Source organism: Rattus norvegicus, chromosome 14, assembly GCF_036323735.1.
Source record: "Rattus norvegicus strain BN/NHsdMcwi chromosome 14, GRCr8, whole genome shotgun sequence".
In the NCBI taxonomy this organism is placed as follows: Eukaryota; Metazoa; Chordata; class Mammalia; order Rodentia; family Muridae; genus Rattus; species Rattus norvegicus.
In genome coordinates this window covers 58,285,273-58,357,361 of record NC_086032.1, presented here as the reverse complement: position 1 = coordinate 58,357,361, position 72,089 = coordinate 58,285,273, and positions in this window count along the sequence as shown.

Sequence of the window (72,089 nt, the reverse complement as noted above, 5' to 3'; positions counted from 1 at the left end):
AGGTCGAAATTGAGATCCAGCTCCAGGAGAGGCCCCAAGGTATAACAGTGTTAATGATACTGTTGTAAGTGTACTTACAAACAGGAGACTGGCATAGCTGCTTTCCTAGAGGCCCAAGTAGCAGCTGAAAAAGTCAGACGTAGATATTTACATCCAACCAGTGGATAGAAGCTGAGGACCCTGTGGTTGAATTAGGAAAAAGTTGGAAGAAGCTGAGGAGGGCAACCCTATAGGAAGACTAGCTGTCTCAAATAACCTGGATCCCTGAGATCTCTCAGACACTGAGACTCCAACCAGGCAAAATGCACCAGCTGATATGAGATCCCCACCATGTATAGAGAAGAGGAAATTCTGTTTGACCTCAGCGAGAAAGGAAGTATATAATTCTTGAGAGACTTGAAGCCCCAGGAAGTGTGGAAGTATAGTGAGTGGGGGTGGGGTAGAGGAGATATTCTATTGGAGACAGGGACAATTCTGAGTCAAAGTTTTTCACTATGGGATAGCAACCCGATCTGACCTCTGGATGACCTGTGTTTGTTTGTTCGTTCGTTCGTTCATTCCTTCCTTCCTTCCTTCTTTCTTTTTCTTTTTCTTTTCATTGCTTTCAGTATTAGGAAAACTAGTATTTGAAAGAACCCCGGACAGGGAGACCCTCCCTCAAGTCTCGGGATGATGTGAACCCCAAAAACTCGCAAGAGACCGATCTTGATCTTGATGCAATTAACAAGAGATATATTGATAGGGTGATAGGGACGACAGAAACCAGTGCACTGGAGTCAAGACTCATATCCTACACAGGGGTAGAGGAATTCGACCTCGAATGGTTGGGAGAAGGGGTATTTAAAGGAAAAATCATACCAAATCAAAAGGAAGAACCTCCTGTTTCTCATGATTGTTACTGAATCACAAGGAAGAACATCCTGTTTCTCATGATTGTTCTTTAAGATTTTAATCTAACTTTATGCTTTACCAGTTCCTGCTATTATGGTCAGCTGTTATTATGGTCAGGTGCTATTATGGTTAGCTAGTCCCTGGACCAAAGTGGCTGAACAGGCTGGTGCAATTACTCTTTCTGTGATCAGCTAGTTTTTGAACAGGCAGTTCCAGGGCCTTCTTTTGGCTTGAACTTTTGTCTAGGGGGCAGTTTTAAACTTTTCCCTTTCATTCCCCACTTCTTCTAAAGGATAGTTCTAATCATAGAACTAAACTTCAGGATCTTCATAATATTGATATTTCTTGTCCTTCTAAAGTATGATATTGTGGGCATAATACAAAATCTGTACAGCACTCACTCTCTAACAAAAGTTACTAACTTATTAAGGATACATGGCAAGGAGTAAGGGTAAATTAAGAAAGACCCTATTAATGAGGAGATTAAAATAGTCAACCAGGGAAATCTATTGAACTATCCTTCCTTGTCATTCTTCTCTGTCTCTTAAAAGCAACGTTCCTTTCTTAAAGCAGCACGTAGCCCTTCATTTTGAGGAAGAGTAAATCTATCCCCCTCCTGTTTTGTAAGACCACCTCCAAGTGGGAGGTCAGGTATTCCTCGAGCTTAGATATTTATCCACTATTGGTAAGACACTTGCTGCATAGATACCACTTAAGAGGATCAGTAGTCTTTTCCTATTTAGCACCTAAACTCAGCCCTAAGACTGTGTCTTACTAAGTCTATAGCATTAGGATTCCAATCGGCGCACTCTCTGAACCTACACCCAAAAGTCATGACTGCCTTTTAGAACTTCTAAACTCATAGAGGTTGTGATCACTGAGGCACAGTCCCAAGAAGTGTTAGGGGTACTAACATATGCAATGCCTTTACATCATTTTCAATAGAAATCAAGCCTAACCCCACACCTGTGATTGGGCTCGATGGAACCCAGGGCAAACATGAAATTCTTGCTTTTGAAGCACAATCCTCAAGTGAGGATTACAGCTCACATCTCTGGGGTATCCACTTATCTTTTTCTCAGCTCCCAACCCCAACAGTTAGTAAGTGGCTTGTGAGGGCTGACAATTGACAGCTGTCAGGGTGGTCTGCAGCATCAGGTATAGTCCTCTCCAGCAAGGCTCAAGTGTCTGGACCCAATATTGTCCTGTGTGGATGAAATCTCCGACCTGGAAGTGGTGAGATGTCTCAGGGGTCCTCAGGACATAAGCTATTGCCAGCTGTGACCAGACTTCTTTCTGTATCTCCTGTAGGTCTTTTAGCCTGGAATACAAATCATTATTACTATGACATGCTGGTTTAGTAACATCATCTAATACAGTCAGAGGAGCTGAGGCCCCATATAAGATCTCAAAGGGGGTAAAGGTGAAACTGGAAGGGATATTTCTCTCTGAAGAGAGCAAGAGGGAAGTAGTGCCACCCAGTCTGTGCCAGTCTCCATGATCAATTTGGTCAGGGTCTCTTTTAGTGTTCTATTCATTCTCTCTACCTGTCCTGAGCTTGGAGTTTTGTAATGTAATTTCCTATTGACCACTAAATACCTGGCCACACCCTGTCTTACCTTGGAAAGGAAAGCAGGGCTGTTGTCCAACCAGATTACTTTGGTCACTCCAAACTGGGGGAAGATTTCTTCCAGTATCTTCTTGATGACTATTGAGGCCATCCGTTGCTTGGTGAAGAAAGCTTCTTTCTATTATACCCTTGACTGAAGACTGGTCCAGCTAACCAAAACCACAAGCATCACAATACAACCCAAAGCAAAATCAAATTCTAATTGCCAACATCTTGGACCCACTTACAATATTCTAGGCTCCTCCAAGGACTTAGGTCACTTCTTCAGCTCTGCCCTTTGTTGCAAACATCTTGTTTTCTAGGTTGCCAATGCCTGTACTCCACTGCTGCTGCTGCTGCTGCTGCTGCTGCTGCTGCTGCTGCTGCTGCTGCTGCAGCTGCTGCTCTTGCTGGTCATTTCATGGTACTGGCATCTCCAAATGTTGCTCGCTTCTGCTGCAACTAGGCTTCACCAATGGTCTCTCACAGGCTCTCTTCATGGTGCCAAGTCTCAACTCCTTTGCATGACCCTTCAGTCCTGGACCATCATCTACAACTGAGGGTACAACTTCTCCAATGGCCTTCCATGGCCTCTCACAGTGCCCAAACTCAGCTGTTCTTCATGACTCCTTCATGCTTTCAAAACCAGTACCATCTGGGTTACTCTTATACACTACTAAGTCCAGCCACAGCACTAGGCCCCACCTTGGCTTTCTCTGGAACACAGCCTCTTGATTCTCTAAGAAATCACTTCCAAGAAGATTTCATATCAATGATGCTGGTCTCTTCTTAATCACCACTAATTTCTTAGCTCCAGCTGACCAACATCAATCGTCCCAGTAATGCAAAGGTTCTCTTTAGTAGTTCTAGTATCTTGATAATCACAGCTGACTCTTAGCCTCAGCTAACCAAAACCACAGAATCTTCACAATCAAAACAGCAACAGCCCTGATAAGAGTCTTTCTAGGATCCAGATGCCTGTTCTCTACTGCTGCTGCTGCTGCTCTTCGTGGTACTGGCATTCTCTGGCCTCACAACTCATCGGGTACTGTTGTACCCTGATAGGGGAGGCACTGGATTTCAGTCCAACCACAATGGAGGGACATCCCCATGCCACCAGTATTTGACCACGCTTTTTGAAATTCCTTTAGCTGTTTACTAATATCTGGGGCTTCTTGTCCTCTAGTTTTAAAGCCAATATCATGGAAATGGGAGTACCCCACTTTACTTCAGTCCTATCCAAGTGAACTGAATCTGCACCTTCAACTTTGTCCCAACAAAGGCACAGGACATTCAGGAATGACCAGAAAGGAATGGGACACCTATCCTTTTCCCAGGTCTACAGTTTGTTATGTGGTCCAAGGATATTGTTTCTGCCCATTCCCCCCACCCCAACTATGGTCTTTTTGTCTTCTAATTTTCCCAATGATTGTTTGAGGACTGAATACTCTAATCCAGTATCCACCAGAAAGTCTAAAGGGGTCCCTTTCACATTTAGGGTTACCTTAGGCTCAGGGAGGGGTCTGAGCCCCAACTCCCCTAATCATCTTCAAGAGCCAGGACCTTAGGGGTCCTGCCTTTCTTCTTTGGGTAATATTGGGCCCAATGTCCTTTTTCTTTGCAATACTGATCTTTCTCCAGTGGACATCTCTGCATCCCTCTGCTCCCATTTGATCTTGGTCTTCTATTGCCCAGGTTCTCTGTCTGTCTAGATCCTGCCCTCTCTCTATCTCCATCTCCTACTACTGTGGCCAGTATTCTAGTCAAGTTTCTCTTTTGCTTACGATCTGCCTATCCTCCCACTCTTCCCTTTCTCTCTTTTCTTTACTGCTTCTCTTCCTTAGTCTCTCTAACTTCATTTTCTCTACAACTTACACTCTCTCAGCGATTTAGCTTAAACCTGCAACATTCTCTTCATAACTTTCCTTAACATAGTCAAATTGGTGAGACTTTATCCAGCCATTCAGAGACCCACCATTGGAGCCCGGATGTAGATCAGGTCCTCCCAACCATCAGGTGTATTGAAGTCGACAGGCAGGAATGAGGGTCTTCCATCCATGTAACAGCTACTAACAAGCATCTCAAGTGGGCTGGTGAGAAAAAAGAAGAGAGTCTAGAAAATAGAGGTCTGCCAAAGAGGAAAATAGTCACACAGGAAAACAATCAAAAGATTAACAGATTAAAAACAGAAGTGCGAACAAAAACAAAAAACAAGCAGCTGCTGTGAGAAAACTGCTGTCAAAAAACTGAACTGATTCAGACAGGAGCTTCTATGAGCTCACCACAGACAGATGAATGGGGGAGTGGATTCCACCTCACTTCTCCTTCCCAAGGGGAGCAGATCAAAAATAATGGTTGTCAAAGGTGCCCTCTGGAGGCCAGCCAACATCAAACACTGGCCACCCTGAGGAGCAGAAAGTCTGCCATGGTCCTTTTTTAACCTCAGCTGACAAGTTGTGTGCTCTAGCCCTAACCTCAGTCTAATGGTCTAAAGTCAAACTAAGAGGAGTTGCCACAGCTTGTCCCACTGTTAGAGTCACAAGTAACACAAAACAGAGACCTAAGACACACAGACAAAGACTAACAGACACCCCTCTCCACCTAGACAGGCAAGACCACTCTGGAAAAACAGATGGCTGGGAGGACATTTCGCTTCTCCAGTCCAGGAGAACTACTGTGTCTTCACCAGCACCCAGTAGGCTGGTAGGGCGGGTCTTTTCTCCAACTCCAGGAGTATCACCGAATCCTCACCAGCACCCAGACGGGAATCACCCAGGCGTCCCTGGGGTCCCTACAGACCTCCCGGGACATCTCCCAGGATGACACAGTCTGTGAGCCCCTGGTATGTCTACCAATACTCACATTCCTCACCTCTACCAGAGACACAAGTCTCCATCTCTACCCAAGAACACAAGCGACTGCAAAACCAGAACTCGCAAACAAATACAGGTCCAGAGTTCAGTCGGAACAGAAACACAAAGACACAGACAATATCTCACCTCAAAGTGGATCTCTGGAGACTAGGGTGGTCAGAGATCCTAGACGATCCCCCAAATAACAGACCCCCATAGCAGGGAGACCTTCACTCAAGTCTCGGGATGATGCGAACCCCCAACAACTCACGAGAGACCAACCTTGATGCAATAGACAAGATTTTTATTGATAGGGATGACAGAAACCAGTGCACCGGGGTCAAGACTCGAATCCCACACAGGGGTAGAGGAGTTCGACCTCGAATGATTGGGAGAAGGGGTATTTAAAGGAAAAACCATACCAATCACAAGGAAGAACCTCCTGTTTCTCATGATTGTTCTTTAAGGTTTTAATATAACTTTATGGTTAACCAGTTGCTGCTATTATGGACAGTTTCTATTATGGTCAGGTGCTATTATGGTTAGCTAGTTCCTGGACCAAAGTGGCTGAACCAGTTGGTCCAATTACTCTTTCTGTAATCAGCTAGTTTCTGGAACAGGCAGTTCCAGGGCCTGCTTTTGGCTTCAGCTTTTGTCTAGGGGTCAATTTTAAATTTTTTCCTTTCAGTATTTATCTCTCAGAGCTTGATATTCTTTCTAATCCATCACAAATTATTTTGCCTTTATTCCTATCAAAACCTGAAGATGCCCAGATAGTAAGCAGACAAGTCAATGTTGTGCCAAGACACTACACTGAAAACACACAACTAGCCTGTTATTCCCCTGTCTTATGAACATGACCTCCTTCTACTAGTGAGCTCCTTTCACTCAGTACAATTGCAAAATAAAGTCACATCACCTAGAAAATTCTTCTCCAAATCTAAAGCTGGCTAATCCCCATGTTATTGGGTAGAGCTCTACTGTGGTACAGCCAGGGAACAGAGCCACTTAAACAAAACATCTGGGAAGTAGAAGCCCTGGAGATGATACTGGCCACACTCAGAGCTACTGAGCTCTCAGCCAGGAGAAAGACCTTAGAGACGTTGTGTAAAACAAGAAGAGAGTGCATCTGAAGCTATCATTCCACATAGGTAACTTGCAGTATATTCCTTAACTTACGTATAATAAAGTTCATTTACAGAACATGGATTTCCTCCACCCCAGATAAATTAAAACAGAGGAAATTGTTACTGTAATCCACACATTTTATGAGCGGAATGTAGATGCTCTGTATTTCTACTAGAAGTGGATTCTACAAGCTGACTGTTGGGCATCTCATCTAATGTCCCTCCTTTTGAGTCTTGAGATTAACTCACTTCCCTTGTCTCTGATACATTCTAATGGGTTCCCTCACCTCTCTCCTACTGAAGTTTTATATTTCCATGTGTTCTGCTGGCCTTCAGGGTGTTACTATTTGTTTACCCCTTCTAATATCTAATCACATTACCCTTTTCCCCTGCTCCTCTCCCTGCCCCCTCCCAGAGAGTTCACTCCCTCCCTCTGCCCTCTGGTTTCTTCTGTCTCCCTAATGGGATTCAAGCATCCTTACATGGGCCCTATGACTTACTAATCTTTTTTGAAGTCCTGGGAATTGTATCCTGGGTATGCTGTGCATTTTTGGCAAATATCCACATATTAGTGAGTACATACCATGTACGTCATTTGAACTAAGATACCTCACTCAGGATGGCATTTTCTAGTTTCATCCATTAGCCTGCAAAACTAATGATGTCCTCATTCTTAGTAGCTGAATAGTATTCTATTGTGTAAATGAACCACATTTTCTATAATGATTCTTCCCTTTTGGGACATCTGCATTGTTTCTAGCCTCTAGTTATCACAAATAAATGGCCACTATGAACATAGTGGAGCATATGTGACCTGGTGGGGCTTCTTTCAGTTATATGCCTAAGAGTGTTATAGCTGAGTCTTCAGGTAGATCAATTTCCAATTCTCTGAGGAACCTCCATTTTGATCTCCAAAGTGGTTATATATCAATTTACAATCCCACAAGCATTGGTGGAGTGTTTCTCTTTCTCCACATTCTTGCCAACATATGCTGTCACATGACTTTTTGATCTTAGCCATTATGATTGGTGTAATGTGGCATATAATTGTAATTTTGCTTTGCATTTTCCTGATGACTAAGGACGTGGGACATTTCTTTTCGTGCTTATTGGCTACTGGAGACTCTTTTTTTTGTGAATTCTCTGTTTCACTCTGTACCCTATTTTTAATTGGGTTATTTGGCTTTTTGGAGGTTAACTTTTAGAGAACTTCATATATTTAATATTTCAGCCTTCTATGGGCTATAAGATTTTTGATTATCCCCTAGTCTGAAGGTTGCAGGTTTGTCCTATTGATGATGTCTTTTCCTTATGAAGCTTTCCAGTTTCATGAGGTCCCATTTATCAATTATTGATCTTAGAGCCTGAGATACTAGAATTCTGTACAGGAAATTCCCCCTGTGCCAATGAATTCAAGGCTCTATCACACTTTCTTTTCTATTAGGTATAGTGTATCTGATTTTATGTTGAGGTTTTTTTAATCTACATGTATTTGAGCTTTGTGAAATGTAATAAATATCGGTTTATTTTCATTTTTTTCTGAATATAAACCACTAGCTAGACCATCATCACTTATTGAAGTACAGAATACGTAGGATGGAACATACTGATCCTAAAATGTTGAAGGAACAGACAGCAAGTGAGTATGCTTCAATCCTCACCTTAGATGGGGGAAGGAAATAATCATGGCAGGCAGAGGGAGGGAGGGATCTAGGTGGGAGAGCGTAGTAGAGAGGAACAAAGGAAAACAAGGACTAGTGTGGGAGGCAAGAGAGAAGCCCAGAGATTCAGGAGAATGAATAGAAATACGCAGCCTTGGGAATGGTAGGTGGTGAGGATCCTCTGGAATGTAATAGAAACCTGAGAGGTAATAGACTCTCACAACTCAGTAGGGGTGACCTTAACCAAAATGCTCAAAAATTGGGGACAGAACTCTAACAGTCTACCCCCAGTAAATAGACCGGGATACAGGTAGAAGGTCTGGGTTATTAACTCACAGTCAAAATTTCTGATGCAGAATTGTTCCCATCTAACAGAACAGCAGAAACAAAAATGGAAAAGAGAATGAAGGAAAGGTGATCCAATGACTGGCCTAACTTAGGATGTATTTTATGTGGGAGGGAAGCACCAAGACCTAATAATATTACCGATCTTATGATGTACTTATAATCAGGAGCTTAAGGTGGCTGTCCTCTGAAAGACACTACCAGCAACTTTCTGAGACAGATGCAGATAGTAATACCCAATCATTGGATTGAAGCTGAAGGGAAGGGCAACCCTATAGGAACACCAGCAGTCTCAACTAATTCAAATCCCTGGAGCTCCCAGAAACTGAGCCACCAAGCAGCCAGCATTCAGTGGTTGGTCTGAGGTCCCTCCCACATATATAGCACTTGACTGCCTGGTCTTACTTCAGTGGCAGAAGATATAACTATACTTCAGGGCCCCAGGAAAGGAGGAGGTCTGGTGTTGAAGAACATCGTCTCAGAGGAAAAAGTGGGGAGGAACTGGATGAAGAACTGTGGGAAGGGATCTTGGAAGAAGGGGAACTGCTAAAATGTTAAAAAAAACATAATAATAAAAATTAGATGATGCTATTTATATTTTCTAAAAATAAATACAAAAAAGTCAGAGGATGTTGTTAATTTGCTCATATACTCATAAAGAATACCTTTTCCTTAGTCTGTTTAACTTCAGAAAACATTTTGAAAATATACTACTGTAAAATCACAGATAGGGTATTCAGAAACACGGATTGAAATGTTTTCTTAAGTAATGAATAAAAATGAATGTAAGATTGATATTCTAAAGCTATACATGTATTTTCAACAGTGATAAACAACCCCCTTTCCTCAATCATTAGTAATGGATAACATTTATACCAGAGTTTTGAAAAACCAAAAGCTTCTGGTCAAAATTTCTGTCTGTCTGTAAGAATTATGAAAACATACATAGCATGAGTTATGTAAATGCATTTTCATACTTTCATTTTTAAATTATTTTTAAGATGTGGCTCTGTATCTGCTTGAGAGAATAGCTGCTGAAACTATATGAATAAAACATCACAATAATACTGATATTTCAGGTGTCCATATGGTTGGATGAATTATAGGATGGATGAATAATGAAATATAAAATCAGCTTTACAGTAGATAATTAAGAAAATGTTTTTTTCTTCCTCAGTTGTAACTAAGCTTATATCAATAAATGAAATCATATGTCAACCCCCAGCTTTGTCATATTGTTCATTCATCAGAACAATAAATTGTATTTCTTATAGAAATAAAAGCACTTTTCTAATAGATTGATTTCTTAATCTTAATTTCCCTAGCAAGTTGTGATTTGCCATTGCCACTGAGCTATTGTCTTATTTATCTTCCTTCTATGCCCTAAATGTTTAACATCTCTTTGTTTGAATATCTGGTCCATAACAATAATTACAACTTGATCAGAAAATATAGGGAACATGGCAATATTCATGTCACACAATATTCTACAGACCAAATAGTTTGTAATATTTGTCTATCACTTTATCTGCTTTTGCTTAGCATCTTCGTTTAAAATGTATTTCATCTCCTTGTGGAACATCATATTTGCTCAAGCATTTTGGGAATATCCAAGAGGAAGTAGATTATATTCTGTGCTTAAATTTCAATCCAATCTATATTATGTAGCAATGACTAACATAAACCCCAAGGTTTTTACAATATTTTTTTTCCTAAAATCATGAACATGTGGTTTGGAACAAAAACTTAGAAAATAATTTTAAATCATTACTTTTTCCTATTTTCAGAGAAAAGAAATATAAAGCATATCTGGGTTTATTAATCAGAAATTATCAATGGGTTTCTTAATTCACATACAAATGTTGCTTCTATTTTGAATATAATATTTTCAGTACCCATTTAAGTCTTCTGTAAAGCTGCTCTTTTAGAATGTACAAATTTAAAAGATTATTTTTTCACTTTCAAATGTTGTTTTTCCTACTTCTTATAATTATTGTTAATAGACACCTTCTAACATCCAACAGAATGAAAAAGTTTTACCATTTTTGCCCTTTCCTCCTAAATCTTGAACTTCTGTTTCCCACCCAGGACCATCAGTTTAATTCTTATGCAGCTTTGAATTTTAACTCAGGAAGCAACTTTTATTATGTGTTTTTTTTCCTTCTGCTCTGTAGTGGTATTTTTAAACATGGCACATTTATATTCATAACTTCATACTTAAATTTCTGAAATAACTCCCTAATTGATCTCCTCTCTTTCCCTGTTGCCATTATCCTGCCAAAGTTTCATTTCTAACTCAGAACACAGATACTAAAATAAATACTTGTTTGTGCCATATTCTACAACATTCTATTCTTTTAGCTAGATGAGCGTCTATGGACTAAAAAACATTTTCACAGAATGTATCAGGTGGATTTCAAAGAGAGAAATGTCTATTTCCGAATTATTTTATGTCTTAATCCTATTAATTGCTATATGGAAACAGTGTGTTGAGTCAAGGGCATAAATATTTTGTTCAGGGAAGTATACCCCTATCTAACTCTCAGTTTTTAAATTAAACACAAATTATAAGAAAACTAAAAGAGGAATGAACACTAAAAGTCTCAAATACAATATATCACCTGTAATTCACTGTACCTAGATTTTAATATTTAACACACACATATATAGTATTTAAAATTTTTACTTGTTCTTTAATTTATTTGACAAATTAACATCGTTAAAATTTGTACTTTATGTATATTAATCTAAAATAGTTATTACTGGTCGTTTAAGAAACAAAAAAAGTATAGCTGAGTATAGCCTGTTAGACACTTCAAAGTATACAACTGTCCCTGACACACTATTTTAAATATTCTACATTTTTTCATCAGAACACCAGTTGTAAGGTAGTTTCTTTATACATGGTATGGATATTATATCCGCAAAATCTCAAAATTATATATTCAGAAACAAAATTTATATAATGGCCTTACCATTGAACATTCCAACATGGATGTGGAATTTCATAATGACTGAAAGATAGAAACAGAAGACAGCAGACAGAAAGCTAGAGACAGCCACAGGAGAGTTTATTTGGTGGGTAAGAGAACTAAATATTCTTCCAGAGGACCAAATTTCAACTCCCAGAATCTGCATGGAGGTGGCAACTCTAGAATTCCAGGTTGAGGGGCTCTGATGTTCAATCTCACCATTGTAGTAAGTTAATTCACATGAGGCAGACAAATTTTTTTTTTATTAACTTGAGTATTTCTTATATACATTTCGAGTGTTATTCCCTTTCCCGGTTTCCGGGCAAACATCCCCCTCCCCCCTCCCCTTCCTTATGGGTGTTCCCCTCCCAACCCTCCCCCCATTGCCGCCCTCCCCCCATAGACTAGTTCACTGGGGGTTCAGTCTTAGCAGGACCCAGGGCTTCCCCTTCCACTGGTGCTCTTACTAGGATATTCATTGCTACCTATGGGGTCAGAGTCCAGGGTCAGTCCATGTATAGTCTTTAGGTAGTGACTTAGTCCCTGGAAGCTCTGGTTGCTTGGCATTGTTGTACTTTTGGGGTCTCGAGCCCCTTCAAGCTCTTCCAGTTCTTTCTCTGATTCCCTCAATAGGGGACCTATTCTCAGTTCAGTGGTTTGCTGCTGGCATTCGCCTCTATATTTGCTGTATTCTGGCTGTGTCTCTCAGGAGCGATCTACATCCGGCTCCTGTCGGTCTGCACTTCTTTGCTTCATCCATCTTGTCTAATTGGGTGGCTGTATATGTATGGGCCACATGTGGGGCAGGCTCTGAATGGGTGTTCCTTCAGTCTCTGTTTTAATCTTTGCCTCTCCCTTCCCTGCCAAGAGTATTCTTTTTCCTCATTTAAAGAAGGAGTGAAGCATTCACATTTTGATCATCCGTCTTGAGTTTCGTTTGTTCTAGGGATCTAGGGTAATTCAAGCATTTGGGCTAATAGCCACTTATCAATGAGTGCATACCATGTATGTCTTTCTGTGATTGGGTTAGCTCACTCAGGATGATATTTTCCAGTTCCAACCATTTGCCTACGAATTTCATAAACTCGTTGTTTTTGATAGCTGAGTAATATTCCATTGTGTAGATGTACCACATTTTCTGTATCCATTCCTCTGTTGAAGGGCATCTGGGTTCTTTCCATTTTCTGGCTATTATAAATAAGGCTGCGATGAACATAGTGGAGCACGAGGCAGACAAATTTATGAAGGGAAACCACTCATGTTTGTAATAACAGGTAGAGTCAAGGAATGATTTCAGAAATGTGGAGAATTGGTGTGGAAGAAGCTCTCTGATAAATTATTCAAACTCAAGTGATCAACCTTAAACTCACGTACATACTAACAGCACCGAATGGAATTAATAACATTTGCATGCACATCTTAAAAATCCATATAATTTATATTAATTACAGATGACATATTATAATAAATATAAAATATTAAGTAGATATCATGAGTGTGAGAGGGGCTTACAGAATAAGTATGGATGGGGGAGAGGTAAAGATAGAAAGATGTAAGATACTGAACTCATATATGAAATGCTAAAATTAGAGAAAGGCTTAATTAAAATGGTTTACTGTTACTTTTAATTATGTGTATGTGATTCTGTGTGTCTAGCATGTGTGTTTGAAGTGCTGCAGGACACAGATTATGAAATAATCTGCAGCTACAGTTACCTAGATTCCATCACCTGAGAAGCCATAGAATGTTTACTGGATTTGAGGGATTAGATATGATTTCATTATCATTGAGTGGACATTAAATCCAATTAAGCAGATATTAGTTAGCCCCAAATAAGTGGCATTGTTACTACATTGGTTACTTGTTGATGTTGATGATTGCTATGCTTTGTAGAACTTCTTTCTGGGTAGGAATATTAATTATTTAATTTCTCTTGGTAGATTGCATAGAAAATTTAAAAACTATAAATTCATCTCCAGAGAGGAGCTTTTCAATTCAGTTCAAGATTGACTTCTTTTATACATTTTATACATTTATTTTATACATTTTCCCAAATGACATTACAGTCTAATACTGAGATTCAAAATCTCCCCCAAGAATTCATGTAGAAATGATCAATATTATCATTGAAATTGAAGGATAAAAAATCAAGTAGAAAACCTGCATTCTTTTTATTGTTTTTTTTGTCTTTACATTCCTGATGCTATTAACCTACCAGTCCACCCTCCTACTATTCCACAAGCCATATCTTCTCCCTGATCTCCTTCAACGAAGATATTCCCACTCTCCCACCTCACCAGACCTCTAAACTTCCTGGGGCTACTAGTCTCTTGAAAGTTAGGTGCATCTTCTCTGATTGAAACCAGACATGAGAGTTCTGTGGTATATATATTTATTAGGGGCCCCATCTCAGCTTGTGTACACTGCCTGGTTGGTGATCCAGTTTCTGAGAGATATTGGGAGTCTGGGTTAATTGAGAATGTCAGTCCTACTACAGGGTTGCCCTCCTCCTCAGCTTCCTCTATCTTTTCCCTAATTCAACCAGATGAGTCAGCAGCTTCTTTTCATTGGTTGGGTGACATATCTGCATCTGACTCTTTCAGTTGCTTGTTGTTTGGGAGGGCAGTCATAATAGTTCCCTTTTTGTGAATGTCCCATTTCCTCAGTAATGGTGTCAGGTCTTGGGGCTTCCCCATGAGCGTGGATTTCACTTTGGGACTGTCACTAGACCTTCCTTTCCTCATGCTCTTCTCTGTTTCTATCTCAGCATTTCTTCCGGAGAGGAAGAATTATAGGTCAGAATTTTGACTGTGGGATATCAACCCCATCCCTAATTGATGCCTGGTCTTTCTGCTGGAGGTTAGCTCAACAATTTCCCTCTGCCCATTATATGGCATTTTATCTAGTGTCCCCCTCCCCTTTCAGTCCTGAGAGTCTTTCTCTTGCCAGGTCTCCGTTACATTCTGGAGGGTCCTCCCAAACTCCTATCTCCCCAGGTTGCCTGTTTCCATTCTTTCTGCTGTCCCTCAGGGCTTCAGGCCTTTTCTTTCACCCTATACCAGATCATGTTCCCCCCTCTCTCTACTCCCATCACCTTTGCTTTCCTTCTCACTCCTTCACTCCCTGCTTATGGCTGCTTTCTTTTCCTGCCTTCTTCTTACAGGCAAAGACTTTTCTGAGAAAGAATCATAAAAACATCTTCATTCATAATGGCTAAGAAAAATTATATATCTAAACATGAACATAACCAAAGAAATTAAAGACCTCAACAAGGAAAATATAAATTTTCTACTGGCAAGATTCGGTAAAATTAATAGAAGATAGAAAGACCTACAATTTTATGGGTTGCCTGAATTAATATTATGAAAATTTAATAATAGAATCAATTTTCAGGCTCAGTTCAATACCAAATGTAACTCCCAAACCATGATATTGAAAAATTAAAAACAAATATTTTAAAACTTGTGTAAAGGCACAAAAAGAGCAGCATAGCCAAAGAAATATTAAGCAAAGAGACCAGTGAAGGTATGATTATCTCATCCTTTTTCAAGCTTTATTACAGAAAGGTAGTAATATAAACAAAATGATACTATCATAAAATATTAAAAAATGATAATAGACTTTTAGATAAAAGGAACAAAAGGAAATACTCAGACATGTATGCATATAATTATGGAAATTGGAAATTTGACAAAGTTGCAAAAGTTCTATCCTGGAGAAAACACAGTGTCAGTAACAAGTGGACTATGAAAAATTGGATGGTCATATATAAAGAATAAAATTAGACTAGTTTCTACAATTCTAAAAAAAAAAACTCAACCTGCCAAAGATCAAAGACCATAATAAAAATCAACTAGGTAAACCCTTAGCCAGACTAACCAGAGGAAACAGAGTATCCAAATTATCAGAATAAGGAATGACATAACAAGAAAATGAGGGTATTAAAAAAAATCATCAGATCCTACTATAAAAGACCATACTACACAAAACTGGAAAATCTGGAAGAAATGGACCATTTTCTAGACAGACACAAGATACCAAAGTTAAATCAGGATCAGATAAACCATGTAAACAGTCTTGTAATCCGTAAAGAAGTAAAAGCAGTTATTGAAAGTGTCCCGACCAAATAAACCCCAGGACAAGATGGGTTTAGTGCAGAATTCTATCAGACCTTCAAAGAAGACCTAATACCAATATTCTTCAAATTATTCCACAAAATAGAAACAGAAGGAACATTGCTCAATTCATTCTATTACTCCACAATTATGATCATACCTAAACCAACAAAGACACAACAAAGAGAACTTTAGACAAATTTTACTTATTAATATCTATGCAAAAATACTCAACAACTTCTCAGAAACAAAATTCAGGAACACATCAAAATAATCATTCATTATGGTCAATCAGGGAGGCAGGGTTGGCCCAATATGCATAATTCACTATAAAAACTCAAAGAAAAAAACTACATGATTTACTCATTAGATGCTGAGAAAACATTTGACAAAATTCAACAATCCTTAATTGCAAAAGTCTTGGAAAGTTCAGGAATTCAAGGGCCATACCTAAACATAAAAAAGCAATATAGAGCAAACCAATATCAAATTAAATGAAGAGAAAGTTGAAGCAATTCCACTAAAATCAGGTACTAGACAAGGCTGACCACTCTCTCCCTACTTATTCAATATAGTACTCAAAATTCTATGAAGAGCAGTTAGAAAACAAAAGGAAGTGAAAGGGATGCAATTTGGAAAAGAAGAAGTCAAAATATCACTATTTGCATATGATATTATAGTATATTTAAGTGACTTCAAAAATTCCACAAGAGAATTACTAAGCCTGATAAACAACTTCAGCAAAGTGGCTGAATATAAAATTATTTCAAACATCAGTAGCCTTCCTCTACTCAGAGGATAAACAGGTTGAGGAAGAAATTATGGAAATGATACCCTTCACAATAGTCACAAATACTATAAAATATCTTGGTGTGACTCTAAACAAACAAGTGAAAGATCTGTATGACAAGGATTTCAAGTCTCTGAAGAAAGGAATCAAAGAAGATGTAGGAAAAGAAGGAAAGATCTCTCGTGCTCATGGATTGGCAAGATTAATTTTTTTGACCATTTGCCAAAAAAAAAAATCTGAAGATTCAATACAATACCCACCATCATTCCAACTGAATGCTTCATAGAGTTAAAAAGAGCAACTTGCAAATTAATTTGCAATAACAAAAAAATCCAGGATAGCGAAAAATATTCTCAACAATAAATGAACTTCTGGGGCAATCACCATCCCTGACCTCAGGTTGTGTTACAGAGAAAGTTTTATAAAAACTGCATGATATTGGTACAGAAAAAGGCAGGTAGATCAGTGGAATAAAATTGAAGACCCAGAAATGAACCTACACACCTATGAACACTTGACCTTTGACAAAAGAGTAAATGGTGCTGGTACAACTGGCAGTCACCATGTAGAAGAATATAAATTCATCCATTCTTACCTACTTCTACAAATCTAAAATCTAAGTGGATAAAGAACTCCCCTGTAAAACCAGATACACTCAAATAGAAGAGAAAGTAGGGAAGAGTCTCAAGTTCAGGGGTATAGGGGGAAATTTCCTGAAGAGAACACCAATGGCTTATGCTCTAAGATCAATAATTGACAAATGGGACCTCATAAAACTTCAAAGCTTCTGTAAGGCAAAGGATACTGTCATTAGGACAAAGCAGCAAATAATAGATTTGGAAAAGATCTTTACCAATCCTACATCCCATTGAGGGCTAATATCCAAAATATACAAAGAATTCAAGAAGTTAGACACCAGAGAATCAAATAACCCTATTAAAAATTGGGGTACAGAGCTAAACAAAAATTCTCAGCTGAGGAATATGAAATGGCTGAGAAGTACCTAAAGAAATATTCAATATCCTTAGTCATCAGGGAAATGCAAATCAAAACAACTCTGAGATTCCACCTCACACCAGTCAGAATGGCTAAGATCAAAATCTCAAGTGGCAGCAAATGCTTGAAAGGATGTGGAGAAAATGAACACTCCCCCATTGTTGGTGGGATTGTGAACTGGTACAACCCTGGAAATCATTCTGGAGGTATCTAAGAAAATTGACATAGTACTACCTGGGGATCCAGCTATACCACTCCAGGGAATATACCAAAAAATACTTCAACATATAATAAGGACACATGCTCTATTATGTGCATAGCAGCCTTATTTATGAGAGCCAGAAGCTGGAAATAAACCAGATGCCCTTCAAAAGAGAAATGGATTAGGAAATGTGGTACATCTATACATTGGAGTATTACTCAACTATTAAAAACAATACTTCAATTTTTATTCCAATTTAAATGTAAATAAGAAATACTCAAGTTAATAAAGATGAAAAAAATAGCCCAGTCATGTTGAAGCTGAGATGTTTCAGATTGGATTTTATAGTGTCATGGTCAGTATGTTTTCTTCATGTATTCACCAAAAACAAAAAAAAAAAAGAAAGAAAAACAAAAGAAAGAAAGGAAGGATGGGAGAAAGGAAGGCAGAAAAGCATTTTTCAAAGGCCAAATATAGATATGTGTTTAAGTATAGGGCTTGGCCAATTGTTTTTTTAATTGATCCTCAATTTCAATTCTTTTCTTGTATAATACAATTCAAAATGAAAAAAAATACTTCATGAAATTCTTTGGCAAATGGATGGATCTAGAAAATATCATCCTGAGTGTGGTAACTAAATCACAAAAGAACACATTTAGTATGCAATCACTTAATGGATATTAGGCAAAGGGCTCAACAGATCCATGATATAATTCACAGACCACATGAAGCTAAAAAAGAAGAAAGATCAAAGTGCACATTTTTCAATCCTTCTTAGAAAGGGTAACAAATATTCAAGGGATGAAATATGGAGACAAATTGAGTAGCATAGTCTGAAGGAAATGTCATTCTGAGACTGCCCACATGGGGATACAAATGAGGAGCATATTGTGAAGAAAATGTCATCCTGAGACGTCCCCATTTGGGGATATGTCCCATATACTGACAGCAAACCTAGACATTATGGCTGATTCAAGAAGGGTTTGCTGGCAGGAGACTGATACAGCTATCTGCTGAAAGGCTCTGCCAGACCCTGAAAAATATAGAGGTGGACGCTTGCAGCCAATCTTTGGACTGAACTGTGGGACCCCAAAGGAGAAGTGAGAAAGGACTTGAAAACCTGAAGGCATTTGCAACCTCATAGGAAGAACAACAGCACTAACCAACCACACCACTCCCTCCTGAGCTCCCAGGGACTAAACCACTGTGATGGTTTGCATATGTTTGGCCAGGGAGTGGCACTATTAGAAAGTGTGGCCCTGTTGGAGGAAAATTGTTATTGTGGGGGTGGACTTGGAAACCCTCCTCCTAACTACCTGAGCTTGCTCAGTCTGTTCCTGGCTTCCTTCGCTGAAGATCTTGAACTCAGCAACTCCTGCACCATGCCTGCCAGGATGCTGCTATGTTTCTGCCTTCATGATAATGGACTGAACCTCTGAACCTATAAGCCAGCCCCAATTAAATATTGTCCTTTATAAAACTTTCATTGATCATAGTGTCTCTTCACAGCAAGAAAACCCTAACTAAGACAACCACCAACCAAATAATGCACATGGAGAGACCCATGGCTCCAGCCTCATGTGTAGCAGAGGATGACCTAGTTGGACATCAATATGAGGAGAGGCCCTTGGTCCTGTGAAGGCTCAATGCCCCAGTGTAGTGGAATGCCACGGCAGGGAGTCAGGAGTGGGTAGGTGGGCAGGAGAGCCCCATCATAGAAGCGGGGTGAGCAGTGGTTTGATAGGGGGTGTCTGGAGGAGAAACTGAGGAAAGGGATAGCATTTGAAACCTAAATAAATAAAATTAATAAAATAAATGAAAAAGAGAAACATGAACTGCTTAAAGAGCTATATGAAAACTTAGGTGGTACTGGAGAAGAGGCAGGATTAGGAAATGAGAGTCCCTAAAAAGGATTCCATTTACCCAGAAATTGAGACTGAAAAATGACAATTAGCACCTCATACAACTATTAAAGATCTTAGAGAAAAAAAGAAAACAATTGGTGGATAATAGTGAAAGCCTACAGACTGGGAGAGGATCTTTTATTGGTATGCATCTAAAAGAATATAATATTCAGATAATACATAAAATTTAAAAACAAAACAGGAACAATAAAACACCCATTCAAATGTGGCCTAAACAGAGAATTCTCAAGATAAGAAATAAAAATATTTGAAAAAATGAAAAAAGAAAAACAAAAACAAAAACAAACAAAAAAAGTCAAACAAACATCACTCCTCATCACTCCAAGCAAATAGGAAAATACAAATCAAGCAATCTTGAGATTTTATTTAACAACAATCACAATAGCAAACATCTACAAAACTACTGAGAAGAAATGTGGAGATAAGGGAACCCTATTACAGTCTTGTTGGGATTGCAAATTGATACTGACACTAAGGAAATCAGTGTGGATAATACCCATGAAGATAAAAGTAGGTCTTCTAAATCACCTAGCTATACATCTCTTTAGCATGCGTTTCAAAGAATCAATGTCCTCCTCCATAGAACAGCCATGATCATTAATCAATTCAGAATTGCTAAGAAGTAGAAACAATTTAAATTCCCATTGATTTGATAATGAAAATGTTATATATATTCACTTTGTAATACTAGTAAGTTATAAGAAAAAGAAATCATGAAGTTTGCAGGAGAATCAGACTATGGTGAAATCACACTATGGATGTCTGAAAAAGTCATATAGGAAATCATACTACTAACCATGTACCTAAAATAATTATACGCAGTTGGTTTGTATACACACATTTAGAGTTTAATTTAAAATTTCCCTTCTTGTTTGTCAATGCTTCCCAAACAACAATACAGTATATCACAAAGTCTCAACATTAGGCATGACAAGCCCTCTTGAGTTACTGGCCAAAGTTGTCTATGAGATTCCCAAAGCATTAATGCTACTGCTCATTGCCATGCGCTCTTCCTCCTCTTCCAACCACCACACCTGCAAGTAGTGATAGAGGCAGAGTCTATATTGTTGATGATCCTATGTATATAAGTTCCAGAGGAGTGAAGCTGAATTCGACTTAGAAGTCACCTTTCTGAGGACTACTCCTTGTGGTATAAGAAAAGGTCATTTCAAGAAACATTTCAAGAAACATTTCAAGAGTTGAGCACTGAATACTCCTGTACTGGCTACTTTTGTGTGTCAACTTGCTACAAACGAGTTATCACAGAAAAGGAGCATCAATTGTGGAAATGCCTTCATGAGATCCAGCTATAAGGCATTTTCTCAGTTAGTGATCAAGGAGGGAGGACCCAACCCATTGTGGGTGGTTCGGTCGCTAGGCTCTAGAAAGCTCAGATTAAACACAAAATGGAAGCGAGCCAGTAACTTCCCTCCATTGTGTCTGCATCAGCTCCTGCTTCCTGACCTGCTTGAGTTCCAGTCCTAATTTCCTTTGGTGATGAATAGCAATGTGGGAGTAAGCTGAATAAACCCTTTCCTCCCCAACATGCTTCTTGGTCATGATGTTTGTGCAGGAATAGAAACCCTGACTAAGACACTTTCCCATTCTTTTTTTTTTATTTTTTTTGACACTTTCCCATTCTTGATATGTATGTGCTACACAATGCCAACGGGGTGGTAACCCTACATGTGCATGTGTGGCCTGACAGTCCATGGTAGAGTGGTTTTCAATTATGATTTCTACATTCTATATGTAATAGAGTAAATGTCAACAAAACTACATTTGTAAAAATAATCAATAACTAAACAGTGCTTCCAAACATCCTAACGGGTATATTTAAAGTGGATTCTAACAAGGAGGCAAGGAATAGAGATGCTAAATTTCCTGTCGACTTCCTCTATGTAAAGGGAGAGATAGCCTGCACAGGGAAAGAGGGAAAGATAAAGGATAAAGGTTGAGAATATAGAGTTTGTTAAATAGAGTGGATGCTAGATCAAATTAAACTCAACAAAGAAAATGCCCTGAAAACTGAATGACTCCCCCACCCCGAGTAGTTGTCAGTGTGGAGTGGTACATGGTATGAACTAAACTGAGCGTGTAAGTGAATGCAAATTCAATATTATAGTAAAGTCAAATCAAAATCAGTGAAGCCCAGGAGGTCAAATGATTAGAATATTGTATCAGTATTGATTAGGTGGCTAAGATAATTATAATAAACTTCAAAATACTTCACTTCTTTGTTTTTGTCGATGTTTATGTTTGTTTGTTTCCACTTGATGTAGAAATTTAATGTGAACCTGCTTGGTGAACCATTATTCTGCAGTGGAGCAGCCTTATTCCCCAGTGGAAATTTGAGTTACAATGTAAGCTTCATTTTATGACTTAGCAAATGCCATTCTAAACTTATTTGATTTATCTGGTATATTTCACGGCGGACTCCGCGTTTCTACTTTTTTCCCATTGCAAAGCCACTTGGCTGCTCACTCTGGCGTACTTCTTTTATTACTTTGTGCTATAGTTCACACTCACTTATCTCATCCTGTCACACTGAGCTGGTTCTGCATTTTATTTATGATCCCAGAAAGCACTTTTCCTTCTGTCTGTTTTTTTATCTGCATCCTTTCTCTGAGTTTCCTTTGGCCATTGCTTCTATACGGTAAGTGATAATACAATGGGAGAACTGGTCCAGGAGGAAAGCTATACAACTTGGGATTCTGAGAATCATGTTGCTGGTGGAGTGTTAATGAGTGCTGGTACACTTGGACTTATTGAAAGAGGAACAAGTCTACTTTCTTTTCTTAGCACAGTGTCTCTGGTACATGTATCTGTTTTATGAAAGAAGTTGCTGCTTTTCCTTATAATAGCCGTGTTCTCTAAGATATTGCAAGCTTATTTTTCACTATATGTCACATTATATATACAAATTCATCATATTCAGAATAAGACACAAGACAATTCATTACACATTGGAAGGTAAACCTATCTGAAGCTGGCAAATTCCAAAATTTTTATTAGCCAAAATTTAAATTAAATTATTTAAGGGCATAATGTTTTATTTTCATGTAGCTCTTCTATAATCTTTCTACTTGTTTATTGCTACTACAGAGTGTTTCCATTAAGATAAGAACTTTACATTCATAATTCAAAATCAGTGACTTTCTACATTTCCTGTGCAGCCATATAAACACCACCAATAGACTAGAAGCTAAACAAGCAATAGTAGCATACTCCAGAAGAGTGCCTTCTGGATCTAGCCTTCCTGCTGGGTCAGTAGATATATTTATAGATTCAAGCTGTCACGCTCAGTTATCCTACTGTATATAATGGTCTTTAGGAATAGTCATTAACTTACCAAGCATACCACCTATGTAGCTTTGAATTTATACATGCATCTGCAGCTTTCTAACTCCAATACTCTAGAAGTTTTACAAGTATCATTGCACATTTAACAAGCCAGGATAGTTTACTTTTAGAGAAACAAACTTGTTTTAAGAATATATCTTACTATTTTAACATAAGGATATGACTGCTTATGCTTTTCTAAATTCAACAGCGAAAAGTCAGAAGTCAGTAAAACTATGTTTTTCTTTGAAAATAACTAGTATTATGGTGGGGAAATGGAAAACTATATAAGAGATTTACATTCTTTTTGTAAACATGACACTTGAATTCAGTTTTTACCATGAAAAATATGAAAAAAACTATAAATATGTATCAAATCCTGAACAAAATCTCACTGTACATACTGAATGATATATTAAGCATGATACTCTCTCTGTATTGTTTAACAATTTGGGATTATTTACTAAGTTCCTTTCAAATATGTGGATTGTGTGTAATGAGTTAGAGTAATGAATTGGTGTGCTTCAGGCTCTCAGGTTCACCCTTCAGTCACCACTCTGATGCACTGGTTCCTTTGGGACTGGACAGTTTCCCCTCTTGTTCTGCTTTTATTGAGTAGACACGTATTTCTTCCTTCACTAGTTTTAGATAGGTAAGCGTTAGTTATATCTCACCGCTATAATAATTCAGTATTTACTTGAGTTCAGTGCTGTGCAGAAGTGCCATATTCGCTCTCCCATCTTCCTTTGGATGAGGTATGGGAAGCACTGATAGTGTGCACCAAACCCCGAGGTATGCAAGCCCCTTTTCCCTTTGTCCTGCTTCCAAGACTGAAACTCATACATTTATCTTTGTTATACAAGGTCTTCCAAAAATTCTTTTTCTGAAATCGAAAAAGAAAATTGAAGGAACAATGAACATTCTTCATGTTTCCTAATGCAATGGTTTCATGGAGATTCTGTTCTGTTTCTCTCACTAAACTAGTAGCAAGATTTTAAGGTTGTTGCCAAGGTAATGATGCCTACTGTCTAAAATCCTCAAAGAAAGTCACATGATAAACCAGAAATGACTCTCTTGTATTTGATCTTTGGGATTGGAACTGCTTTCCTTTGACTAATTCATGCACAAAAGACATTCTCACTTCTTTTTGTACTTTAGGTTAATTTATTTCATGAACTATCATACACAGTCTTAAAATTTCTTTGTTTATCACAAATGTGCTACCTCCATTCCTATGACAGAATGTATTGACAAGTCTGTTTTCTGCTGTCCTGCCAAAACCCTAATTAGTGAAACAGAGAACTTTCTTGAAATTGAATGGAGAAATCTATAAATAAATATTTTGTGAAAAGGTAAATTAATACAAATCAACCAAATTCTACGAAATTTGCTGCTCTTCATTTTGCATCACATCAACTGAAAAGAATTCAGATTTTAGTATTTGGGATTAAGGTATAGTTCCTCTCTCAAAAAGTATTTGTGTTCAAAAATAACTCTGTCAATCAAGAGAGGAGATGAATTTTATAGTACATGATAGAATCAATGCTCAGTACTAAATAAATTTGGGTGACTGTACAAATAGATAGAAATGCGATGATTGAGTGAAATATAAAAAAAAAAGGGTTAGAAGTTATTAAAGACCTCCACAGATCTGTAACATTTGATAGAAAGAAGAAAAGCAAAATAGACAAAATAAATCAAAAATTTCAAGATGTTTTTTTGCGAAATGCAGAATAAATAGAATGCAATTAAGCTAATTTTACATTTAGTTGTTTTAAGCAGGGGAAATTTTTAAATAAATAAAGTTAAATGGTATTAAAATTATAAGCACTGATTATTGCTATGAAAATCTCTCACATTTTTACCTGAGAAGAAATTACCATAAGTGGATACCAGGAAAAAATGTGCACTCATATATTCCATATTCATTTTTTGTCCTGTGGAGCACCATGAAGATCATAAATGTAGATTTTAATAAAATATGCACAAATACTGACCTTTGGTTTACATGAGCCACATATTATTTCTTCATGTTTTTCTCTGACAGAAACAAAATGTAATTTATACCTAAAATTGCATATGTAAACTCACTTTCTTATGATAGATTTTTATAGCATGCCTTATTGCAAGGGAAAACAGTTAATTAACTTTAACTGTTTCAAAATTATAAGCTAGAGGTGCTAGGAAATTATGAAATATTAAAGGTATCTGTTTTTAAAACGCCCTATTACACCCCTAGATTAAAAAAATAAAAAGGAAAGAAAACAGATTTTTAACTCACAAATCTCTCAGCAACTGCATCAACCAATAAAAATGATTTTTATATTTCTTATCATTAATCTTTCAACCTACTGTTCAACCCAAAAATTATTCTTCCATCTTGTCATGAATCTGTCAAAGGTACTGCTTCCAACAAAATTGACTTATTTAATTTATTTTTCTTTCCTTGAATCTTGCCAGCTTGCGTTCTCAATTTAAAAAATAAAACAAAATCTGTCCTCTCTACTCTTGAGGTCTTTGGGTCACAATAAAATTGCATTTTTCATTCTGGTTAAAATTATTTTTAATGTAATTGTATCTAAATAATAAAATGTACATGGACTAGGCATATTTTAATGTAAAATTATGTTCAAAATATTACATGATGTTATGATTATTTTTAAACTTTAATTATTTTAATGCATATAAAATTATCAAATAGGGTCTTTTTCCTAGTTACTTTATTTCAACTTAATGACATATCTATATGACACAAACTTTGTAAAATGTCTTCATTTCACAATTTTCAGTTTTGAGAGGGTGGGAAGAAAATCTAAGGATGTCAATGGGAGAGTTAGATGGAATTTTTCTGAATTAAGAATAAATATGACAAAGCACATTCATACAACAAATACTTCTTGGTAGGATTAGAACACATGTCTCTAAAATCATATTTATACCTATGACCTATATATATAACATTATATTTATTATAATATAAAATATTTATATATTACATATATTATATACGTCATATGTACACATATAGCATAAATATTTGTTAAAAATATATATTATTCTAAATGTTTTTGGTTAGCATTTTCTATCAAAATGTTAACCTTTGGTTGACATGAGCCATGTGAATATACTCATGTCTCAAAACTGGAAGGTATGTTTTTGTTATATAAGTAATCATTAAAATGAGAACAATTTAGTTATTATCTTTAGAAACTCTCAAGAACTGCTCAAATAGAATCCAAATAAAATCAGTTATGAGATAGCGTTGTCATTTTTCAGTACCTGGATGAAAGCATTAACTCATATTTTTTTTTGTTTTCTTGGAATGTAATAATAGTATTGATGCTGGTCCTTTCTGCTTTATTTTCTCTTTTCTTTTTCACTTATGTGCTCTTTTGAGCCAAACTAATAATGTTATGTTACAGTTCATTTGACTGTATCATATTACCTCTTATCCAAATCCTACCAGTTGCACAAGCCATGCATAAATATTAGAGAGTATCAATGTGAAGAAATTCATACCTATGTGAATAAACATGATTTAAATGATTTCATATACATGAATATTTTTACTTATAGTTTCATACTTAAATCACTCTGAACCATGTGTGCCTGAATTTATTTTTTTTATTAACTACATGGTACAGAAATTCAAACAGACCAATATTGCTATATCTGAATAGGAGAACAATAGACTTAACATAAAAGTTTTCAGTATATAAACTTAAAACAGATTTTATAAGTTTTACATCAAGACAACAAAAACAACAACAAAGGACCATATTAAGCTTCAAACTGTCCTTACCATTCTTTTCTGCTTAACTGATCTCTCTGTCATGCACATTGTGTATAATGTCAAGAATTTCAGACTAGTTAACTAGTTAACTATGCCAATATTAAATAAAAGACATCTCAGACACAGGTATGTGATTTTTCTTGAGATTTGTAATTATAAAGAAAATCATGTGTGACAGTCATTCAGATTAAATATGCATCAAAAACTGACCACAAGCCCAGACACTTGCCCACATTTATAAGACACTCACTTGTCTGTAATTACTCATTCTTTCTGTGAAAAGAGACATACCAGTCTTTGAATGTACATCCCTATCCTATATAAATCCCTCCAGAATTTTCTTTCCAGGAAGATGGGACTTTGGAAAAGAATGTTGAATCTTATTTTTTTCACCAGATTGGCAAAGAAATTAGTCCTTGCCTCAACTTTTTGCTTCCTCTAATGGACACTCTCCTTATCATGAGGTGAGGAAGTGAAGTTATATGTGTTTTGTTACACTTTGAATCTCCAAAATTGCACATACACATAGCTGCCCACATACCCCTAACTCAGATTTCCCTTCAAATTGTTTAAATCTTTGAACATTTTGTACACATATATTTATGAGTGTATATAACTAATTTTTAAATATTTTTTTACTAAAAGGGTAATATTTTCACCTTCCAAAAAGTAATATTTTACTTCTTTTCCTCTAAAGTCTATAATCCAAGAGTATAAGTTTGTCAATTTAAAATGCTCCATTTGTCTGTACCTACTCAAAAATAATGTAAATATGTTAACGTTTTTTGTAATTCCCGTTGATATATATTTATATATGATCTTGAATATAAAATATATAGAAAATGTGATTGAAGATTATCCTACATCTAGATATCTGCATGATGGCAGATGTTAAACGAGTCTTCCAGCAAAAAAACATTGTCTTTTCACTTAAGTAATTATTTTCCATGAATTTAAAAAAAAATAACAAGGGGTGTGACATATGTGATGATTTGAAAGTAGCAAATGGAAGAGCAAATCCTGTTTCTTTTCATGTCAAAAAATAAAATAAGATAAAATAAGCAGTGAGTTTAAAACTGCATTTTGAACATTATATAGGCATTTTCTAAATAGAATCTTCCTCCTTTTTAATGACTCTAGCTTGGGTCACGTTGATATCAGACTATCCAGAACACAGATATTTCAAAATTTTGTAAAAGCAGAGAAAGTAGAAATTGTATATAAACAGTTATATAGAAAAAATTGGAACCATGTAAATAAATGAAAATACCATGATGCATTAATTCAATGCAGACAAATAGTTACATAATCCAAGCAGCATGTGATATTCTTTTCTTCTTGAAATTAAATTTTATATTTTGTCATAAATTCAAAGATAGAGTGCTAGTTTTTAAAAACAGCTGAAGCCTCAATTGCATATTAAAAATAATGATACACTCTAAAAGTTAAACATGAAAATGAGATTTTGTTGGTATTTTTTAGAAACTTGCATTTCAAATGAAAAAAAAAGGAAGAAATTAAGAAAGAAAAGAAAATTCATGCAGTATACCTAGAGTGCTAGTGAGTGAGGAAGGAGAGGATCCTCTGTACTATCACGTGAAACCTAATGGCCATTCTGTATGTTTTTGATAAACACCAAATTAGCACTGGATGGGTGGTGAATAGAAATGGTCATATTAATATTTAATTAACACTCACTTAAAATCATGTATGCTATTTTTCTGTAGGGATAGCCTTAGGAATCTCATATTCAAGTACTATTATCATATTGAGCAACATAAAGTTCCTGAGCCGAAAGCATGTTCTCTTTAATTCCCCAGCACACATAAAATAATCACAAATGCTTCACAAACATCATTTTGCTACTTCTTCATAGCTTCCTACGGAGAAAAGTGTGAAAACTTTTAAAGGTCATTATATAAATATTCTTCAATTACTTCTTAAATTACACCATTACTGATGAATATATTTCTCAAGCATTATATAACAGAATTTCATCCTGTAATTGCTAATTAGTTCAGTAGTCAAAAGCAGGTAGCTTTTATTTAAGTCATGATTCTCTAATTGGCTATGACACATAGTATATGTCTATATTCCCACATTCCTATTTTAGTGTCTTTATTTTCTATATTATACACTTATATTCTTCATTTCTTTGAAGGATTATGTCTTTTAGAAAAGTTTGTAAAATGACACATTGGAAAGTCAGTTTTATATGTTTTATAATGTATAATAATGTTTATTTCACTTTTGAACCCTAAGTGCTGATATAGATATAAACATACATGTCCTTTAGTGGTAATCAATGTTTATGAATTTTTACATCACTTATTCATGTCCTTTTAGCTCTGCTTTTTTTAATCTTAAAAGAAGGATTTTATTTTACTGAAAATAGAATTTTTCTCCTGCAGTACTTCAGAAACACAGGTTCCCTTCCCTCCAGTCCTCTCACCATCCTTCCACTTCCCTCTCCCTCATATCGATTGCCTGTCTGTTTCTCTTCAGAAAAGTTCAGACCTCTATGAAATAACAAGAGAAGATAAAGAAGATATAATAAGATGGGGCAAAAGAACAACAATAATACTTTTCCTCCACCAATGCTCTCCCACAATTTATTCACCTCCATCTTCTTTATTTTTGTAAAGCCATAAATGCTGAAAACCCAATAATGCTTCTGGATTCTCAAATCTCATTGACAGTGTTGAAGAGCCACCCACACAAAGAATATGAAGAAATAAGAACAGCATTAAGTTATATAGGTGAGCATCTGCCTCTAAGCTGATAGTATAAAAGTTATAATTTAGATTGTCCTCAGATCTTCCTGTTTTTCATCCTCTTAAGACAAAGTATGTGTTTATGTTACCTTAGACTTTAGTTTAGATGCACCAAATTGTATTTAAATTTTAAATTTCATTCTTTCAGAAAATTGTCAATAAAAAGGACAACTTTCATAGTGCAGCATTAGCAGTTCTGTGATGGGTAAACTTTGCATCTCACAATGCACTTATTAAAATGCATTTACCAAGAGCTATTGTGTCTATGACTGTTCAGTTCAGAAGTTGTCACTGCTGTACAGCCATCACTCTTCCTCCCTTACTGCTGCAAAATTGAGCACATCCTAGTGTTACTAGCCTGAGATACTTTGTTTCAAAGTACTTATTCTTCCTGTCACAGAGAGGTAGTTGCTTCTGTTAGGTACTAAAGCACTCATGGAATAAAATGAGGGAGGAAATACAAGGTGGAAGCAATTTCTTTAATAAATACTATTTTCCATCCCTCCATTTCTGGATTCATGTGATTCAGTTATAACATCACATTTGTATTTTAATAAAACTTACCTGAGTTTCCTAAAAATAAGGACTAATGTGTTCAAACACTTCCTTATTCTGTCCTTCAGGCTGAAAGAGTAGAGTATTCTGCTCCTCATAGATTTTAATTTTGCAACAACTTTCTTGTCTTCACATTATTATCATTCAGTGGTCTGTTAATAAAAATTTGGATGTGCCAAATTATATAGATTATTTAGTAACAGTTTTAGGATTTTACTGCTGTGAAAAGACACCATGACCAAGGCAAGTCTTAAAGTCTTATATGGACAGTATTTAATTGGCGTTAGCTTACAGATTCAAAGGTTCAGTCCCTTATTGACAAGGCAAGAACATGATAGCACCAGACTGGTATGGTGCAGGCAGAGCTGAGAGTTCAAAATCTTCATCTGAATGGTGCTAGAGAAAGACTGACTTCCAGGCAGTTAGGGTAAGGCCTTAAGACCCACACCTATGGTGACACACATATTCCCACAAGGCCACACCTCCGAATAGTACCACTCCCTTGGCCAAGAATATACAAACCATGACAGTAACATGTACTGTAATGGGTAAAATCCTATAGTGCAGGATCTCTAATTCTATTCTGTAGACAGGATAACTAATCTTAATCATCTACTTGAATGCATCTGAAATTAAATACATTTCAAGCTGCTGAGAACTCCAGAAAGCTATTTCTTTGATTGGATTATTTGAAGCAGGAAGACTCAACCTAAACCTGGGTCATGCATTTTGGATGCCAACCAGAAAAAAAGGGTATAGAATAAGGAAAAAGATTTTGGTTGATTGCTTTTAAACTCAGTATCAACTTTTTAATTCTATTATCAAGGGTTTTGTTGTGGTGGCAGTTTTGTTTGCTTTTGGTTTTGGGAAAAGATCTTTAACAATACCATATCTGATAGAGGGCTAATTTCCAATATATACAAAAAACACAAGAAGTTAGACTCCAGAGAGTCAAATACCCCCATTAATAATTGGGATACAGAGCTAGACAAAGAATTCTGAGCTGAGGAATATCAAATGGCTGTGAAGTGCCTAAAGAAATGTTCAACATCCTTAGTCATCAGGGAAATGCAAATCAAAACAACCCTGAGATTCCAACTCACACCAGTCAGAATGCCTAAGATCAAAATCTCAGGTGACAGCAGATGCTGGCAAGAATGTAGAGAAAGAGGAACACTCCTTCCTTTTTGTGGGATTGCAAGCTGGCACAACCACTCTGTAAATCAGTGTGGATATTCCTCAGAAAATTGATAGTACTACCTGAGTACCCAGTGATAGTACTCCTGGTCATATACCCAAAATGAAGTTCCAACATATAACCAGGAAACATGCTCCACTATGTTCATAGCAGCCTTCTTTATAATAGCCAATAGCTGGAAAGAACACAGATGCCCTGCAACAGAAAAATGGATACAGAAAATGTCGTACATCTACACAATGGAGTACTAGTCAGTTATCAAAATCAATGACTTCATGAAATTCATAGGTAAATAGATGGGACTAGAAAAGATCATCCTGAATGAGATAACACATTCATGAAAAAACAGAAATGGTTTGTACTCACTAATAAGTGGATATTACCCCAAAAGCTCGAATTACCAAAGATACAATCCACAGACCACATGAAGTTCAAAAAGGACAACCAAAATGCAGATGCTTCAGTCACTCTTAAAAGTGGGAATAAAAATATTTATAGGTGGAGATATAGAAACAAAATTTGGTGCAGAGATTGAAGGAGCCTTCCCTATCTAGGGATCCAGCATATATATATATAGTTAGAGAATGGTTTGAATGAAATGAATGGTCTTGCAACCCCATCAGAACAATAATTCCAACCATCCAGAGCTCCCAGGAACTAAACCACTACACAAAGAGTACACATGGACATACCCATGGCTCCAGCTTCATATGTAGCAGAGAATGTCCATTGGGCATTGATGGAAGAAGCCCTTGTAGGGGTATCCCCAGGTGGGAAAGGGGTGTTGTTGGTGAGGGGAAGCAACTCATAGAAGAAGGGGGAGGCGGGATGGGATAGGGGGGTTATGGACAGGAAACCTGGAAAGGGAATAACATTTGAAATGTAAATAAAAAATATCCAATAAAAAATTTAAAAAAGGAAAAAAAGAAAAAAAAAGAAAATGTGGTACATTTACACAATGGATTACTACTAAGCTATTCAAAACAATGACTACATGAAATTAGTCTAACGAGTAGAACTAGAAAATACCTTCCTTTCTGAGTGAGGCAACCCAGTCCCAAAAGAACACACATGGTATGTACCCACTGATAAGTGGATATTAGCCCAAAGTTCAGAACACATAAGCAACAACCCATATGTTGCTCCAGACGAAAGTCAAAATGTGGATGCTTAAGTCCTTTTTAGAAGGGAGAACAAAACGAAGACAGGAGAAAATACAGGGGTAAAGAGTGGAGCAGGGACTCAAGAAAAAGTCTTCCAGAGAATGCCCCACCTGAGCATCCATCCCATATGTAGCTACCAAACCCAGTCACTGATGCTGATGCCAAGAAGTACTTGCTTACAGTGCTAGATATGGATGCCTCCTGAGAAGCTCTGCTAGAGCCTTAATGATAGTGACAAGGATACTTGCAGGTAAGCATTGAACTGAGCACAGGGACCTCAATGGAGGAGTTAGATAAAAACTGAAAGAGATTCAGGGGTTTGCAACCCCAAAAGAAGAACAAAAATATCAACCAACCAGACCCTACCAGAGTTCTCAGGGACCAAACCACCAAACAATGAGTACACATGAAGGATCCCATGGCCCTAGCTGCATATGTAGCAGAGGATGGCATTGTCCAGCATCAACAAGTGGCAAAGCCTTTGGTCATGGAAACACATTTCCCCAGTGTAGGGGAATGCCAAGTCATTGAGGTGGGAGTGGGTAGGTGGGAGTGGGAGCATCCTTATAGAAGCAGTGGGAGGGCAGAGGGGATATGAGAAAGGGAGTAAAGAGGATAAGATTTGAATTGTATATACATAAAATATCCCAGAAAAATATCTCTCCTCCAATTACTCCCTCTCCTTCTAAGAGTAAAGGAAAACCCCCTTGGTACCAACCCACCCGGGGATATCAGTAGCAGCAGGATCAAGCACATCCTCTATAACTGTAAGGCACCCACATTAAGTCAGAGACATCTCCTACAAATGTGTCATCAACCTCTTCATGACCTCTGGGTGGCAGTTCAGCCTCGAAATCCCCATGAGTTCATATTAGTTAACTCTACAGTCATCTTGTCTCAATCCTATCCCCACTCTTCTACAATATCCCACAAGCCTCATATGATGCTTAGGTGTGTTTCTCTAGTCTGTTTCTAGCAGAGTATTTTTAATAGTATCAAGAGCCCCCTACAATTGGAGTTCCACCTAGTAACTAACTCATTGATTCTTCACTATCCATATCACTTTTAGCTAAGACTCTTAGCTATGGTCAATCCCATAAACTCCTGGAAGACTCCCGTGTCCAGGTCTTTACAGCTGAGATATATTCCTTGCCAATTTTTCTTCTTTCTACCAGTCCCCTCACCTGCCTCTTGCCAACATCTCATTACTTTTACCCTTCTCCTTACACTCACCCTCCTCCTCAGTTCCTCCCTCCACATACAGTGTCTATTATACTTCCTCTTTTGAGTGAGATTCATACATCCTTGCTTGGGGAGTCCTCATTACTTACTTTGGGTCTGTAGCATGGCTATCTTGTTTTTATGGTTAATGCCCACTTATAAGAGAATACATACCATGTTTGTCTTTCTGGTTCTGGGTTACTTTACTCACAGTGAAACTTTCTAGTTCCACTCATTTGCCTGCAAATTTCATGATGTCTTTATTTTAAAAATAGCTTAGTAGAATTAGATAGATGTACCACTTGTTTAAAAATCCACTCTTTAGTTTAGGGGTATCTTGATTGTTTTGAGTTTCAGGCAATTGTGAATTAAGTTGCTATGAACAGAGTTGAGCAAGTGTTCTTGTGGTATAATGGTGAATCTTTTGAATATGTGCCTAGGACTGACATAGCTGGATGTTAGGGTAGAACTATTCTTAATTTTCTGAGACACCACCAAATTTATTTCCAATCATTATTCAAGTTTGCACTCCCACTAGCAATGGAGGAGTGCTTCCTTAGCTCTACATCCTCTCCAGGATGTGCTATCACTTTAGTGTTTTAACTTAATCATTCTAATGGGTAGAAGACATAATCTCAGAGTTGTTTTGATTTGCATTTTTCTGATGATTGAGGTCATTGAATATTAAGTGCTTCTTCACCATTAGATATCACTCCGTTGGGATTTCTATTTAGCTCTGTGCCCTATTTTGTAATTGGTTTATTTGGTTTATTAGTTTTTAATTTCTTGAGTTCTTTATGTATTTTTGTTAGCAGTCTTCTGGTAGATGTACAGTTGTTGAAAAAAATTTTCCCCATTGTGTAGCTCACCTATTTGTCTTATATATGCGTTCTTAACCTTACAGAGATTTTTCAGTTTTAATCCTACAACAGATAGAGGGCTTATATCCAAAATATACAAAGAACTCAAGAAGTTCGACCGCAGGAAGACAAATAACCCTATTAAAAATGGGGTTCAGAGATAAATAAAAAATTAACAGTTGAGGAATGCCGAATGGCTGAGAAACACCTAAAGAAATGATCAAATCGTTAGTCATAAGGGAAATACAAATCAAAACAACCCTGAGATTTCACCTCACACAAGTGAGAATGGCTAAGATCAAAAACTCAGGTGACAGCAAATGCTGGGAAGGATGTGGAGAAAGAGGAACACTCCTCCATTGCTGGTGGGGTTGCAGACTGGTACAACCATTCTGGAAATCAGTCTGGAGGTTCCTCAGACAATTGGACATTGAACTACCCGAGGACCCAGGTATACCTCTCTTGGGCATATACCCAAAAGATGCCCCAACATGTAACAAAAACACATGCTCCACTATGTTCATAGCAGCCTTATTTATAATAGCCAGAAGCTGTAAAGAACCCAGATGCCCTTCAACAGAGGAATGGATACAGAAAATGTGGTACATCTACACATGGAATATTACTCAGCTATCGAAAACAATGCCTTTATGAAATTCATAGGCAAATGGTTGGAACTGGAAAACATCATCCTGAGTGAGGTAACCCAATCACAGGAAAACACACATGGTATGCACTCATTGATAAGTGGCTATTAGTCCAAATGCTTGAATTACCCTAGATGCACAGAACACATGAAACTCAAGATGATGACTAAAATACAAATGCTTCACTCCTTCTTTAAAAGGGGAACAAGAAAACCCTTGGCAGGGAATAGGTAGGCAAAGTTTAGAACAGAGGCAGAAGAAACGCCCACTCAGAGCCTGCCCCACATGTGGCCCATACATATACAGCCACCAAACTAGATAAGATGGATGAAGCAAAGAAGTGCAGGCCAACAGGAACCGGATGTAGATCTCTCCTGAGGGACACACCCAGAATGCAGCAAATACATAGGCGAATGCCAGCAGCAAACCACTGAACTGACAATGGGACCCCCGTTGAAGGAATCAGAGAAAGGACTTGAAGAGTTGAAGGGGCTTGAGACTCTATATGAACAACAATGCCAACCAACCAGAGCTTCCAGGGACTAAGCCACTACCCAAAGACTATACATGGACTGACGCTGGACTCAAACCTCATAGGTAGCAATGAATAGCCTAGTAAGAGCACCAGTGTAATGGAAGCCCTTGATCCTGCCAAGACTGAACCCGCAGTGAACGTGGTTGTTGGGGGGAGGGTGGTAATGGGGGGAGGATGGGGAGGGGAAGCCCATATAGAAGGGGAGGGGGAGGTGTTGTGGGTCGTTGGCCTGGAAACCGGGAAGGGGAATAACAGTCGAAATGTAAATAAGAAATACTCAAATTAATAACGATAAAAAAATAAAAGAAAAAAGAAAAAAATGAGGTCCCACTTATTAGTACGGATTTTAGTGTTCAGGATATTAGTGTTATATTCAAGAATTTGTGTCCTGTGGCAGTGTATTCAATGTAGTTTCTCCAATTTTATAATTATTTTAGGCTTTTGATCCACTGGGATTTCACCTTTATGTTCAGTAATAAACATTCATCTATTTTTATTCTCCTACTTGCACACATCCAGTTAGACCATTTTTTGAAGACACTTTTTTTTTCACTGTATGATTTTGTGATCTTTGTCAAAAAAAATCAAGTATCCAAAAGTTTGTGAGTTTATTTAGTGTCTTTAATTTGAGTCCTTCAATCTTTCTGTTTTTTATACTAATACTCTGTGGTATTTATTACTGTTGTTCTGTGACACAGCTTAAAATCAGAATAGTGATACAGACAGAATTTTTCTAATTTTGAATAGAATTTAAGTCCAGTAAGACAGTGTTATTTGCCAAAAACGTATGAGTACCACTTATTGCACTTGTATGAATATCGTTGTATGCTTGGGATGGTCATGGTTCATAGATATTTTAGCAGGGAAAGATTGTTTAAATTCTTTCTTCCTTCAGGACATTTTATAAAATTTTGTGGTAGTGTAGTGGCTAGATTGAAGAAATGACCTGGTCCGGAAGTGATTTTATTGTGACAGAAATGTTACAGTAAGGAAAGAGAAATAAAATATGGAGTGTATTCAAGATATGTCAAATTCATTTTGCCTACCTATTATGTACGATTGATATTTGTTAAATATTTCTTGACACTTCTATCCTTTTTTTTTCCCTTCGGGACCTTGCAAAGTTTCTGTTATAAAATTCCTTTTCCATGCAACTATCTGTATTTCTTGCTTTTTGTTAGTGAAGAGGTTTTAGAAACATTTGCCACAGAAAAAAAATGTGCTGTAGGCACAGTTTCCACTTATGAGAGCTTGAAGCTACTTCAGATTATCTTATGATTCCATGAAATGCAACCCTGCCAGAAATGTACATTTCTTGATCTGTAAGACCCCCTTTAGTCCAGTCATATAGGATTCAGGCAGCTGTCAGTTTATGAAAGCTTCTCAGAATTGTGTAGATATCAAAGTATTCAGAAAAGAGAGCAAGATGAATGTCCTACTATACATTTTTAGTAAGAATAATAAATGTATTCATCACATATCTTATTTCTTTCTTCATGTTGTTAATAATTTTAGAAGAAAGTAGACCTAAATAAAAAGTATTTGCTATCATATAGAATGGTCTATATTATTTAAATATTCTATAAATCAAACAATGATAATCTTAGCAAATGATGCCCATGATTCCAAGTAACATAATTCCTATACTTTAAATTATTTCTCAGATACAGTTTCTTTCTGACCAGTTATATGACCTACATGATACAGTTTTAGAAAGGCAGATGACTTGTTTTGAGGTAATGTTATATCAAAATGAGATATAGGACTCATCTAATTTCATCAAATGTTTTTTTCTCTTATTGTTAAAAATAATTATAGAGACATTATTTTACTTCATTTCTATTATGGTAAAAATTAATGTTGTTCTATTTACTGTAAGTATGACATTCTATTCAGGCTACAGTATGTAAATTTTGCTTAATGCGGTAAGTACCCCCAGAAAACCAAAACATTAAAGAGGAAATTGAGATAATATCTTCTGAAATGTTTAACATATGGTACAAGAAGAGACAGATTGAATTTTAGATTATATTTACTATGCATTGAAACAATATAAGTATGTATCATTCTGTTCTAAAGAATTCAATTTAAAACAATTTGAATTTAGTATCAGTCTATTTTCTTTTTCTATTCACTTGGGGTATTTGCATGTTTCATCAGTGCCAAGACTTTAGTAATGTAGAAAACCTTGTAAATCCTGTGAAATAAAAATGACAATGAAAATCGTCAAAAGAAAATATGTGAGTCAAGTTGCAACTTAGAACAAAGTAAATTTTCTCAAAGTCTTTATTAACTTCTTGACTATATAATTCATGAATAATCAATATTTTGGTCAATAAGTGTAGAAATAAAGTACATCATGATTGAAATGTATGAATCACAGGAAATCATTATCTGTTTACTCTTCTCTCTAACATATATTCTTCTTGTAAAGGGATTGGAGTAAGTTCTAATGTTATTTCTCTTCTACCAATTAATATTTGATTAAACTCACAGCGAGAAATTTTAACAATCTCATCTTTTTGCAAAGCTAGTGTTAACAATATAAATCTTCAATTCTTCTTGAACAGTGTAGTTCTTGAACCTTCCTAAGGCTGTAACCCTTTAATCCCAGTTCCCAGGTGGCGACCTCTAGCCATAAAATTATTTTGTTGCTATTTCATAGTTGTAATTTTGCTACCATTATGGATAGTAATGTAAATATCTGATATGCAGAAAATCTGATATGTGACTCCTGTGAAATTGTCATTCAAACCCCAAAGGAGTCATGACTCACAGTTTAAGAACAGCTCTTCTAGAAGTTAATGACTTGTTTATAAACTGGATGCTCTTCAGGGTAGTCTATCTATTTATCTATGTATCTACCTATGTATCAGTCTATCTATCTATCTATCTATCTATCTATCTATCTATCTATCTATCTATCTATCTATCTATCATTTGTTTGTTACCAAGGAAAGACATAATCTTACTCATATCCTGTTCTGCAATTTACCCTTGGATTTTTTAAGCATGACCATCACTAGTTAACATAAATTAGGTTCTACCCAAATGAATGCAACTATGTGTGACACTTACTTGAATTGATGCCGTTGATCAAGAAACCAAATTGAGGCAAATTGTCCTTTAAAGTACAATAAAATTGAATTATAGTTCACTTATTGAAATATATATATATATATATATATATATATATAATCTGTTGTCTAGGAAATTTAAGAAGCATATGAGATATAGGAAAGCCTAAGAAATGACTTTTTTCTTTCTAATAAAGTACTAAACAGTAATATATTACAAGATTAGAGGCTTAAAACCCATTTACATAATTGTTCATGAAGGTGCATTTGAGCATGTACTTAAATACCATAAAAGAGTAAGTAATTACCTTGATTAGTTCAATTGAGCCAATCATTAGCTTGGGAAGAAATTAAAGATTAGACAGTTTATTAGAATTCTTCAGAGAAACTGAATCAATAGATACAAGCTGTGTGGCACTAACATACACAAATTTTATGTGCTTGAAGCTAACAAATCGGTAGTTCATCACTACACTTTGCTGGATGTTCAGCTAGCTATGAAAGAGATCTGTATTGCCAGGTGTCTGACTAGTAAGTTAAAGCACTAAGCTCAAAATGAAAGAGTCTCTCCTTTGTTTGCAGAGATAGCCCAAGCCAGAAACTCAACCTAGACTAAGAATGAGTTTGTCCTCTATTCCTATTACTGAGCTGTGAGTCCACTAGAGAGAATTCAGGTACATCACATCAGAGAGATTTTAAGGAAATAGTTTTCTAATAATATGAATATGAATACATGTGAAAACATATTATTTAACCTTATGACCACCACCAAATGAACTACACTGAAGTATGATACAGAGTTTACTTGTATTTTAATTAAATTTTGCTGATTTAAAATTTAAATGATGCCTTCAAAGCAACATCTAGATAATATTAGACAAAACAACTGGATGACCTAGCATATAAGATGGACAAAATTTCTAGTAGTCAGTTTTGAGTTGTTTTGATGAAATCTTGGCTAAATGGAACATCTCATGTTGAGTCTGATGATTAAATGTGGTGGCATGACTCAGTGTCTCAAATCTCAAGCAATTACCTACATTTTGTGTTTAACAATAGCAACAAAATATACTCCTTGCTTGTTTTCTAATGTCTCAAGGTACTCCTTTGTACTGATTATGAGTTCTGGAAATATCAGAGACCACATCACTGACACATAAACATATCCTTGTAATATTTACTAAATTATGATAAAAAATTCTACACAAACTGTTCCAGTATAATTTACATTTGATCAATATGCTGATGTCTTCATTTTGTAAAGAATTCTAACAGAAGATTTTTGTAATTAGTAGCTCTGCTTCTCTCAGAAGTACTCTTTCTAGAATTTAGTCAGCTAGAGATTAATAAACTATATTATGGTACAGAGAGTTACATTCTCTTGTAAATATGGTTGTCTATGCAAGCTAAGTAACATTTAAAATAGTATAAGACCAAAGCTGAGGAAACAGCTCACTAGCCAGGAGGACTTATCATCTTCAAGAAGACAGACCACTCATATCAGGAAGCCTGCAAACACTTAGAACACCTGATCCTTAGAATCACATGTCCTCCTCTTGCCCACATAGATATCCACATGCATATGTGAATAAATGTGTAGACATGAACTGACTCACACATGCATATGATATACCCAGATCTGAAAATTATACTTTTCTGTTTCATTTTTTCCTTTTGCTTCTTTATATTACTCTGTTCTACTTCCCTTCAACCAAAAGATTCTCCCCATTCCCATGTCTATTAATTGGCTTTCTTAATTGTTTATACAACAAATGAAATATGCATGTCAAAAGAAGCAAAAACATCAAGATAACATCCACATATAAAAATGTGTTGTTTTTTTTATATCTCAGCTATCTCATTTAGGATGATTGCTTCTAGGAATGTCCATTTACCTTGAATTAACCTTGAATTTACATTGAATTTTAAAATAAATTTATATATCTTAGTAGAGTCACTCATTTTTTTATATATTCTGTAGTTTGTGAACATTTGGGTTGTTTCTATAGCCTGGCTATCATGAATCAAGCACCAAAGAACTGAATATTGTGTTTAAATTATTACATTTACTTCACGTATGTGTGAATGTGCATACACCGTTCAGAAGTCAGTTTTCTTCTTTTGTCATATGTGTCCTAAGGATCTAATACAGGTTTTAATTTTGAGCAAATTCCTGTTACCCAATGAACAATCTCACCACATGTATGTATATTTTCTTATTTACGTCAAAGTACTTCAATTTTTCATTCTCATGAGTGGAGAACAATATTTTATTGACTACTGTTAAGTAAAATTTAAATGTTAAATTTGAATGTTAACTATAAAAACAAAAGAGGAATGGCAGAAAATAAATTAAAACTAACACACACACACACACACACACACACACACACACACACACATTTACCAATATATTAAACCACAATTATTTTAGATTTTTGTATTCTTTATTTATTGTTAATATTTATACATATTTAATTCCTATACATATTTGAGGAACAAGTTTATAATTTTCATATATTCCTTAGAGCTTGATCTATTTCATTTTTAACCATTTTTCTGAGATTATAATATAGTTCATTACTCTTTCCTTTATACTCTGTAAATCATCCAACACAATTTCCTAGTACATTTTCAAAGTCATAGCCTGTTTTTTTAAATTGTTGTTATATATGTGTTTGTGTTTTCAGATATGACAATTTAAAATTAATATCCAACTCATTTGTGAATTTTATATAATGTATTCTGATCACAGTCAACAACCTCTTTAACTCCATCATATCTGAGTTCCCTAAGTTATCTCAAGCTTTATGTAAAATGTACTTGGTAACCTACTAATCCCAATTCATGCTCTCATGCTACTGATTTCCAGGACAAGCTTGACCACTGTGGAGAGCCTTGAGTCTCTTCACCAAGAAATAAATTCCCTAGCAGGAGAGCACTTGGATAAGGTATGTGTGTATAAGCTGGTTCACTGAAGATTATTTGAGAAGGCCTTAGTCTAAAATAGCTGTAACATTAAAATTCTTCTAGAAGGCCTTTTCCCTTCTCCTTGGCACTCCCAACTTGACAGGAATCTTGCAGACCTCACCTCTTCTGTGTTCTGCTTCATCCTTCCAACCAAGTGTACAGCAGCATCTGGACACCCTGAGGAAGAAAGTGGAACCATAGTTGATGCCCCACAAAAGCACATAATTGAATTCACACTACCCGATGCTGAACACTGGCTAGTTTCATCTTATGAAGGAAACCGTATCTGCTACATGTTCATAAGAACAAAAGTCCTGCCATGTCCAGAATACATTGTCTTTTTCTCTGGGCACCCTTTATTTTTTATTCTGGAAATCTTTTCATTATACTTCGCAGTCTTGGAAGATCATACCTCAGCCTTGTGTTAGGGGTATGACATAGTTTTTCTGTTTGTGACTGAAAACCTCCTACTATTTATTTTAAAGACTTTTAGAGTTGTACATTTCTGTTTCATTCATATTATAGTTCACAAATAATCTCCATTAATGCTTTCTGAGAACTACCATGTGCTGTGAATGAAGATATACAAATTTAAGGAACATTCAGTATTGTGTCTGTTTATCAAAATCCTATTGTGGGCTCAAGCCTGTGATTTGTGAATTCTACCACCATAGGTTCTTGGTGAGATATAGAGTACCAATAAAACTAATAATATGTCTTATTGTGGAGTAAACCTTCAATCTGAAGGTAAGTAGCTATCCCAATAGTGACCATGCCTCTGTTGCACCTAAGAATGTCATTATTGCAGTTCAGAGTTTATAGCTGACTAAGACTATTAATCACACTTTTCTCAAGCAGCTGTTTCTCGTTTAGAAAATGATAATTTCAAAAATATACCAGCAGTATAACATCTATTACTACAAGGAAAGGAAACTACCATAGAAGAAAATTTCTGGGTAGTAGTTACTTGTTTTTCTTATATCTTGTAATAAATGTGTATGGTATCTTCAGCAATATGGAATCTAATTCTCATATTCCAGTACAACCAAGAGCAGCATCAATGGACGATACCATTTTGGGACTTTCATTACTTTTGACAACAAATTTAGAGGAAACATACTGTGGCTTTTGTTTTATTATCATTACTTCGTTTATATGAACATTTGAGCAAAAATATTTCTTCTATTTTTCATTACAAGAAAAGGTTTATTAGATATATTTGTTTTCATGTGCTTGTTCTTTCTTTCTTTTTTTTAAATCTTTGCTCATAGTCAATTTGTTTGATGAATAGCTGACTTCCAGATTTGAGATTTATTCAGTAAACTCCATTTTAAAATTACAATGTAATAAGGTTCACTCTTTGTAAGAGATTATTAATGTCTCATATGATTGTTATTGTCATCTTAAAAGTGTCCTGTATTTTCTTGCAACCAAGTATACATCTTTCTTGAGCAAGGTATCTAATTTTGGTAAATTATTTTTAATTTAATCCCTTTCTCTACATATTTCTTCAGCTGTGACCTTTGACTTAGATTTTATATTTCAAATAATATAACATTTTTAGAAACTATATTAATTTTCCTTGGTAATAAATTGGATTTTTGTGGTCAAATTTGTAAAAATAATTTTCAAAAATTAAAATGATTCTAAAGGTAACTATCAGGTTTAAATAGTTGCATTTGCATATTAAAAATATTGCATTTAACCATCTGTTAGTATCAGACAAACACTGGAGCATGTTTTAGAATGTTTTATCTATTTCAGAATGTTGTCTCAATAGAGAACTTTATAAACTTGAGCATTATAAGAGATAATCCTTTAAAATGATCTCAAAGAGTTACAATGATTTTAGTATTTACTAATATTTTCTAGATAGCCTATGAGACATTTGACCAATGGTGTCATATAGTCCTTTCCCATTAATGTCTGATAGAACCTAAGCATATGGTTACCTGTCACTTTTATGATTTGACACCAGTTGACTATAATGAAGACAGAAATAATCATATAGCCATAACTCAGTCAACTGAGTCATAAAAAAGACTAGGTCGGCCTTTTGTGAAGTTGGGAAGATCTACATTAGAGATAGACAGTCTTGTGAGATTGTTATGGCCTCAGAGATGACTAAAAGACCATTTCCCCAAAATCAAGGTGTACAGGAGCTAATGAACCATGCATGAGAATCACCTCTGGCACCTATATGTATGAATATATGAGAGCATGTGTTCACACATAATTTTTTACCTTAAGGTGTATAGAAAAAATAAATAAAACACTCCACTTTTCTCTGGAAATATAACATATGCACATGTGTGTGTGGATATAAACTGGGGATTATAGATGTTTCCAAACAGGTGAGCTTGAAAAGTGATAATTTGTGTGCTCATTTTAAGAGAATAATCTGGCTAACCAGTTTTGCTTCATTTTCTTTATTTGATACATGCCATTTCTATTCTGTTTCTAAGATATCATATTTTAAGTCTCTCTCTCTCTCTCTCTCTCTCTCTCTCTCTCTGTGTGTGTGTGTGTGTGTGTGTGTGTGTGTGTGTGTGTGTGTGTGTGGTCTGATTGAGTTAGAAAGGAAAAGCTTATAGATAGTGCAGGTTTCTTCAGAAAATTGAAAGAGAACCAGTAAATAAAAATCGAGCTTTAATATAAAATTATTTTCAATACTAAACCTGGAAGACATTTCTTAAAGATTTATTTGCTGGCAAATTCACAGAAATAGTGTTACCTTAGCAACTCATGACACAGAAATTAAGCTGTCAAAATCTTGATCATTCAAAAGGGTTCAATGACCTTCATGTCAACTCAGCAGATGAAAAAGAGCTGCAGTGATGTACTTTGCCAGGTTTTTGAACTCCAATAAACAAGCCAAGCTGTGTTTATGAATTCTTTAAAATAGACAAGTGGAGAATAGGACAGTATCTGTGAGTGCCAAAATAGATTTACAGGTATTTTGGCAACTCACACCCTCTGCTAAAGGAATCTTCACTTTCAAACTCCTTCATAATAAACAATACTAGATGTATCTCAAACAGCAAAGGCAAGATAGAACCTCACTCATGCTTGCCAAAATATGATTATTCGTCATATTAGTTATCAATGGGAAGTAAGCCTTTAAGTCAATGTTTCATTTAAGAAAATTATGGCTTATCTTTGGAGATGGAGTCTTAAAGTATGACTACCATGAGATTCTTAGGTTTCTAATACTTTTCTTGACGCAAAAACAAAACTAAACACAAAAACTCTATTTCAGGGATTCGCCGCTATATAGATAGTACAGGAATTGACTTTGTAACAGAAGAATGTTATCATAGGCATTATGTCCAAAAAATAGTATATGGGATCTCATGGAACTTAACTGCTTCAATAAAGCAAAGGGAAGAAAGGGTGTCTTCATTCAAACAATACAATAGCCTATAAATTGAAAGCAAACTTTTTGCAATTATACACCAGAGAGATAGTAACTTTAAAATACAAAGCACAACAAAGAAGAAGCCCTAAAAAATCAAGAAGTTAAATAGCCCAATTTTAAAATGTTGTTTATAATTAAATATAAGAACCAATAAACAAGTATCCAGATTGAGTCAAGATAGACCCTCAAACTCAAATAGTGCATGTCCCCTTTTTTATGTCAATCTTTATCAAGTTGGGTAATCACAGATATTGTTAGCACAGTAAAGATCTCATGATCTTATGATACCAAGTAAAACCTCTAGTGTGAACATAAACATCTTATTGAGTTGTTCACCAATAGAGTCACACAGTGCAAGAAATATGATTAAACAATAGTGGATATTTTTAAAATACAATAGAACTTATTATGATTGTGTAATGAATGCATTTTAAATACAGCAACTTGGCTATTCCAAGCAAATCCAAAGAACTTCTATGTCTATGTCAGGAATTCAGAGACACCCTTAATATACACTTTTCATCCTTTTGCTTAAATGCTTTAGTACATAGCTTCAGGCAATAAATGGTACAGATTAAGTTACCTAGTAAAGGATACTGGAGGAGGAGGAGATCTACAAATGTGGAAATAGTGTATAGTGCATAGTATGATAAATGGAATACTAGGACATGTGGGTTAAATAGGGAGATGGTGATGGGAATGCTGCATTAATGAGGAATACAAGCTAAGACAGCTAATACCAAAGCCCTTTTGACAACCCTTATGGATACATACATTTATAACAGATTCCTAAAATATGTAAATTAAATGGAATAACTATATGATGGGAAAGAAAATAACCCCACTAGGGAGAGAGTTTATGACACTAAGCAAAACCTCTAGTGTGAGGTGTGAGGAATGGGATATATACATCTTATAGAGTTGTTTTCCAATGTAGTAACAGAGGGCAAGGAATATATTCAAATGATGGAATATTTTTTAATTTAAACAATTTAATATAATTGATTGAAATCTCTCTCTCCATATATATATATATATATATATGTATATATATATATCTTGCATATTCACAGGAATGGTTCAGTTTGTGTGATGAGTCAAGTTGCATAATTTCATATACAATAAAAACAGCATCATCTAGATGATGGCTATAAATAAATAAATACTATGTATTCAAGCATGCTATGACTTCTAGTTTATCCTATGTTACATAGAGAACTCTTCCAAGCCAGAGCTGCATCCTATTTGAAGCCTTGTCTCAAAGTTAGAAGCTCTCATCACTTCAGAAAAAAATATTTTATTGCAAGGATTTGAGTATATATATATATATAATCAGGGATAGGTAGGAACGGGGAATGGTAGCTAAACATGGAAGAGAAATATTAATGTTATTTTGTCAATACCAGTCACTTCTAGTGAGTTCACATGTGATATCTGCTGTTTTGTGGATCTGGTTTCCTAATTAAGTCAGTTAATAGGTGTCCTTGGAAGAGTAAGAAAAATACTGCTGAAGTCTATGTTCAGTTAAACTTTTATGGATACAGTTTTTCTCAAATGATTACATTGCAAGATAAAAAGTATGTTGTCTTATATTAAAGTAAATATAAGAGAAGCACAATGTTTAGACAGGAAGCTTGCTTCATCCATATAGTCACTAATCAGAAGTAACTAGTCCTGAATAATGACTTTTAATAAAGTACAGCCATAAAATCTTTGAACAATAGGTTAGTTATAAAAATCCTATGAGATGATAATGGCATGTTGTCCTAAGCAAAACTCAGGATTTATAAGACAAATTAAAGCAAGTTATTGAGATGTTTCTTACTAACAACTGCATTGTAACAGAAATATCATCTTGATATAAATTCTGAGATTCATTGAATTACTGCTATACACTGATTATACCAATCCTACATCTGATCAAATACTAATATCCAATATATGCAAAGAACTCAAGAAATTATTCTCCAGAGAATCAAATAACCCTATTAAAAATGGAATACAGAGCTGAACAAAGAATTCTCACCTGAAGAATACTGAAAGCCAGCGAAGCACCTAAGCAATGTTCAACATCCTTAGTCATTAAGGAAATTCAAATCAAATTAACCCTGAGATTCCAGGTTAATTCAGTTGACAACATATGCTGGCAAGGATATGGAGAAAGATGAACACTCCTCTATTGTTGGTGGGATTGCAAGCTTGTACAACCACTCTGGAAATCAGTCTGGAGGTTTCTCAGGAAATTGAACATATTACTACCTAAGGACCCAGCTATACCACTCCGGGTCATATACCCAAAAGATGCTGCAACATATACCAAGAAAACATGTTCCACTTTGTTCATAGCCAGAAGCTGGAAAGAACCCAGTTGTTCTTCAACAGAGGAGTGAATACAGAAAATGTTATACATCTACTAAATGGAGTACTTCTCAGGTATAAAAGCAATGGTTTCATTCAATTCATAGGCAAATGGATGGAAATAGAGTATTTCCTGAGTGAGGAATATTTTCATATTATTACCTAATAGAATTACCTGAGTGAGGTAACCCAATCACAGTAAAATACACATGGTATGCCCTCACTGATAAGTGTATATTAGCCCAATAGCTCGAATTACCCAAGATGCAATCCACAGACCACTTGAAGCTCAAGAAGAAGGACAACCAAAGTGTGGATGCTTCAGTCCTTCTTAAAAGGGGGAACAAAAATATTCATAGGAGGAGATATGGAGACAAAGTTTGGATCAGAGACTGAAGGAATGGCCATTCAGAGCCTGGCCTGCCCGACCTGACAATCAAACCCATATACATACAGCCACCAAACCCAGACAATATTGCTGATGCTCAGAAGTGTATGTTGACAGGAAGCTGATATAGCTGTCTTCTGAGAGGCTCTGCCAGAGCATGAAAAATACAGAGGTGAATGCTCACAGTCAACCATTGAAATGAGAACAGGATCCCCATTGTAGAAGTTAGAGAATGGATTAAAGGACCTGAAGGGCCTTGCAACCCCATAAGAACAACAATACCAAACAACAAGAGTTTTGAGTGACTAATTCACCACCCAAAGAGTACACATGGACAGATCCATGGCTGCAGCTCATATGTAGCAGAGGATGCCCTTGTTGGGCACCAACGGGAGGAGAAGTCCTTGGTCCTTCCAAGGCTGGACATCCCAGAGTAGGGGTATGTCAGGGTGTGGAGGCAGGAAGGGGTAGGTGGTTGGGTGGGGGAACACCCTCATAGAAGAAGGGGAGAGAGGGATGGGATAAGGAGTTTATGAATGGGAAACCAGGAAAGGGGATAACATTTGAAATGTAAATAAAAAATTATCCAATAAAAATAAAACAAAATATTATTGTGAATAAAATACATACATATATATACATATGTGTGTGTGTGTAGAATGATAAATTTTGAGTTTTAATCATCAAATTTTCCTATAATAGACTCAGCCCATTTGAATCATTTAGGTTAATGACAAATGAGACTTTATTGAGGGAAATTGTGGTAGGAACATTCATATGGTAAGAGAAAATATTCCCTCCAAAGCTAAAACATTTTGTTTGTAAATGTAAATTTGAAAATGCTTAATAACATTAAAACACCAGAAGATTCTAATATACCTAAAAAGAGTCATTTGCCACATTTATTCTTTTAGTCAGCCTAGAAGAAATAAATGTACAAATCATACTAATAAGCAAAAGTGGCCAAGTAAGAAATAGGAAGTTTGACAGAACAACAAGAAGCCAAGAGAGGAAATCAGTTAAGAAAATATCCAATTAAACTTAACTGCCTATAACTCAAAGGCTTATCCAAAAGCTACATTTTCGCATGGATTTTATAAGGATAGAATAACACCATTGAAGTCCTTCACTGTGTGACTATGTGTGTGTGTGTGTGTGTGTGTGTGTGTGTGTGTGTGTGTGTGTGTCTGTTTCTCTCTCACATACACACAACAATTAAAATACTACAAAAATGTCACCTGCAATATCACCTTCCTATTTTTGGCTCAAAGATTAAAAAATTATTATTATAAATGTTAGATTTTATAAAATTTTTATTAATATCCAAGAGCACTCATTTCAGAAATAAAAACAAATTCCTACCATTCAGAGTCTTGAAAGACTTTAAATGGCCAAATAAATTAAGAAGAAGAGTATGAAACAATTAACATTTTTAAATTTTAAATTATATAAATATTTATAGTCATTAGAAAAACCAACATTTTATCTTTTACATGGAATCCCAATGCAAGACACTCATAGATCTAGGAGAACAGTTATTATGAAGGGTCCAGAGATGAGGGAAATAAAGAGGTATCAGGTAAAGGAATCACCTTGACCTTATAAAATGAGCAGGTTCTAGAAATCAAATTCTTATTAGGGCACAAATTCATATCCAGGTGATTTGTATATTCACTCCATCATAAAGAATGTCCGTGTGAACTATATACTTGCTTAAATTTACTGGATTGTGATCGCCATTGCATATTGTAAATCTATAATAATACATGCATACACATGTGTGCCTATGTATGTGTTATGTGTATATAAATTCATATATGATATTGAAACAATAATAAATAAAAAAGACACTATAAAATGTGAAGGATTTGATGAATGGAGGATGAGATAGACTAACTGGATGAAAATTGAAAAAAATCAATATTTAAAAAGACAGAATAATGCATCGACCAATTAGAAGATATTCATATTTGTCCTTTATTTCTCCTAATGCTAGAAAAAAATAATGTGATTATTGCAAGCAAATGAGCTTTTTTCCCATTTTGCATAAAGAAAATCCGTACATCTATAGCCAACTCATCCTTAGCAATGATGGCAAAATAGATACAGGAAAAAGTATTGTTTCCACAAGAAATTCTTTTGCAAAAATTGAGTAGTCCCTACAAGAGAATACAATTAGGCCCTTATCTCAAAATGTGTATAAAAATCAATTCAAGATGAAATACAAAACATAGAATGACAGAGATGGATACTGCATGATCTTACTACAACATAATACATGAAACAAACTCATTATAGCAGAGGATTAAATAACTTGGTAGATCTGAGTTTGAAGGAAATTAAAAGATATGAGTAAAGAGATACAGGGTTTTAGCTATTCAGGATGAAAAATACCTAAAGATTAAATGTTCAATGTACTTCATTTAATGACATGTTATACATTGAAAATTCCTAAAAATGATGATATGAAATGTTCTTACTACACACATGATGAAGAGACTTTAAGGAAGGATGTTGGAGTCATAAAACATCTGTCATAAATGTGAAAAGGGAATATTGTATATGGAGGTGTTTAAGCATGGTTGGGGGACTTGGAATTGGAGTAGAGAACTGCAGTTAGATGGATCAACCAATGGTTCTATGAAAAATCCATAAGGTATCTTATTATTTTGTATGTTAATTCAAAATTTTAAATATATGTGAAATGTACATATGTTTGATAATTGTTACATTTGTTATTTTGGTTATAGTAGACATTGAAACAGAGATTAATATACATTATGATCATTTTAGAATTATTCAGCTTGTCAATGCAAATAAAAAGGCAGCTGGAAAATATGAAGATGAATGCATGCTTTATGGATGAAGAAGGACATAAGACAAAAGACATATGAAAAATTTAGGAATCTCAAAATGTTCCAGGCTAGACACAAACTTCATGTATTCAAAACTTCATGGAGCTCATTATTATACTCCACAACCCCAGCAAACACTTTCTGGGAATCTGCACACCAGTCTTGCCAGGTATGTAAACCATAGGTCTTCACCTCTCTTCCTTTCTATACTCAGTCCTCCGCTCTCACCACGCTATCTGTAGCAGAATGAAGGACAACTACTTGCACTGTCATTCCTTTCTACTCATTTCCTTTCCATAATGGAGATCTATGCCAAACTCCTACCAACTCATTCTGCATATCAGTTCCCAACTCCAGCAGACATTCTATGGGAACAGAGTAGCCAAACCTAACAGAGAAGCAAGTATGCCAGCCGAGGACGTAAGCAACAGATTTGAATTTTTCCCTCCTCTTCTTCATAACCAATCTGACAGGTTCATCCCCAACCTCTGTAGCAAACTTCCTGTTGTGGCCTCTCCTCATTGTCTGAACACATAAGAAAATCCTGTTTGAACATTCTTCCTCCTGTGAACCTTGTAATCAACCCTTAGCCTGTTACTATTCTTAAGTGTCAGCTCCCAATACTTAGAAACACAGTTTGTTCAAAACATGTTGTAGTTACATGTCTTCAGATTCCAGAAGATTACCTTACAATACATCACATAACTATCATAACACACACACACACACACACACACACACACACACACACACACACACACACCTAAGAACTAGAGAAGACAAGAGAAACAAATCAGGTGGGGGAAAAACAAAAACAAAAAACCTACCTAACGATGACAAGACCTGATATCATCACTTAAAATTATTATTGTTCCCAACCAAGATGCCTATACAGCAATATGAAAAAAACCCTCCACTGCAGGACCTAAACAATATAATTGAAGAACAAGGAAAAAAACTTAAAATAGGCTTAATTATATATAATACAAGTCTATAATATGTACATAAATAAACCACTTATGGTAAATTTATACAAATGAAAACAGACAATGGATGAAACTAGATAAAACAATTTAAGACCTGAAAGTAGAAATACAAATCAATGAGGAAGACCAACACTGACAGAAGTATGGAAATGAAAATTTTAGAAAGGAGAAGAAGAACATCAGAGGCAAGGTGCATCAACAGAATACAAGAGATGGGAGGATGTGTTTAGGGTGGCTTAGATATCCCTAGGAAAGACAAATAGGATGGTTTGTAGAAGCACAGGAATGAGAGGATTGGGTGAAATAGTGATAGGTAAGGCAGAAAAGAGAAACTACAAAGAAAACATGGAAGAGAAAACTAAAATTAAGAGTTACTCCATGGTTAGTATAAAAACTTAATACAATGGAAGCTTCCTAAAATATGTAATTATATGTAGATAATCTAAATGAAGCTGCTAAACAATGCGGGAGACAGAATTTGACTGGGCATCTCTTGTCTCTCAAGTGACATTTCCAGTATAGGGATAAAACATTAACATTGAGTTGTTGGCCAAGTTTACCACGAGAACAGGAAAATAAACCAGGATGCAGCCAAGACTATGGGTTATTCTCTACAAGCTGACAGCATGGCTCATTACTAATGACAACACCTACATGTGTGGGATGTCATTGTCTGTACCTTAGGCTACTTGTCACTTGACCCTTCCTATCCTTTGTGGTTGGAGGTGAATTGGCACAGTCAATAACACAAACTCCAATAGCAGGTGAAAACTGCACCAGCAATCTCTCATTCATGTGCACCATTAGTCCCAAGACAGCATTTTTTGTAAATAGTAGTTCTTGGCTAGCTGGAATTGTATGTACCAGCAATTCTTGGTCTCTCAGGCTGTGCTCAACTAGGTCCTCTCTGTAGGAGATGCTACTGCGGCGGCAGGAGACCTGGTCACCATTGTCTCAACATTGTTGACCCCAGAGGATTCCTCAGAGGATTCACCATATATTGGGCTGTGACTGTCTTAGTTTGTCCTGTCTTCCAGGATCTTACCTGTCATTTACTACCAGCCCTCAAAGAGATATCACTCTAGAGGCATGTCACACAATGGTGAGATGCAGAATAGCCTACATGTTAGTCTCACGGATCTCAATTAGGTCCTCCTGTAGGAACTGCCTTTGTGACTGTGTAACCCCTGGCACTTACATAGAGGTGACACCACTGCTTCAGTGGGAATAACCAAGCATTATCTGATTCTGCTTGAATGGTACCTGTGGTGGTTTGAAAGGGATGGATCTCACAGGTTGATAGATTTGAATACTTGGTTACAGATAATGGCAATCTCTGAAAGGATTAGGTGGTGAATCCTTCTTGGGAGAAATGTTTCACAGGAGTTGATTTTGAAGGTTCCAAAAGCTTATTCCAATCCTAACGTCTGTCACACCCTGCTGCTTGTGGAACTAATAATTTCCCATCACCATGTCTGTCTACATGCTGTCATATTACCTACCATGATGACAATTAGATAAAACGATGAACCTTTAAGCAAACCATAATTAATTAATTAACTCTCTTTAGTATGGCTATGGTTTTTTCACATGATTCTTTCTTTGCAGCAAGAAAACACTTGATAAGACAGAAGAAAATATCCCATGCACTGTTTGGGTGACCCATAAACTTATACATGATTGTCAAGAGTTTGGGGTAAAACCAAGGTACTAATGTTCTTAAAAAAAACATACACAAAAAACCCCAAAAAACTAATGTAGCATAGAATGACGACTAATGACATTGCTCTATTTAATTTATTTATATACTTTCACAAATGTTTTATATATTTTATGCACATGTATAACACAGTGCCTTTAATAGCCATCATCTGAGAAGTTTCTTTCTGATGCGACAGGAACAAATATAGAGCCCCAGAGCCAGACACTATGAAGAAAGTAGGAACACTCAGCCCTAAGTGAGATTCAGAGTTCACAGAACCCTGTAGAAGAGGAGAAAGAAAGAGTTTAAGAACCATAAGGGAAAAAGAGCACCAAGGAAACAAGGGTTGAAAACATTAGGTTGAAGTACAAATTAATTCACAGAGATTATGCAAGCATGCAAAAGGGTTCTTACCAGATAGGGTCCTAAGTTCAGAAAGGGAAGTGGATATCTACAACTATCTACCACCTAGAAGCCACTGTCAATTGGTTTCCACTTGAAAATAAAAATTTACTTTTGCCTAATAGAGTCTCATTGTTTAAGAGAAACAATTCTCTTAAATGTAGGCCACAAGGCCAGCAGTTATTTAAAATCTTATAATTTAAATTTAATTTATTTATATACTTTCACAAATGTTTTATATATTTTATGCATATGTATATACATGCACAAAAACACATCCTACACACACAAACACACGCAAACACACACATATATATATGTATATACATATATACACACATGTACATGCGCATGCACATACATATACACATATACACATTCAAATTTTTTTACTCTATAAAACCTTTGTGTGTGTGTGTGTGTGTGTATGTGTGTGTGTTTTTATGTGTTTGTGTAGTGTGTATGCATGTGTGTCTGTTTGTGTGTGTGTTTGTGTGTGCTTTCAGTTTAATGTTTTTATGGGATTCCAGCTATGGGAATGATCTAGTCCTGAATCTATAACTGTTTCTTCTTATTGTTTCTGTTTATGTAGGGGAGGGGCTAGTATTTTTTGTACAATTGTTTTGACCCATTCTATTGTCTTTTATGTTATGTTATACCATAATTCTTTGTTTATTTTCCAATGAGAAACAGAAAGTAGAGGATCTAAATGGGTTGGGAGTTAGGGAGAATGCTGGAGAGTAGTGGGAAGGAGAAGTATAATCATTATAACAATATAGTAATCATAATCACCATAATCAGGACACATTATGTAAAAAATCAATTTTCAATAAATGCTAAAATGAAAAGCTTCATGGATCTTATATAAAGCAACAACTAAAACCAAATATTTTTTGTTTCCTCCATTTCTTCTTTTCTTTTCTTTCTCCTTCCTTCCCTGCCTCCCTTGCTTTTTCCTTCATGCTCACTCTTATTCTTTCTTCTTTCATTGAAAACTTAATTAAAGACTTGTAAACTCTCAGTAGAGATACAATAGCTAATACCAAATTTCTGAGTTACAGAATAACAAAATAATCAAGGGAATTAGAAGGTAGGAGGGACTTGGGGTGAAGAGAGGAGTGGAGAAAAAGGGGCAGAATCAGGTATGAGAGGAGATGTAGGAGATGCTCAGAGGGTCAGGTAATTGAACAGAGGTATGTAACAATGAGGATAGGAACCTGGGTGTAGCAACCAGAATGTCTAAGATGCCAGGAAAGCAAGAGCCTCCCAGTATCCCACAGATGACATTAGCTGAAATATCCCACAAAGGGGAGGGAGAACCTGTTGAGACCATCCAGAGGTTATGCATAGTCCTCTGTTTGAGGGATGGGACCACCGACTCATCTCCAAAATTTTGACCAAGATTTGCCCCTGTCTCAAGGAAATACAGGAACACAGTGTAGAGCAGATACTGAAGGAAAGGCCATCCAGAGACTGCCTCACACGGGGATCCATCCCATATGAAGATACCAAAAACAGACACTATTTTTGATGCCAAGAAGTGATACTGCCAGGAGCCTGATATAACTTCTCCTGAGAAGCTCTGCCAGATTCTGATGAGTACAGATGTGGGTGCTAGAAGCCTGGCACAAGGACCTAAATGGAGGAATTAGGGGAAGGACGACAGAAAGAGCTAAAGGGGCCTTATCTGGCATCAGTTTGAGGGGAAACCCCTGGTCCTGTGAAGTCTTGATGCCCCACTGTAGAGGAATACTACTGCAGTGAGACAGGAATAAGGCAGTGGGTGTGGGAGCATCCTCATAGAAGCAGGATAAGAGGATATGGGGTAGGGTGTTTGCAGAGGGGAAGAGAGGAAAGGAGATAAAATTTAAAATGTAAATATATAAAATATCTAATTCAAGAAAAGAACTAAAAAGAAAAAAATTATAGTGTCTGCAGGACTGACTGTGGAAGAATATTTTTGATATCTTAGCAAAATAAATATTGAGTCCCAAACTATGTGTTTCTGATTACTTGAAATATACAGGAAAAGGCATAAGGTTGCTTCCTAGAGACTCTACAAAAGGGTTTCATATTCAGTATATAAAGAAGTACTGACCTGATTTCTTTTTTTTTTTTTTTTTTTTGGTTCTTTTTTTCGGAGCTGGGGACCGAACCCAGGGCCTTGCGCTTCCTAGGTAAGTGCTCTACCACTGAGCTAAATCCCCAGCCCCCTGACCTGATTTCTAATCTATCATTCTAGAAGGCCATGTGATTAGGTAAATACCCTTATAAAAACAAAAAATAAGTATCTAAATTTAAACTCATAATAAAAATATCAATTGGGGGGAGGGCGGCAATGGGGGGAGGGTGGGGAGTGGAACACCCATAGGGAAGGGGAGGGGGGAGGAGGATGTTTGCCCGGAAACCGGGAAAGGGAATAACACTCGAAATGTATATAAGAAATATTCAAGTTAATAAAAAATATCAATTCTGTCTTATATACATAGTTTATTTTAAATATTATAGTTGGAATACATAACATTCTAGTACAAAAAAAGAATTTTGACATTACAAAATTCATTAAAGGAAATAAATTATAAAGATATATATATACTACTATTATATATTATATATTATGCATAATATTATATATAATATATGTGTATATTATATGTACATATATAAATAAATATATATTTATATGCTAATTTAATATATAAATACACACATATATACACATGTATGCATACGAACATATACATATATACATATATGTATACATAGAAAGATGCTATAGATTTTTACTTGGGTGCTATAATTTTTGATATCATGAAATAATTTATAATATACTATACGTACCTGATATTTTCTTCCCTTAATTGATAATTACCCAGATGTATCCTACATCTAATATCCACTGGACACCACAGACCGTGACACTTTTTGAGATCAAATATTTTCCAACTTCACACATTACTTATTAAACCTGAATATATAATTGATGTGATTTTTTACATGCAAATAATACATCTCAGAGGAGTATTCCAAAGACCAAAAAAAATAAGCCTGGGCTGGGAGCCAAACCCATTAGTTTAGCCAGTACTACTTACCCCAAAGGAATCTAGACTGTGGCCACAGCCACAGAACAGAGAGAATACCAACATATTGCTAGTGAACTGATTCTATTTTAACCTTACTTCCTATCATTAATCTTAAGAAAATGAATGAAGCATCATCTGAACATTCATATCATCTATAGTAGATATATTGTTGACATCCCTCTGTTAAAGTTGCCTCTATTACTTCCCCTTTCTCTTTTGTACTTTCTAAATCTATTGTAGTTCCTCCTTCTCCTTCTCCTTCTCCTTCTTCTCCTCCTTTTTTCCCTCAGCTTTCTGCTTTCTTTTTGTTCCTCTTATTTTTCTGCTGCCTATCTTGTACTTATTACTATAATGGAAAACAAAATATATTGAAATATCAAGAATATAAAATTTTATTGTATATATATAGAATTCTTATGAATATTCATCTCTCTAGACATTTTGGTAGGAGGAAATTATAAATTATGCATATGCATATATTTTAAGTTAGAGAAAGTATATAATTTCATATTTGTAAAAATACACATTATGTGATCTATTAGAGAAATTAGCATTTATTTAATCTTGTTATATATTATAATATTGATATGCATTTGAAATACTGCTTGGATAGCAAGGAAATATGGTAGAGTAAATATAATTTATTTTATGTAAAGGCAGAATAAAAAGAAACTTCAGTTTTTATTGAACATATAAACACATCAAATTTCTTTATGAAAGGCAAATTTTGGTATCAAACCAAAACCTTTTCTATGAACAAATATTGAACCATTTTCTTTCTAATTTAAATGTGCAACAATATGTCTAGATCAAATTGATAAAAGAAATGATTAATAAGATGAGAGTATAATACTCTAAGAGTTCTTTCCAGTTTCGAACTGTGCCCGAAGCCGACCCGGTCTCACAGCCTTCTGTACACAAATCCCGTTGAGGAAAGAGCTGGACTCACAGAAGTGCAGAGAATCTTGAGAACTCAGGGGAGACCATCACTTACACTCACATTCCTGGACAAAAAGAACCTGATAACAGCCCTCTGGACACAGGAACATAGGAACAGTCAGGGAGAGGATCCTTCTGGTCTCTGCCTGCGACCAGAAATGAAAGCCCTTCACCAGAAGTGGCACCCCTGAGAACAGAGGTAAAACCATGATTTCTGGTCTGAAGTTCCTCCGTGGAACCCTCAGGACACACAAAACCAGGAGTAGTCTGGACAAGACCCCTCCAGTTTCTGCCTGCTCCTGGATCTGACCTGGTCCCAAAGCCCTCTATATCCATATCCTTCTGGGAGAAATCTGGTATTCAGGGATGCTGACACATGGGCTTACAGAAGGGTCAAGCCACTGTCAAAGACAGCAAGATCAGCTGTTACAGAGACAATCAGTTGGTGAAAGGCAAGTGGTGTAACAAACAATAGAAACAAAGACTACATGACATCATCAGAACCCAGTTCACCCAATATAGCAAATAGTGGACATTCAATCATGCCAGAAAAGCAGGATTTGGAATCACATCTCATGATGAGGATAGAAGACATTAAGAAGGACATAACATAAATAACACACTTTAAGAAATGTAGAAATACATGAGTAAACAAGTAGAATTTCTTAAAGAGGATCCACAAAAAATCCCTTAAAGAATTACAGGAAAACACAACCAAACAGGTGAAGGAATTGAACAAAATTATTCAGGATCTACAAATGGAAATAGAAACAATAAAGAAAACACAAAGGGAGACAACCCTGGAGAAAAACAACCTAGGAAAGAGATAAGAAGCCATAGAGGCAAGCAACACCAACATAATATAAGAGGTAGAAGAGAGAATCTCAGGGGCAAAAGATACCATAGAAAACATTATAACCATCAAAGAAAATGCAAAACACAAAAAGGTCCAAACACAAAACCTCAAGGAAATCCAGGACAAAATGAGAAGATCAAACCTAAGGATAATAGGTATAGAGGAGAGCAAAGATTTCAAACTTAAAGAGACAGTAAATATCTTCAACAAAATTATAAAACAAAACTTCCCTAACCTAAAGAAAGAGATACATATACAAGAAGCCAACAGAACTCCAAATACATTGAACCAGAAAAGAAATTCCTCCCATCATATAATAGTCAAAACACCAAATGCAAATACAAAGAAAAAATATTCAAAGCAGTAAATGAAATAGGTCAAGTAACATATAAAGGCATACCTATCAGAATTACACCAGATTTCTCATCAAAGACTATGAAAGTCAAAAGATCCTGGGCAGATGTCATACAGATCCTAAGAGAACACAGATGCCAGCCCAGGCTACTATATTCTGCAAAACTCTCAATTAACATAGATGGAGAAACCAAGATATTCCATGACAAAATCAAATTTACACAACATCTTTCCAGAATATAGCCCTACAAAGGATAATAGCTGAAAAAAAAAGAAAAAAAAACCCCTCTAACATAAGGTGTGAAACTACACCCTAGAGGGGTTTGGAGATTTAGCTCAGTGGTAGAGTGCTTGCCTAGCAAGCATAAAGCCCTGGGTTCGGTCCCCAGCTCCGAAAAAAAGAAAAGAAAAAAAAAACTACACCCTAGAAAAATCAAGAAAGTAATCTTCTTGAAAAAAAAATCATAGGCAAATGGATGGAACTGGAAAATATCATCCTGAGTGAGGTAACCCAATCACAGAAAAACACACATGGTATGCACTCATTGATAAGTGGCTATTAGCCCAAATGCTTGAATTACCCTAGATGCCTAGAACACATGAAACTCAAGACGGATGATCAAAATGTGAATGCTTCACTCCTTCTTTAAAAGGGGAACAAGAATTCCCTTGGCAGGGAATAGGTAGGCAAAGTTTAGAACAGAGGCAGAAGAAACACCCATTCAGAGCCTGCCCCACATGTGGTCCATACATATACAGCCACCAAACTAGATAATAGTTTAATAACTAGAGACATAGAGAAACTAACAGAAGTTATGAACAAAATAGATTTAACAGATATCTATAGAATAATTCATCCTAAAACAAAAGAATATACCTTCTTCTCAGCACCTCATTATACCTTCTCCCAAAAAAGCATATAATTGGTCAACAGATATATGAAGACTGAAATAATCTGATGCACCCTATCAGATCACTATGGACTAAGGCTGGTCTGCAATAACAACAAAAACAACAGAAATCCCACATATACATGGAAGTTGAACAATGCTCTACTCAGTGATAAATTGGTCAATAAAGAAAATAAAAAAAATATTAAAGACTTTTTAGAATTTAATGAAAATGAAGGCACAACAAACCCAAATTGTGGGACACAATGAGAGCAGTGCTAAGAGGAAAAGTCATAGTTCTGAGTGACTCCAAAAAGAAACTGGTAAGAGCATAGATTAGCAGCTTGACAGTACACCTACAACCTCTAGAACAAAAAGAAGCAAATACACACAAGAGGAGTGGACAGCAGGAAATATCTAACTCAAGGCTGAAATCAATCAAATAGAAACTAGAAAGAACTAAACGAACAATTAACAAAACCAGGATCTGGTTCTTTGAGAAAATAAACAAGATAGATAAACACTTAGCCAGACTAGCAACAGGACACAGTGACCATATCCAAATTAACAATGTCAGATATGAAAAGGGACACATTAAGAACAGAATCTGAGGATATTAAAAAAAAATCAACAGATCTTACTACAAAAGCCTAAATTCAACAATACTTGAAAATCTGGATGAAATTTTCAATTTTTCTAGACAGATAAGAGGTACCAAAGTTAAATCAGGATTAGATAAACAATCTAAATAATCCTATAATTCCTAAAGAAATAGAAGAAGTTATTAAAAATATCCCAACAAAAAAAATACCTGGACCAGATGGGTTTAGTGCAGAATTCTATCAAACCTTCATAGAAGACCTAATAACAATACTGCTCAAACTGTTCCACAAAATAGAAACAGAAGGTACACTAGCCAATTCCTTCTATGAAGCCACAATTACACTTATAACTAAACCAAACCATGACCAATACAGATGGGGATGCACATAGTCAATCGTCGGACTAAGCATGGGAAGCCTAATGGAGGAGTTAGGGGAAGGACAAAAAGAACTAAAGGAGTTAGCAACCTCACATGAAAAATACCAATATCAACCAACTAGACCCTCCCAGAGCTCCCAGGGACCAAACCACCAACTAACCAAGAGTACACATGGAGGATCCATAGCTCCAGCTGCATATGGTGCAGAGGATTACCACATCTAGCATAAATGGGAGAGGAGGCCCTTGGTCCTGTGGATGCTTGATCACCCTTATAAAAGCAGGTGGGATAGGGGAGGGGATAGAGGTTTGACTGGGAAAGAGGACAACATTTGACAAGTAAATAAATAAAATAACCAATAAAAATAATAAAAATAAAAAATATATTGTCTCTAGAGTAGAGATTCCCTAATTGTTTATTCAATAAAAAAAATGGGTAACTCTGAAGTCATATCCACACAAGCAACACTAAAAAGATTTTACAGGATATATTCATATGTTCAATATTTTATTCTTATTTTAATTAGTGTTACTGATTTATGAATGTGATTACAGAATCTCAGGGTTCCTAGAATCCAGAAAAATGCGTTGGATCCCATGGCTCTGGATTTATAGGCCGTTATGAGATGTTTGATATGTGTGTTGTGAATTCAACCCAAGTCATCTAAAAGAGCAGCAAGAAGTAATTGCTGAGTCTCCACCTCAGATCTTAACACATTCTTTATACAGTTCATGAAGTCAGTATATATCAAACAACATTTAGTGCTTCAGTAGACTTAACTGTTTTCAAATCAGTGGATGTTACCACTTATAAAGCATTGCTTGGATTATTACACTTTTCTTAGTCCAGAATTTAGTGGTAGTTTTTCTTGTGTTTGTGACTTACCGAACTAAATAGAACTATGGTATTTTAATATATAAGAGTCCTTCCAAAACCAGAGTTCCAGACTTTCTACTACATTTATCTGTTTCTTTCAAATCGATTGTTTTCATAACTTTTTTGTGATCTAGGTTCAGGACTGTCTTATATACTTTTAGTTATGTATTTTCTATGTGGGACATGCTTTGCATTTTCTTTTTTCCATAAAAGCCTATGTGATATTTATGACAAATTATAATAATGGTGTTTCAAAGCATAAAATTGTTTTATTTCCTATAAGCTAAATATAATTATTCTCATATTGTAAATGATCAGTATCATTTGTTTGATAACATTAAGAAAGATAAAGTTATAATAATAAGTTATTCCATGTACATGAGTTGATAAGAACAAATATAACTGTTTATTCTAGAAACAACCAAAGACAGCGTAGCTACACTACCATTCATCAGTTCTTTCAGGACAAGGTGAAATGTGTTTCTTTGAAAGATTTCCCCTTTAAAGAATACTTTTCTTTGTATGATAGAGATTTAATACTAATTAGCATTTGACAATTCCACACTGAGACTTGGAGTATCAAATATTCACTGAAGTAATTTATAAGGCATTTGATAAGGTGTACTGATGATTAGATGTAGGTTAAGTCCCAGCATAACTTTCTCAAATTGTTTTAATTAATTCAAGTCACTGATTGAAGGGGTTTAAGTATAATTCAAGAACTCTTTTATAATCTTCAGCATAGCACAGTGGCTAACTTATTCCCTTATCTTACTTTAAAAAGGCATTTTCATCAAAGATGTAACAAACATATCTATTTCACTTTTACCTTTAGTTTTCTACTTTTTATGTAATATGTATATACTTATTTAGAAAAAATTAAATATCATTTTTATCAATTAAAGTAATAAGTAATTTTTAGAGACATTCTCAAAGAGCGCTTATGGTCTCGAAAAGATTTAACTATATTGAAATTGCTTCTTTGGTTAATCTCAGTATTTACATTTAATGGATAGTCGCATAATAATGGGATTCTACTCGATGATTTAATTATAATAAAAACTAGAGTTTAAAGTCATGAGATTATGTTCTATCTTTTAAAATTAGACAAGATAGTCCTTTCCAAATCTACCATAACAAATTTCCCAAAGATAATTTTTATAGATCCTCCAAATTATTTGATTTCTTTGTGGCACAGTATATTATTTTTTGTTTTCCCCATTATTTTCAATATGTTTCTGTCCACACCTTCTTTTGGCTCTAACTAAATGGCCATTTTTTTTCATTTGGGGAGATGTCTACAAATTTTTGCCCAATCTACAAGTTATTTGTAGGCTTAGATTTTCCAAAACCCACTTTAATTACGATTCTTTAATGCTTCAACCTCCTGTGTAGCCTACCACCCAACAAAGGTAAGAGTAAAGAAAGGATAAGAAGAAACAGGGATTGTGGACATGTTTAGAAAACAATTTTTTATGCAATTCCAATCTTCATTGTTGGGAGTTCAGAACACTGGACAAACACCAAACAAGACCAACTTGATCCAGAAGAAACTTCAAGGTTCCTCTGATCCACTTTAGTTTGAGGAATGGGCAAGATGCAGCCACAATATCTTCTGAAATTCTTTGGTGCATTTTTCTTTCAAGGAAGTCTCAGAAAGATAAGATTAGTGAAGAATTCAAGGTTTTTCACTGTGAGTGTGTAATCTGCTAAGTCCTGCACCAGCAAAGCCCAACAAATACCAGCAAAGAGATGCAATTTGAATTAATGCAAGAAGAACATCATCCACTGAATCACATAATCATGAACCAGGCAGCTTCCAGAAAAACACTACATCTGTTCTCAGCAAAGCATCCTGTTGTATATTATAGTTTCCAAAAAAAAATATTACATAATACAACTATGTCTCCAACAAAACCAGACATTTTCAATTCAATTATTTGCATTTATAAGGTTGTGATCTTCTTATAAGATTGGGCATAAAATTTTGTCTCATTTAATTTTAAATACCTATCAAATATATTGTTTACATTTATTTTTTGTTTAATGGTATTTCGCCTGCATGTACATTTATGAGAGATTTTAAAATTTTTGAATTGCAGACAGTTGTGAGCTGCCATGTGGTTGCTGGGATTTGAACCTAGATCCTCTGGAAAACTAGGCAGTGCCCTTAAACACTGAAACTCTCTGTCCCAACAACGAATATTTTTTAAGTTAATTTAATGGATGAAAAGGTTCCTTTTTCAATCTAATGGTTATATGTTAGGAAGGTTAAATGTTAATGAGCTATGCACATGTGCCTGTAGGCATGTGTGTGTTTGTGTGTGTGTGTGTGTGTGTGTGTGTGTGTGTGTGTGTGTGTGTAGTGGGGTGAAAATACTGTCATCCTGACACTCTAAAGTAGCAAGAGGCTTTAATAAAATAAAGGGAAAATATAAACAGGAATTATAATGTTATAATACTTAGGATGAGATAAGATAAAAAATTATTTTTATTGGTTATTTATTTACATTTAAAATGTTATCCCCTTTCCCCTCTACCAAATCTTTACCACATTCCCCTCCCCCTGCTTTTATGAGGGTGCTCCCCCACCCAACCACCCACTCCTGCCTCACTGACCTAGCATTCCCCTATGCTGGGGTATCCAGCCTCCACAGGATCAAGTGCCTTCTCTTCCATTGATGCCAAATAAGAAAATCCTCTGCTAAATAAGCACAAAGAGCCATGGGTCCCTCCATGTGTGATCTTTGGTTAGTAGTTTAGTCCCTGGGAGCTCTGGAGGGGTCTAGTTGGTTGATATTGTTGATCTTTCTATGGGATTTGCAAACTCTTCAGCTCCTTCAGTCTTTCCCCTAAATCCTCCATTGGGTTCCTGTACTCAGTCTGATGGTTGGCTGTGAGCATCTGCATCTATTTAACAACTGCATGTATATTTTATCTACTATCTACCTAGGTGTCTATCTATCTATGTCCATCTATGTATCTATCTATGTCTGTCTATTATCCACCATCTATTGTTTGCCATATCTCTGTCTGCTGTCTGTTTATCCATCCATGGTTTCTTTATATAGGCACATCTATGTGCGCGCGTGCACGCACGCATGTGTGTGTTTTGTGTGTGTGTGTGTGTGTGTGTCTGTGTGTCTGTGTGTCTGTGTGTAAGGTTACCTAGAAAGGGCAAGACAGCAACTCAAACATATTTTTTCTTATGTAGTAGTATTTTAAAAATAAATATTCAATGTCATACCTAGCTCTGAAGACTGTATCTTAAATTATGACTGTCCTGACAAGATATTCCCACCATGGTATATTTAATGAGTGGTACATTTGTTATATGAATATCAAGCACTTTCTGATTGGAATAAATAGAGTTTCATGCAGTATAACGAGTATTTAGCATCATATTTAAGGCCAAGAATATGTGCCTAGGTAAACCATAGATCCTATGGAAGAAATTAGAAGTATTACTGTGCTACATTTACATGTATTATTTTTATTTTTATTGAATCATTTCTATATTAAATGAGACAGAGGACACAGAAACAGAAAGGTTCTAAGATCCAGAGAAAGTAAATGACTACAATGAGAAATATTTTTCCCAAGATACTGCATGGCAGTGGTATCTATGATCTGTCAGTGGCTCTGACAGAATAGATATCTACATAAGATCAAACAAGCTGAAATCCCAGCATGGACCTGATCCTATAGGCATGAAGTTTTACCCCTAGCGGAGGATCTCTAGAAAAATATACAAGATTATTAGGTGGTAAATTGATCAAAATATACTTAAAGTATTAGATACAAATAAAAACAGTAATAAATAAAGCTATGCTTTTAATGTAGTTTCATCACTATAAATTATTGAGATAAGTTGCCATTTTAGATAAAATTTCAAAAGAAAGACATTCTGCATCTCTTAGAAATACCTGGTCTGATATAGAAATGACTTGATGTGTTGAGCTGAGTCCTCTATATTTAATCAACTACACAGACTGCATAAATACAATTTTGTTGAACCAGAGATCAGTTTTTATCCTGTGAGCAAAAGTACTATGAGGAGTACTTTTATTAACAATAATTGCACTGGTCCAATTACAGTCACATGGTCATTTTCTGTTTAGGACAAACTAATGTTACTGATTATTGAAATGTGCTACTCAAAATTTTAAAGTGGGATAACACATATGTCCTGTGATTATTTCTTCTTTGCCCTTAGCCATCCAAGCGCAAGTCACATTACATTTTGTCCTTTCAATGTTCCTACTAATCCTGTGCTTAAATTTATGGTAAAGTACACATCAATCAAATTGGCAATGCTTTTAGTCACATTTAAGGTGAAAAACCTGGTTGAATATAATCAACATATGCATGTTTTACTCCTGTGTACCTAACTATAAGCCCTATTCCAGTATTAATGGCTTACTTCAGAGAGTTTCAGAAGCTGGTAACCATTTATATGAATGCGTCTGAATGCTGCTTCCTCCTAATACTCGAAATGAAAAGAAGGATGTGTGGGGATCATCCTGAAGCTTAGCCTGCCAATACTGCTGTGGATGCTACTTAGAACTGCCTTCACATAGCAGACAACTTGACTGCCTCTGCCAATTGGATTTGCTTAACTATTATTTGCCTTTAGCCAAGGGCACAGAATGTAGCAAATCTTTATCTGAAGGCTCTGGCAAGAGCTTAGAGTGAGGATCAAGAGGACCAGGTGTACTGTTTATTTTAATGAAGCCAAGATTGGAATGGGAGTTCAGAATACAAAATAAATAATTATTTACTAACTCTGTCTATTCTCTGAAGTGCAAGCTTACATCAGTTTTTTTAGGACCAAAATATCTGGCCAGTAAACTCATTTTGTGTTATATTTTCCAACAGAATAAACTACTTATTGTAAGTGGTGGGGGAGCATTGGACTTGCACACATATACAGACATGCATATTTGATGTAGATTGAGGGTTTTATTTAACGTAAAGTAATTGCACTCTTTTCTGAAACATACTGTGCCCCAAACCACAAAGCTAATAGCAAACTGCCTTGTACTCTGATATAAAAAAGATTATAGTTGTCTAGAAGCAATCTGAGAAGATTGAGTCTTTGCATGTACAATCAGTAAATAGCAGGGATCTAGAAAGTGATTCCAACATTGTTTATCTTCTTTCCTGTACACAATATTTACCATATGTCTGGCCTCTAAATACTGGTACACTCCACTGTTGAGGGAACAGTTTAAGTTATAGTTCGGTTTTTCAGTGATACAAAATAAAAACAACTTGTCTGGCATTGATGTGCCCTGTGAAATCTCTTTCACAGATATGAGTGGTAGAGAAATCTGTGATTTTTTTTCTAATTTTATAAAAAAATGTTTTTCATTAAAAATTTTTTAAAAAATATATTCTGATCATATTTCTCCTATTTTCTCCACTTTCCTATATACTCAACTCTGTTTTTTCTCTGTATATCTCGAAAAATAAAAGGAAAACAAAAACATAAACAAGTAAAATAGACACATTCCAGAACCAAAACTAGCACACAAAACCATCTTAAAATCATTTTTGTGTTGCCAACTGTTCCTGGGTATGGGCCTTGCCTTGGACTCTGGTTCATATACACAATCATACTCCATTGGAGAAAAGATATTTTATTCTTCCCAGAAGATGTCACTTGCAAAGAGCTTGTGTTAGGTGTGAGAAAGTGTGTCTATCTCCCCTTTACAATGCTAGGATTTTGCATGGTTTCAATATGTCAAAGTTTCCAGAGTAGGGAGAAGGAGAGAAGCTATGGCAAGACAATGGAGGCTGATGTTAAGATTCTGCTGTGTGTATTTACAGGTTGTTACTAATGTTCTTAAGGAATGGATGGTACTGGGATTTGTATGTTTAAGTGGGCAGTTATATCTTATCGATTGGGTCAAAGGTTGTGTTGTGTGTTTTTTTAGTAACGGTTTGAGTGTAGGAAAGTGTGCGGCTGCCTGAGACACTGGGCTGCCGCAGAGTTGGGATGTGTTTTCGCCAAAATATCTAGCAGATGTCTTGGGGCACTGAGGAGCAGAACCTAGCAAGGTAAAAGACAATACATTCTTTTATTTTTTATATTTTTACAGCAACAGATGGTGAACTAATGTGATAGGTAAGAATCCATTAGTAATCCTAAGAGTTGAGAGAAAGTTTTATTTTCTAAGTAAGAGGAGGCCGACACTATATTAAGTCATGTGATCTCTCAAGTGTGAGGAATTTAAATAAAGAAACAGGGAAATAGCCTGGGCTGGCAGGCTGAAGTTCCCCTGTTGTGTGATAAGTAAAGGCAAATCAGAGAGTTAGAGATTAAAAGCTGATTTTAAAAGAAAGTTGTTTAGAAAGTCCTTCAGAATACTCATATTCTTTTTAAAGTGGGCTCCATGGGGAATTTTGAGTGGAAATCCTAGTTAGACATGCTATTTCTTTATTATAGGTATTATTAAAAGGTGATTAACTTTGTTTTTAGAAAGAGATTACCTGAATCAGATGAGGATTTTCATCCACGTTTCAGAACTTAGATAGGGAAAAATTAGTCACTATCTCCAAGTAGAGAGTTGTGATAAATGTCTGTAACACCAGGCAGAATGAATGCAGACATATACTATAGAAGTTATTAAGGTTAAATGAAAATCTGTGGCTCCGGGTAGAGAGCTTAACAGATGGATATATTTTGGGTTAAAGTCCTGAGTTTTGAGTTGCTTATTGGTATTAGAATTGATAGAAGGTGTTTAGGTTTGTTTTTAGGAGAGTACCGAGATAACCCGAATCATGTGGGGATTTTCATCCATGGTTCAGAACTTAGGGAAGAATTAGTCACGGACTCCCAGTAGAGTATTGTGATACTTACAAGTTATTAAGGTTCAGTAAAAATCTGTGGCTCTGGGTAGAGAGCCTGACATATTGAGATATTTTGGGCTAAACTCCTGGTTTGATATGTTGCTTATTGGTATTAGAGTTGATAGAAGGTGTTTAGTTTGTTTTATGAATTACCCCGCTAAAAGCCATATGGCTCATTGATGCCAGCTAGCGAGGGTTTGTGGTTATTTTGTTAAATCTACCACAATAGCAACAGGAAGCTCAGATTCTCTTAACATGGGCTCCACAGGAATTTTGGGTTAATTTCCTAATATCACAGAGTACAAACGCCTATCAGGCTCACTGTATAGCTTACTTCATTTTTAAAAAAAATGTTTAATCTTCATAATGGGTGTGACTTTGAGCTTTATGATTATATTATTACTCTGGGAGAGAGTGCATGATACAAGCTTTTCTGGTTACAGACTAAGGAACACAGTATTTTAGGAGAAAGATTTTGTCTTTGTGTTTTTAAAAAGTGTGATTAGGCTTTGGAAACCTCACAGAGTCATACTGATCAGATTTGATAGAGGCAGACCACCTGAAAAAATTAATGCAGGAAAATCAAACAAAAAGATATCTCAATTCTAAACTTTTGTCTTGAGAGTTGTATTTTACAGAGTGTGCCTATTTCGGTTACTGGTCTCAAGGACTTTCAGCTGGGTCCTGTCAGAACACATTGGCTAAAGCATTTGCTTCATTCTTTCTACCCTCTACCCCTAAGGATATCTCAACACCCATGTACAGCTTGAAGAAGTTATAAAGAAGTCGTTGCCCCAATTCCCTGGAGTTTGGGGGGCTGAAAGTGATTATTCTAACGTTGATTTTATGAGGAATTTAGACTTGGTTGTAATTTAACAGGGAGGAATTAGCTGAGTTGAGTTGTACAGTCATAATCTCATTTGGTAGCCAAGCTAAAATCATATCTTTGCTTTGATATAGAATTTATTTGTTAGAAGAGTTTAAAAGTTTTAGAGTCAGTCCTCCTAATGATGTAATTGCAAACTTCTGAGTTGATTACACATGTGAGTTAAGGGCCAAATAGCAAACATATTGCTGACTTTGTGAGAGTACTTTCAAGACATTAAGATAGAAAGACAACAATACAGATTGTCTTCTATATGTAGATGGTTTTTAAAAACGTCAGAAACCCACAAAATTTGAAATTTAAAGTTATTTATCTTTTGTTCAGACATATCTGCTCCTAACAGTTCCCCTTTGGCAGATTTAATGAAGAATTTGAACACCTCTACCTCCAGGTGAGGCAATACTTTGTGGCTAGGGAGCCACTGGACAAGACTGCCTGTTTCATCTGCAGACTAATGATGTCCAGAAAAGGACAAATTATGCATAATAGTTGACTTATAAGCTCTGCCAAGACAGGGTGATCAGCCCTTCAAAAAATCTACATTTCAACAGTCTGTCAGTTGATTTTGAGCCAGAAGGCTGAAGACTTGCTAACAGGGGACTGTGCTAGTGGAGATTTGTCTCTACAACCTCCCAGTTTTGGAAGCTGTGTTAAGCTTCCTATGTTTATAGATAATTGGTCGTTCTCAATGACGGGGTTGAAGACTGATTATAGTCTCATAGCCTATCAAGCTGTTTAACTCTGAAAATACATATTTTATTGAATAGTTATCAGATAGTATACAAGCTAGCCAAGATATAATATAGATTTTAAGCCTATCTTAAGCTGGAATGGATAACTAAATGTTTTGTTTAACTGATATAGTGATGGACTGGGTGTTAAGTATATCATATGTTTTATAAATTGTAGAATGGTAATAATTGTACTCTATATATAAGTGAAAAGGCTTTTTAACTGGACAAAAGCGGGGGGAAATGTTGTGGTTTGCCCTGGCATTATCTCTTTTTTGATGCTAATTCCACTGCCCCAAGGATATCTGCCTAGTCACATACTCAAGAATCAGGTGACTTCACCAGAACCTTCTCTCCACTGAATTTGTAAAATATAGGTGAGGGGCAGGTACAAGATAGAAGGAGGACTGTTGGAGGAGAAGGAATGATGGGCTGGGCGGGAGAGAAGTTTGAAGGAAGATGAGACTGGAAAGGAAGGAGGAGACAGGAGGGAGAAGGAGAGAAACCATGGCAGGAAAATGGAGGCTGACCTTAAGATTCTGCTCTGTGTATTTATAGGTTGTTATTAATGTTCTTAAGAGATGAATGGTACTGGGCTTTGTATGTTTAAGAGGGCAATTATGTCTTATCAATTGGGTAAAAAAAAGTTTTCTCATGTTTAGTCTCTGTGAGTTCATATGCAGATCTGTCTCATGTGTGGGGAAAACCTTGTTTCCTTGAATTCATCTACCACATTTGGCTGTTACCAAATTTCTATCTCCCTTTTCTGCTTAAATTCATCAGACTTGTGGGGAAAGGTTTAATAAAGACATCCCTTGTGGGTATGTATGCTCAAAAGCCTCTTAATATCTCTACATTATACAGTTTCAGATCTCCTTTCATTGTCATTTCCTGGAAAAAGAAGATTTTCACATGAGGATTGAGTGGCATTCCCATGGGATTCCCAGCCTAATAACCTGTGTACAGAATATGACAGAGTTGAGTGTCATTGGTAGAGTGAGCAGGTATGACAATTTTCAAGGGCAGATACCATTTATTCAGAGCCTTCCCAGGTTCCTGACTTTCAACATTTGGGGCATGTCAATGATGTGTTACTCCTTTCTCATGGATTTGAACTATAAAATAAATAAATAAATGAGCACTTCAATATTTTATTATACTGTAAACCTGAGGCTGTATCAAAGGTTTTCCTAACCTGCATGATTAGAGTGATTAGAGCATTTTCTTCATTAGTCAAGTACTTAGGATCAATAATTCTAAAATATGTATTTTTAATGGGACAATAAAATGTCTTTATTAATTCAAGTTTAATTTAATTCTCACTTTTCCAGAAAGCTCTCTAAGCAGCATTGAGGCTATTGCTTTCATGAAGTTATAAAGTAACATATAGGGAATGATGTGGTTTGTCTTGCTACATACTTTGTAGCAAGATACTTGACATTCTGAGGTCAGATTAAATATCTTACTGAGGATATAATTCATAGATAGTATAGATAAAATAATGATACATGTGTAACCTCACAAAAATGATTGAAATTGCTAATGAAATGTGAAAACCATCTTCCTGACTTAGATTTTACATTGCCTATTTTCCCCATCAGAATATTTTTTTTCTAAATGCTTACTGGTTCCATACTTGATTTGTGTCTGTGAAGATTCCATCTTATCAAAAAGCGCTTTGAATAAAATACAGAATTGCACCACATGATTAGCCTTGTTTTATTTTTTATCATAGTGCTCTTACACCACACTAATAAACATACCCTTGCTTAATCAGGTTGTACTCAGCACTTCTCTCTCTCTTTGTACTACAACAAAACAATTCCCAGCTGTCCTCTTCTGCTTTTTTTCTTTATCCCTGCTATCTAGGGTTTCTCAGTTTGCCCTACTCTCAGGTATGATTTTATG